The following is a 72,089-nucleotide window of genomic DNA, read 5'->3' as shown; positions in this document are numbered from 1 at the left end:
GTCTCGAACTTCTGGGCTCAAGTGATCCACCCGCCTTAGCCTCCCAAAGTGCTGGGATTACAGTTGTGAGCCACTTCTAACTATTGTAGGGCTGCAAGGCTCAACCCTCTACAGTTTTCTTTTTCTGTATTCATTTCTTTGGTGACCATCTCAAGGTAAACATATATAAAATTGAACTCTTCATCTAACCACTTCTACTACTAACTCTTCATTTTTCCGTCTTATTCATAAATGTCAAGTAGATTCTCCCAGTTGCCCTGTCTTAAATCTTAGAATTATCCTGAACTCTCTTTTTCATTGTTTTTACCTTTCATATATATCCAAAAGCTCATAAATTATCACCATGTCCGTCTCCTCAGCTACCACCTAGCCTGAGCCATCATTTCCTGCAAGGTTATTTCAACAGTTTCCTTACTGGTCTCCCTGCCTGCACCTGTGCCTATAATGGTTCGTTCTGCCCATAGAAGCCAACGTCAGTCCTTTCACAGTGTTAAGTCAGTCCATGTCCCTCCTCTGCTCTAAACTCAACAATGGCTCCCACCTTACTCCAAATAAAACCCCAAATCTCTCCCATAGCCTCGTTGTCCTCTACGATACTTCTCTAAATCCCTCTTTAATCGCTACCATTGGTAGGGAAATCTATCTCTCACTCTCCTCTCCTTAGTGCCCCTGGCCTCTTGGTTCTTTTTAGGGTATGCGAATTTCTGGAGATTCTTAATGTGTATTGTCTGAGTAGCACTGTAGCATGGTAGTTGAGAGTAAGAGGCTTTGAAGTAAGGGAGATTTGGTTCAAATCCTGGCTTCTTCACTTACTAGCTCCGCTTGTGCCCTTATTCCCATCTCCTTTTACCCACTTAAGAACATAGCTCCTGGTATCCCCACCTTTGTCTCACATCAGTAATTTCTTCCTCTCTACATGCTATAATATCTACTATTTTAAAAAATAAAGTCCTCCATTCACCTCACATCCTCCTCCAGCTTCTGTTCATTTCTCTTCTCCCTGTTACAGTAAAATTCCTTGAAAGAGCTGTCTATACTCATGGCTTCCAATTCTTCTGTTTCTCTCTTATATTATCTCCAATGAGGCTTCTGCTTGTATCACTCCACTAAAATAGCTCTTTCCGCAATAGTCGCAAATGAACCTCTGTGTTGTCAAATCAAATGGTCAATTTTTAGTCCTCTTGTGCTTACCATTTCAGCAGCATTCTAAAAAGTTCAAACCTCCCTCCTTGAAACACTTTACCCCATGGCTATTAGGATACCATTTTCTCACCAGGTACCTTACTGGCTGTCCATATTCTGTGTCCTTTGTTGATTTCTCCTCTCATTCCTGACCTGTAACCATTAGTGTGCCCCACAATTCAGATCTTGGTTTGTTTCTCTTCTTTATACAGTACTCTCCCCTTATCCATGGTTTCACTTTCCATGATTTCAGTCACTCACAGTTAACTGTAGTATGAAAGTATTAAATAGGAAACTCCAGAAATAATTTACAAATTTAAAATTAGTCTTCAAGTTTCATAGCCTAATGCTACATCATAATTCCTATGTCATTCACCTCATTACATCTCATCATGTAGGCATTTTATCATCTCACACCATCACAAGGAAAGTGAATACAGTACAAAAAAGTATTTTGAGAGAGAGATAGAGACCACATTCACATAACTTTTATTAGAGTATATTTTTTAATTGTTCCATTTTATTATTAGTTATTGTTCATCTCTTACTATGCCTAATTTATCAATTTAAATTTTAATTTATAAATTAAACTATTTTTCTTTTTTGCCACAAGAAGATTCAGAAGAGCTATAAATTTAACTTTATCATAGATGTGTAGAGGAAAAAACACAGTGTATATAGGGTTTCATACTATTTGAGGTTTCAGGCATCCACTGGGAGTCTTAGAACGTATCCTCCATGGATAAAGAGGTTCAGCTCTACTCTTTCCCTGGATGATCTCACCCAGTCTCATAGCTTTAACTACCATATGTACATTGAAGATTTCCAAATTTATATCTGCACTTCAGACTTCTCTCAACTCCAGATGAATCTATCCAACTGTCTACTGAACATTTCCTCTTGGAAATCTAATAGGCATCTTAAATGTAGCATGTTTGCCATAGTTTGAATATATGTGTCCCTCCAAAATTCGTACATTGAAACCTAATCACCAAGGTGATGGTATTAGGAGGTGGTGCTTCTGGAAGGTGATTAAGTCATGAGGGCTCCACTCTCATGAATGGAATTAGTGCCCTTATAGTAGAGGCTTCAGAGAGCTGCCTCCCCACTTTTCTGTGCCCTTGCATCTCTTCTGCCATGTGAGAACGCAACATTCATTGGAAGCAGAGACAGAGTCCTCACCAGACACCAACCCTTCCAATGCCTTTATCTTGAACTTCCCAAACTCTAGAACTGCAAGAAATAAATTTCAATTATTTATAAATTATCCAGTCTCAGGTATTTTGTTATAGCAGCACAAACAGACTTAGACAATGTTTAAAGAGAATCCATGATGGTCCTCTCTACAAACGTGATTCTCCTCCATATCTTGCCCATTTCTCTTGATGGCAGCTCTATCCTTTCAGCTGCTGAAACTAAAAACCTTGGAGTCATCCTTGACTCCTTTTTCTTTCACACTGCATACCCAAGGTATCTGCAAAACATGTTAGACTTTTCTTCAAAACACCATCAGTGCTGGGCACAGTTGCATGCACTTGTAGTCTCTACTACTCAGGAGGCTGAGGCAGGAGGATCGCCTGAGCCCAGGAGTTCAAGTCCAGCCTGGGCAACAAATGAGACACAGTATCTTAAAAAAAAAAAAAAAAATCAGAATCTGACCAGTTCTTCCCACCTCAGTTACCACCAACTTGATTCACGCCACTGTCCTCTCTCACCTGGATTACCCCAACAGCCTTCCAGCTGATCTCTTTGTTTCTGCTTCTACTCTCTTAAAGCCTATTCTTACTTAACATGGCAACTGGAGTGACCCATTTAAAATTTAAGTTAGATTACATCATTCCTCACTGAATATCTTCCAAGGCTCTCAATTCCACTCATAGCAAAAGCCAGCACCCAAATAATGACCTGCAAAGCCCTACCTGATTTAGCAGCCGCATTGTTCATACTGCTTTCCCAGTCTGCTCCAGTCACTCTGGTCTCCTTGCTGTTCCTTAAACATCCCACATGTTCCCACTTTGGAGCCATTGCACTGGCTTTTCCTCTGCCTGGAAAACTCTGCCCCTGGATATCCATATGAATTGCCCCTTGGCTTCCCGCTGGTCTCTGCCCAGATGCCCTCTCCTCAGAGAGTCCTTCTCTGATTATCCTTCTACATCCACACACCCCAACACTCCTTTCTCCCCTTACCCACTTTATTGTTTCCCTTGAAAAAAAATCACCATCTGCTATCTTATTATTTTATTTGATTAATTTCTGTCTCTTCCTCCTAGAATGTAAACTTCTAGCAAGACTTTGTTTTATTCACTGCTCTACTCACCAGCACTTATTTATTTATTTATTTTTAGTTTTAAGGAGCAGAGTTTAATAGGCAAGAAAGAAGGGAGGAGGACAGAATGAAGAAGCTCCCCTGTACAGAGACAGAGGCAGGGGGGCTCCAAGGCTGAAAGAGGGAATCTCACCTGCCACAGATACTAGCCAGGTATATATACGGAGGCTGGAGGAGGCAGTGTCTGATTTGCATAGGGCTCAGGGAATTGGTTTGACTAGGCATGTCATTCACGTAGCCTGCGGAAAAGGCTGGCCCTCCCACCTTAGCCTTTTAATATCCAAATGCAGGGCGCCATGATGTTCTACAGATGTAGAGATATGAAGGGGTGGCCAGGAACATGTGGGGCAGAGGTAAGAAGGCCACAGGAATCGCCATGTTGGGTGGACCCAGTTTCTAACGGCTGGCATTTGCATATTAAATGTTGCCAGCCTGGCTCTAAGAGCCAGGGCTTCACAAGAAACTTTTCCAGAGATGCTTTAAAAAATGAAAACTTCCCAAGGACCCCTTTTCCTCTCTATCTGCCTAAAATAATTTCCGAATAACTCCTACCACATTCCCCCCTGTGGAGATATCACACTAACTGCTCTTAGGGGGTTTTGGGCTATGACTCTTTCTGGCTACTTCCTGCTGAAAAGGGGTGTCAAATGGCGATCAGCAGCTAGCACTCCTCCTGGGGTAGATTTAAGGGGCCTCAGAAGAATGGCATGTCCATGGGTGGTTCAGTATGCAGCACCATTTGGAGTTTGATTACTTCTAGGCGAGAAGAAACAATTCGAGTTGTAGTATTGAGTATACAGGGTCCAAATTTTAATATAAGACATATAAGCAAGAGAGGGCTTAATAAAGGGGTTAACCAATTCCATAAAGAAGACTCTGTATTCATTAGCACTTAGAATAGTGCTTGGCACGTAATATTCAATTAATATTTGCTAAATTAATGAGTGAATGGATGAACAAATCTCTCTACAAAGACCCCTCCAAACAGGTAGTGTCTATAAAACAAGTCTTCTGTAATACTTAGGCAAAGTAGCTAAAAAGCCCAGCTCACCCCAAAACAAACAGATACACATCTCCGTGAAGAGATGTGTTAGAATAAATATTGACAATTCTGCATCTCTCTCTCTCTCTCTTTTTTTTAATGTCTGATCCTTATACCTGGAAGTCGGGATATAAATCTTTATTTTACAGGTAAGGAAAGTGATGAGGCACAGAGATTTTAAGAAACTTCCAAGGCCACCCTTCAACAAATATTTATTAAGCACTTATCATCTGCCATGAACAGTTCTGGGTACTGCAAATACAGCAGTGAACAAAATGCATGAATTGTCTGTCCTTCAGGGAACTTAAATTGCAATGGAGTAAATGATCTTATAAACAAGACATTTAAGTGTAGTTTCATTGACTTGGTAATGGATCAGCGGATAGCCCTAGAACAGATACCTTTTAAAGGCAGCTCCTGATCCAATAGGTCTGGGGTAGGGCCCAATTTTAAGCATTTCTAAAAAGCTCCCAGGCACTGCTGGTTCTGCTGGTCCAGGGACCACACTTTGGACAAGGTGCTGGTGCAAAATATACTATCAAGGAAATAGAAACATCTCCTTGGCACCAATCCTTTTATATAACACAGTCTAGACAGAAAGGTAAATTACAGCAAGTAAAGCAAATTTCAGGGGACCAAGACTTGGGATATCCTGACAGGTGTGTTAAACAAGGTGTTGGAAATTCTAGAAGCAGCTGGTGTTCAGAGGTTCAGCAGGGCAGGCAGGATTAGGGAAGTTAGCCACAAGGCTGCATGGCCACAGACACTGGAAAAAAATCTAATTTCTGGGGAGAGGTAGAAAAAGCACTAGAAAGAATAAGGGAGACTCTTAGTTATAGGAGACTATCAGGGCCCAAACAGATGCCCAGGAACAAAAGGCCAGAATCAGAACAGAGCTATAAGATGGGGGCTTGGATTCAGGATCAAGGTTGAAGTCATCACTATGGTGTCATAACAAAACTTTTCTTGAACCTGAGCATTGAACTGAAAGCCCTTATATTCTTCTTGCTGGAAGAGAGGATTGGCTCCAGAGATGGGGTAGAGCTCACTGCACCCATAGATTGGGATCAAGTGGCCCCAAGGGAGATCTATGAAGGGGATTTGATTCTACGAATAAAGGGGTTTTGGGGACAGGGGACCAAGCAGATTCCACACTGCTCCTATCAGGAGTTCTTGGAACTCACAAAGAGGCATAAAGTGTATTAGACTTTGTTTTGAATGGCACGGTCCAAAAAGGGGGAAATTTCATATTGATGACTGGCCAGAGATAATGGAAAAAAAAAATCCCACTGATTTCTCTTTTATCTGTCAGGCTGAAAAGCACTTGGATATGAAGAATATTAAACTAATATTGGGAAAGAAGAGATGGCAGAGAGATCTGTTGAGAGTAGACTGATGGAAGAGACTGACAAAAGAAGACAAAATGAATCTGCTATTTACAAACTACATCCCTAAGGAGATAAAGAGAAATGCTGGAGGAACCCAAGGAATCCAGAATCTAACACTGCAAATATCACGCCACTCTGCACATTAGTGTGCACCAAGTGAACTTTGCAAAGGAGGATGACTAAGCCCCAAGTTCCTGGAAACTCACTGAACAGACAGACCAAAAGAGCCTGACATCTTTCCTTCAAAACAAGCCAGAAAGGGAGTGTGGCCCTGCTGACTTGAAGCTGTACAATAGGAGCAATACTGATTAACAGCATGGCCTCTATAGCCAGAAAAACATGAGTCCAGTATCCAGTTCTGCCACTTAACTTCTCTGGGCCTCAGCTGTCTCACCTATAAATAGGGATAATAAAAAAATAACCTACATCACAAAGTGATAGTGAAAATTAAATTACTCAATGCACATAAAGAGCTTGGAACAGTGCTGGGCACTTTGTTAGTGTTTGATAGGTTTTAGTCATTACTGTTGTTGCTGTTGGTGCAGCAAGAATGAGCTGGAAGTGATGTGAGAGTCTAAACTCCTCATTTACAAGAAAACAGTATGAGATCCAGAGAGAAGTTGGGGATAGCTCCAGGTCACCAGCAAGCTCATAGCAGAGCTAACAACAGAAACCAGATTTCTTGAGCTCTATGCTCTTTCTACCATACAACATTAACTTTCAGAAGGGTGGCTTCCTAACTTCTTAGATCACAGGGGAGAAAAACAGTGATAAAAAGAAAATATCAAACACAGCCAGGGAACTATGATATGTTCTGTACAGAAAAACAAAAATAAGGATGACAACAGATTTTTCATGAGAAACGATGCAAATGAGAGGACAGTGAAGCAACATCTACAAAGTGTCAGGTTGGAATTGCATACCAAGTGAAAATATGTTTCCTTTTTTTTTTTTTCTTTTTTCTTTTTTTTTTGAGATGGAGTCTTGCTCTGTCGCCCAGGCTGGAGTGCAGTGGTGTGATCTCAGCTCACTGCAAGCTCCGCCTCCTGGGTTCACGCCAGTCTCCTGCCTCAGCCTCCTGAGTAGCTGGGACTACAGGCGCCCGCCACCTCTCCCTGCTAATTTTTTGTATTTTTAGTAGAGATGGGGTTTCACCGTGTTAGCCAGGATGGGCTGGATCTCCTGTCCTCATGATCCACCCGCCTCGGCCTCCTAAAGTGCTGGGATTACAGGCATGAGCCACCGCGCCCGGCCGAAAATATGTTTCAAAAATGAAAGCAGGGGATAGTGGCACTTCTGCTTTAGGGAAGATGGAGTTGATGCATTTTTCCCTGATCCTCCTGCCAAGTACAACTAAAAGCTCTGGACTTTATATACAAAAAAAAAAAAAAAAAAAAAAAAAATCTGAAAAGGTAGAGAGAAGATGGCAGACTGGCTAGGGACCTGGGGACCCAAGGAAACACAAAGTGGTGAGTTCCTTGGGTTTCCCTTTTGCTTCATATATCCTGGACTGGGAGTTGAAGAAGCCTGCAACCCAGAGATGCTTACAAGTTCAGAGAAAAATTCCTGCTCCCTCTAGGTAAGGGACCAGGAAATGGGCAGCCTAGCAAGACGGTAAACTTTTATGTAATAACCAGTCAACTCCAACCAAATGCCACTGAAAAAATATGATACCTTCCCCACCTATACCAGCAGAGACTGAAGTGGTAAGCCTAGACTTCCAGTTTCGTGGGGCTATAATGAGGTGTCCCAACCCCCTGCTGGAGAGGTGTCAGAGTAGCCACCTAGGACTTTCATTCCTGCTGGATTATAAGAATCCAACCCCCGATACACACACAGTGTCAGTGGGGACTATTTGGGGAGTCTGGGTTTCTACCCCACCCAGCAGTAAAATGTGCCTCTTTATCCTCTAGGGTAGTGTGAGAGGAAGCCTATTGGAAAGTTAGAATGACAATGAGTGGTAACAAGGTCACCTCCTCCTTGTGGTGTCAATGGAGGCCATGTGGACAGTATTAAAAAGGCACTCTTATGCCTCTCAGCCAGGGAAGCATCAATTGAGACCTATTAGGGAGCAGGAATTATCATTTCTACCCACCACTAATACGTAGCCCCCACTCTTGCTGTCAACAGAGGTTGAGCAGGGGACTTGGACTACTACCCCTACATGGCAGTAACATGGCAGAACACAACCCTTCATTTTCTGAAAAAAGCCAGCTAAAACAGAAGTTTAAAGATAGTCAGTCTCATAATATCTAAAGTATCCAAGTTTCCTTCAAAAATTGCTTACCATACCAAGAGTTAGGAATATCTCAAATTGAATGTAAAAAACAAAAACAAACCATCAATAGATGCCCACACCAATTTGACAGATGTGTCAGAATTATCTGACAAGGAGTTTGGAGCAGTAATCATAAAAATGCTTCAATAAGCAATTATGAACATGATTAAAACAAATGAAAAAATAGAAAGTTTCAGAAAAGAAATAGAAGATACAAAAAAGAACCAAATTGATATTTTAGAACTAAAAAATATAATAACGAAAATTAAGAAACCCTCAATGGATAAGTTCGACAACAGAATGGAGAGGACAGAGAAAGAATCTGCAAACTGGAAGCTAGAAAAATAGAAATTACCCAATTTGAACAACAGAAAGAAAATATACTGGAAAAAAATAAAGAGCCTCAGAGCACCTAATAACAGAGCTTCAAAACATATGAAGCAAAAACTATTCAAATTTCAAGGATAGTTAGGTTATTACACAATTTTAGTTGGATATTTCAATACCCACCCTTAATAATTCATAGAACAAGCAGACAGAACATCGGTAAGGACATAGTTGAATTCATCATCAATCAACTGAATCTAATTGACACTTACAACATGTTCCATCCCACAACAGCAGAATGCATATCCTTTTCAAGTACACATGGAATGTTTATCAAGATAGACCATATTCTGGGCCGTAAAATAAGTTTCAATCATTTAAAGAAATTTAAGTCATAGGAAATGTATTCTCTGACCACTGTGGAATTATATGAGACATCAATAAAAAAGAAATCTAGGAAAATTTCCACATATTTGAAAACTGAATAACACATTTTTTATATAACTAATCAGCCAAAGAAAAAAATCAAAGGGTAATTAGAAAATGTTCTGAGCAGAATAAAAATAAAAACACAATGTATCAAAATGTGCGGGATGTTGCCAAAGCAGTATCAAGGGAGAAATTTATAGTACTAAACATTTATACTAGAAAAGAAAAAAAAAGTATGAAATCAATGATATCAGCTTCCTCCTTAAGAAACTAGAAAAAGAGGCTGGGCACAGTGGCTCATACTTGTAATGCCAGCACCTTGGGAGGCAAAGGCAGGAGGATCATTTGCGTCCCAAAGTTCAAGACCAGCCTGGAAAACATAGCAAGACCTCATCTCTACAAAAAATTTAAAAAATCAGCCAGGCGTGTTGGCACACACGTGTAGTCCTAGCTATTCAGGAGGCTAAGGCAGGAGGATCACTTGAGCCCGAGAGTTTGAGGTTGCAGTGTGGCATGATTGTGCCACTGCACTCTAGACTAGGCAATAGACACCCTGCCCGCCCCCCCAACCTCCCACACACAGCCAAAACAAAACAAAAAACAAAAGAAATTAGAAAAATAAGAGAACATGAAATCTAAATGAAGCAGAAGAAATGAAATACTTAAGACTGAACCAGTAAAAAAAAATGAAGTAAAAAACAGAAAAGGAATGTAGAATATTAATGGAAACAAAAGCTGGGTTGGTGGGGGGGTGAGTGAGGGGATGGAGTCTCGCTCTGTGGTCCAGGCTGGAGTGCAGTGGCGTGATCTCGGATCAGTGCAATCTCTGCCTCCCAGGTCAAGTGATTCTCCTGCCTCAGCCTCCCGAGTAGCCAGGCCAGGCTAATTTTTTTTTGTATTTTTAGTAGAGACAGGGTTTTACTATATTGATCAGGCTGGTCTCGAACTCCTGGCCTCATGTGACCCTCCTGCACCTCCCAAAGTGCTGGGATTACAGGCGTGAGCCACCAAGCCCAGCCAAAAAGCTGGTATTTTCAGAGGATCAAAACAAAACCAAAACCAAAACAAGACAAAAAGATAAACAACTATTCAGACTGATCAGGGAAAAAAAGAAGAGGTGATATCTAGTACGGATATTAAAAAGATAATAAAGGAATATTATAAACAACTTATTCCTAAAAAGTCCACACCTGGCTGGGAGCTGCGGCTCATGCCTGTAATCCAGACACTTTTTTTTTTTTTTTTTTCTCAGACGGAGTCTCACTCTGTCAGCAGGCTAGAGTACAGTAACACAATCTCGGCTCACTGCAACCTCCGCCTCCTGGGTTCAAGCGATTCTCCTGCCTCAGCCTCCGAAGCAGCTGGGACTACAGGTGCATGTCACCATGCCCAGCTAATTTTTGTATTTTTAGTACACACGGGGTTTCACCATGTTGACCAGGATGGTCTCAATCTCTTGACCTCGTGATCTGCCCGCCTCGGCCTCCCAAAGTGCTGGGGTTGCATGCATGAGCCACCGTGCCCGGCCTATCCAGACAATTTTGGAAGCCAAGGCAGGAGGAACACTTGAGCCTAGAAGTTTGAGACCAGCCTGGGCAACATAGCAAGACCCCATCTCTACAAAAAAATTTTTTAAATTAGCCAGGTGCAGTGGCATGCACCTGTAGTCCCAGCTACTTGAAAGGCTGAGGCAGGAGGATCACTTGAGCCTGGGAGGTCAAGGCTGAAGTGAGCCATGATCGCACCACTGCACTCCAGCCTGGGTGACAGAGCAAGACACTGTTATAAATAAATAAATAAATAAATAAATAAATAAATAAATAAACATCTAGATTAAATGTACACGTTCCTTGAAAGACACAATCTATGAAAGCTCACTCAAGAAGTAGATAACCTTAATAACACTATATTTGTTATAGAAATTGAATTAATAGTTAAAACTCTTCTCCCACGGAAACTCTAGACCCAGATTTCCTTGCTTGTGAATTCTGCCAAATATTTAAGGAAGAAATATGAACAATGCTACCCAACTCTTCCAGAAAATTGAAGAGGAGGAAATCTTTCCAAGTTCATTCTAAGAGAAAAGCATTACCCTGATACCAAAACCAGACAAAGTTGGTATAAGCAAAGAAAACTACAGACCAGTATCCCTCATGAACTTAGATGCAAAGATTCTAAACAAAATTTTAGCAAATTAAATCCAATAATATGAAAAACAGGATAATGAATTATGACAAATTGGGGTTTGTATCAGTAATGTAAGATTGTTTAATATCTGAAAATCAATCAATGTAATTCACCATATTAACAAAGATGAAAAACTATATGATCATCTCAATAGATGCAGAAAAAAATCCAACATCCATTTCTGATAAACACTCAAAGCAAACTAGGGATCAAAGGAAACCTCAGTTTGATAAAGGGCACCTACGATAGTATCACTGTGAAATCTTTAACTGTTTATGTGAAAGATCGAATGCTTTCCCCACTAAGATAAGGAAAAAGACATAGATATCCACTTTTACTACTTCTATTCAATGTTATACTGAAAGTTCTAGCCAGAGCAGTTAGCCAACAAAAGAAATAAAAGGCATGCGTATTAGAAAGAGAAAAGTAAAACTGATTTTATTTACAGATGACATAAAAGTCTGTGTAGAAAATCTGACGGAATGTACAAAACAGCTACTAAACTAATAGGTGAGGTTAGCAAGGTTGAAAGACATAAGATCTATATAGAAAAAGCAATTTTATTTCTTATATAATGTATTAATTGTATAGTATATTTCTATTACACTAGCAATCAACAACCAGAAATCTACATTTAAAAATAGCATTTATAATAACATCAAAAATATGAAATACTTAGCAATAAATCTGACAAAAGATGTGTAAGCCCTATACACTGAAAACTACAAAGCATTAGGGAGAGGAATTAAGGAGATCTAAATAAATTGTAATTACATTTTGTTCATGGGTTGGAAGACTAAATATTGTTAAGAGGTCAACTGTGTTTCATTTTTTCAACATATTTACCATAATTTCAATAAAAATTTCAGAGGTCTTCCTTATGGCATTTGACAATATGACTCTAAAAATCACATAGAAATGCAAAGGACCTAGAATAGCCATAACAATTTTGAAAAGAACAAAAGTGAAAGACTAACACTGTGTGATTTTAAGGCTTTTTATAAAGCTGCAATAATTCAGACAGTGTGGTACTCGCATAAACATAGACAAATAAATCAATGGGACAGAATAGAGAGACCAGAGATAGACCTACACATATATGAACAACTGATTTTTTTAAGAGATGGGGTCTTGCTATGTTGCCCATTGCCCAGGCTGGTTTCAAACTCCTGGCCTCAGACAATCCTCCTGCCTCAGCTTCCTGAGTAGCTGGGATTACAGGTACACACCACTGCACCAAGATAGCAACAACTGATTTTTGACAAAGCTGCAAAAGCATTTCAGTGGAAAAAATGTAGTCTTTTCAACAAATGGTACTGAAAAAGTTAGATATCCAAACGCATAAAAATGAACTTTGATTCATATCCCACTGTGTATACAAAAATTAACTAAAAATGGATCATAGACCTAAATGTAAAAGAGAAAATCTAAAACTAAAAGTTCTAGAAGAAAACATAGGAGAAAATATTTGTGACTTTGGATTAGGGAATGGTTTCTTAGGTATGACATCAAGAAATGATTCATCAGAGAAAAAAATTGAAAAATTTGATTTCACCAAAATTAAAAACTTCTGCTCATCTAAAGATACTGTTAAAAGAATGAAAAAACAATTGACAGACTGGAAAAATATTTGCAAATAATATGTCTGATAAAGAATTTGTGTCTATAACATATAAAATCTCTCAAAATCCATGATAAGAACCTAACCCAATTTTTAAAGTGGGAATAAGATTTGAATAGACACATTACCAAAGATGATATACATCTGGCAAACAAGTGCATGAAAAGATGCTCACCATTATCAGTCATTAAGGGAATGCAAATTAAAATCACAATGAGAAACCACCCCTCACATATTAGAATGTCTAAAATTGAAAGACTGACCATGCCAAATGTTGGCGAGGATGTGAAGAAGACGGAAGATTTATACATTGCTGGTAAAAACGTAAAATGGAACCAATTCAGGAAAAAGTTTATCATTTTCTTAAAAATATAAATACATACCATATAATTCAGCTATTCTACTCTGAAGTATTTATCCACAAGAAAGGAAATGTACTTCCATACAAAGACATGTACACAAATGTTCACATGAGTTTGATTTGTAATACCTAAAAACTGGAAACAACATGTTATCAGTTAGCATTCAACTAAAGAAACAGAACCAGTAGGGCACATACAGTATATTAAGGGATTTATCATAGTAATCAACTTATGTGATTGTGGGGCTGGATAGGTAAGTCCCAAATCCACAGAGCAGGCCATTGAGAAGGGCAGGCTGAAACTCTGAGCAATAGCTGAAGTTGCAGTCCACAAGTGGAATTTCTTCTTCAGGGAAGCCTCAGTTTTGCTCTCAGGGCCTTTCGACTGACTGAATCAGGGCCACCCAGATGATCTAGGATAATCTCCTTTACCCAAGGTCCACTGATTGTGAATATTAATCACATTTACAAAATGCTTGTATCGCAACACCTAGATTCATGTTTAATCAAATAATTTGGGACTATAGCCTAGCCAAGTTTGACATCTAAAACGGACTGTCACACACCCAAATATCCATCAACAGGTGGATGAATAGACAAATTGTACTGTATCCATACAAAGAACTACAATTCATCAACAAAAGGGAATGAACTGTAGATAACAACAATGATGAATCTCAAAATAATTATGCTGAGTGAAATAACCCATACAAAGAGTACACACTGTATTATTCCCTTTACATAAAATGCCAGCAAGTGTAAATTAATCTATAGTTGCCTGAAGACAGGGACAGGATAGAAGGCAGGGTGGGGCAGAGGCAAGAGATTACCAAGAATCTTGAGGAAATTTTGGGGAGTGATTTGTATGCTCATCATTTTGATTATGTTGATGCTTTCACAGGTGTACTCACGTTAAAATGTATCAAACTTTATACTTGAAACATGTGAAATTGTGTCTATTATACTTCAATAAAGCTGTTAAAATTAAAACAAAAAGCTAATCAGGCACTTGCATAATTCATCTTGCAATGCAATTACATGGCATCATCTGCAATAATATGTCATCATCTGCAATTTGAAAAACACTGTGTGGAGCTTATAAGGAACATTGCTTTGTTTGTTGGTTTACTTGTTTGCCATCCACCACTCATCCTCTTCCTATTTGAAAGCGATCTCCTAAGATGTAAGATATTGGTGGGGCACAGCACCCGGCCTCAACTACAGGAGTTGTAGGATAAAGATCCTCATCCTCCCTCTTCCCCCACTCCTGAAACGATAAATCTGGAATGACTGCCAGAGAGACAGGGATGATTAGCATCTAGTCATTATACTTTGGGCAATGCTCATCTTCAGCTGTAGTATCCTGGCCAGATTGTTCCTGCTAGTAGAAGGCCGTGTGCTTCCTGGTGGCCCCTGAAATCTCTTTGGTTCATGTCATCTTCGAAGCCTGGCCCCCCAACTTCCCCTTGATTCTGGGAGCCATCCACCACCCCCAACATCCTTTAAACAAATTTGGTTTGTTTTGATTAGGTTAGCTATTATTAGTTTCTGCTGTTTATAATCAAGAACCTTGGGAATACAGAGAAGATACCATATGAGTGGGTGTCATGTAAAAGAAAATACAGAGAAGAAAGAAAGTTAATGAAGAGAAAATTCTGGAAAGCCCACCAAACCACAATCAAGCAGGAACCAAATATCTATTTTGTTTAATAATTTATAAAACCACTGACATGAAACCCTGGGGTCCTGTTACATAGGGCCAGGAGAAAAGAAAGTATGTTCAGCAAAATATAGAGCCTTCCAGTTCGCTCCACATGCACGAACTATGATCCTATTTTCAAAGGTTTTCCTTCCAGGACTGGGTTGTGTGAGTGAGCATTGAACTTTTTCCTTTCTCTTGTCAATAATGATGTTGGGCTTACAGAGAGTGAGAGTTGGCAGTGGCTCTTTGCCATAGATGGGTAGTGGGGGAAAAAAGCAGAGCAACCCTGGATTTGGATCTTCCCCAGTGTGACTCAGGGATTAGGCAACTCTCCATGTCCTAATCTTTACCTTTGGCTACAGGGCATGCTTCAGAATCCCATCCCAACAATGTGGCCTCTGGAAAATCTAAAGTAGTGCTTCCCTTTGCAGGGCATGATAGGCATAGCAAATGGAAATGCCGGTATAGCACACTGTGAGAAACAAATGAATAGGTTGCTTGCAGGCCGGGGGTTTTTCTGTAATCCTGGCACACTGGTTAGGAAGTTCTGAGCTAAAGCAATCAAGACCAAATTATCTGTCTGACCATTTCAACCCTCCGCAACCCATCCCAGCCTGCTCTTCTTCCATTATTGCCTTACATATGTCCACAGCTTCAGCCCCACCTGTCTCTTCCCCTCTAACAAAGTTTTATTCACTCTAGTCCACTGATTTCCAAATTGTAGTCCAAAAAAAGGCTCTGAGGTTTGGGGAAAGCAAGACTCAAGCCAGGAAAGTTTTTAAAGCACTGCTGTGGGCCACAATGATCACTTTCTCCCATGAGCTTGTTTTGTCATGGATCACATTCAGCCTTATGTTGAACATTTCACAGGTTATATCTTGCCTTGGCTTCCCAGTGAGATGAGATTTTAAGATTTTAGAAGGTACGGGGCCTAGCTCATTTCTAGTTCATTCCTAGATCATTTCCCAACACATAACAACCACCTGGTGAGTGCATGAATTAATGCATGAATGAAAACAGCTAACATTTGTTGATTACCATGTGCCGGGCACCATGGTAAGCAGTTTGCATGCATTATCTCATTTGGTCTTCACAACAAACCTATGAAGTGGGTTTTGTTAATATACTCGCTTCATAAATGAGGAAATTGGAGGTCAGAAGATGGAAGTGAGTTACCCAAGGTCCCTCAGCCAGTAAATGGCTGGCTGGCATTTAAACTATGATTAGTCTCAAAGTTAGCATGATTCAGAGAGAGGGAGAATGCTAAAGGTTTTTTAAAATTTAAATTATTTTGGGAAAATAATAGTTTTATATATTTATGGGGTACATGTGATTCTTAAGACTTATGTTTCTGAGATTATCAGATGGTTCTGATAGAGCCAACAGGTGAAGTATCAAAAGAGAAGGGAAAGCACAGTAAACTGAATTTTATTGAGCAAATAAATAAATGGAAACTATCATCAAATGAGGGTCACTGGCTGACTCTCCCCTGGCACCCTTACCTGTCCAAGTCCTGTCCTAGACACACAGCAAGTTTCTGCTCTCTATTAAGTGAAAGCAATAACCCACATTCATTCACAAAGCCCTAATTAAGCAGCTATTTGTAAAGGAGTTTTCCATAACTCCTAAACACTAAAAAATGTATGTGCCAACCCAGAAATTTATGTAGAAGCCAGCACAGTGCCTCGTACATACATAATAGACACTTATAAATAAAGTATCCATGTTATTGTTGGTATTAATAAAAAGAATATTCATTGAATGCCTACTATGTGCAATATTCTGAGTGTGTTCAAAGATTCTGACACATAATCATTCCTTGAATTGATGATTTTACTGCCTTTTAACAAATGAAGAAACTAAAACTCAGAGTGGTTAAAATTTGCTCAAAGTCACATTGATCTGATTCCCACATCCATGTTCTTTATAATACTCCATACTGATAAATAACATGCATGTTGATACAAATGGATGGACAATAAAGGAAAACAGCAATCAATTCTCACCAATATCCCAGAAATTATGCCTATAGTTTGAGTTCAGTAGAAAAATAAAATTCATTCAAATATATCGGTGACCCAATCCAGCCAATCCAGCCACTTAATCAGACCTCAGAGATGACAGCAGTTTTTTTTGAAGGAAAGATATTCTGCCCCTCCAGGAGCCAAAGTCCACTTGAGGCTGGCCCCTAGCCCATTCCATAGCAGGCCATGGGACTCTGTCCTAATCACTTCATCAAGAACCTCCTTACTTAGTTACAGCCAGTGAGGAACAAATCAGTGAACTAAGGGGTCTTTGAGGAGAAAGAGACAAACGGTAATTTGACTGCCCACCATATCTACTCTCACATTTTCCATTGTAATAGGAATTTTAGCTGCATAGGACAGCCCAGGTAAAGACTGCATTTTCCAACATCCCTTGCAGATAGGTGTGGCCATGTGGCTAGGTCCTGGCCAGTAGGACATAAGTAGAAGTGATACATGTAACCTCTAATCTGTGCCCTTAAAAGAAGCATGCCTCCTTCTGCCCAAGCTCCCCACTTCCACAGGTTGGAATGTTGACAAGATGGGGAGCAATGAGATAGAAGATGCCTGTGTTCTTAACATCTTCAAACCCTTATACCAGCCCTGAATCACCTATCTAATAAGATATTGTGAGATCCCTTATTAGAGCACTTGAACATATAACTAATAGGCAACTAGTGGGAAGGTTGGCTACCTTGGGTGTTTTCCTCTAAATGTTTAGAGACAGAAAGGTCTTTATCTGTTGTCCAGTTCTAGGTTCTCATTTCAGATGAGACCCAGAGAGGAAGAAAGGACTTGTCCAAGACTACACATTGAATTGGGGTTAAGAATTCCTACTCTGTTGCCATCCAGGGAGGATGTCCTCTTTATTTATGTACTTGGCATTATTAGAGACCAACAATACATGCCCTTCCTAAAAATATCAAAATATGTGTGTACAACATTGGAACCATCTGAACAGAAGGAGCAGGGACTGACAAACAAAGGATCCTCATAAGGGCAGCAGTTCTTGTCTTTTAGGATGTGACAGATTTACCTAGTCAAATTAAGGAAAATGCAGATGCCCTTGGTCCCACTGTCAGCAATTCTGTTCCAGTTTTAAAACAAATTTTCCAGGTGGTTCTGATAGATGTGTCCCAAAGACTATACTTTGAGAAACAGTGGCCTAGTATCCTAGGATGTATATATAAGACGTGGTGGAAGAATGTTAGATGATTTTAACAATCTAGCAGTTCTTGGCTAAACACTATGAGACTGATAAAATCCTGGTTCATCCCCTCCCTTGGAAATGGCAGTGGGTGATAGTGGTGCAGGGCCCCCAGCTGTAGACTGTCTTGATTCTATTAGACTATATATGTTTCAGAGATTTTTTGTTAAGTACAAATTTAATTTCCTTCAGCTGCTTTTACCTGCTATTTTCTGAAGGTTCTCTCTTCCTCTCCCCTCTCTCAGGAGACACAAGTGATTGCTGACCAGAAAAAGGGGAGGCTGTTTTTGCTATGGTTGATTAAACTGTTAAGTAAGGAGCACTTCACTTAACAATTGTCTTGTTCTCATCAAAATTAGAACTGTACAGTGGCTGATAATGGCATAAAGGATGCATCTCCTCTGACTGCTGCACACAGCCCTTGCAGTTCAAAATCCCAGGCTCCCTTGGTACCTATCTAGAACTCTTCAGCTAGGATATTTGCTCCTTTTGAGATCAGAAATAAGCATAACAAACAAACCATCATCCTGTTTGCACAATACCCCGTAAAACGATTAACCCGGTTAAAAAACAAAACAAAAAACTTCCCCTTTATTTGGCTAAGATACTGAAAACAAGGTTGAAGTTGCTGTAAAAGGATTTGGAAAGCTTCGAAATTGATGAGAGTTACTTTAACACCATTCTACCTTCCCTCCACAATGAATAAGAGGTGACAGTTTGAGACCAGCCTGGGCAACGAGACCCCATCACTACCAAAAAAAATATATATTGGCAGGGCATGGTAGTGCATGTCTGTAGTCCTACCTACCTACCTATGCAGGAGGCTGAGGCAGGAGGGTTGCTTGAGCCCAGGAGTGGTTACCGTGAGCTATGATCACACCAATGCACTCCAGCCTGGGCAGCAGCGCAATATTCTGTCTCTAAAATAAATAAATACATAAATAAATAAAATGTGACAGAGACAGAAAGCATCTCATGGAGGCTATAGCTGAAAAAGATAAATCTCTAATGTTGGGGAAGAGATTCTGGGGGTGAGGGGCTTTGAAACATCACTTATTTTTTCTGGAAGATTTTGGTTTGCTCTAGGAAGCTTTTTCTTTTCTTTTTCTTTTTTTTCTTTAGACAGAGTCTTGCTCTGTCACCCAGGCTGGAGTGCAGTGGCCCCATCTCAGCTCACTGCAACCTCCGCCTCCCTGGTTCAAGCAATTCTCTGTCTCAGCCTCCCGAGTAGCTGCGATTACAGGTGCCTGCCACCACACCCAGCTAATTTTTATATTTTTACTAGAGATGGGGTTTCGCCATCTTGGCCAGGCTGGTCTTGAACTCCTGACCTCGTGATCCACCCACCTTGGCCTTCCTAAGTGCTGGGATTACAGGCGTGAGCCACTGCGCCCGGCACTAGGAAGCTTTTTCTACATCATGAAATGGATCTACAGAATAAGAAATGGGCCCCACTGAGATTTACCAACTCAAGTCACCTTCTTTAGGAGTTTGGTCTTCAGTAGTAAGTCACTAGCTACACTTTTCCTTCTCCAACAAGCCCATTAAAGAAGCTGCACAGAGACACAAAAGTTTTGCTCTTCTCAGCATTTACATTAAATTAGATGCACAGGGAACCACTGGCCTTTCTTCATTCTGTATAAGGAAGTCAGGAGCTCAAAACAGTTTATGAAACAGTTTACCTGTTTAATTCTGATGTCTTATGAAAGTCTGCTATTCCATGTCCACTAAGATCTGGCATTTAGCACAGGCTACATTGCATTACCTTTCCAATGCATCCCCTATTTGCCCCAGATAGAGGTTACAGTATACTGCACAGAGCACTCCACATTTATTTCTTGATGATAATGACAGGCAGCAGAACACTGCCCTAGGAGCAAGGAGACCTGGGTTCCAGTTTCAGCTCTACTACCAACATGCTGTGTAACCTTGAGCAAATCACTTCCCTGATATAGAATCAATTTTCTCACCTGTAAAATGAGGAAGAAGATATCTAAGGGCTTCTCCAGCTCTGCCATTCTGGGAGTCTTAATATAAAGGCTTCGTTCAATGTAAATTAGCCCTATCACATCAGCAACCCCTAAGCCAGTGGTTCCTAAGTTTCAGTGGGCACCAGAATCAATTAGAGAAGTAACTCCCTATTTGGAAATGTATCCTATATCTGCAAAATGATGTGTATACAAGGTAATTCAGTATGTCAATTGATTGTATTAGTGGAATAGTGGAAACAACCCATGTGCCCATCAAAAAGTAACTGGTTAAATAAATTCTGGTACATCCATATAATGGAATGCTATACAGCTGTGAAAACTAGTAAGGAAGTTCTCTATGACAGATACAGAAAGATCTTTAAATTACATTATTTTTTAAAGGTGCAGAATAGTATGTAAAGTATGCTAATTCTTATGGGGAAGAAGTGATATATATTTATATAATCTATATACTATATATAGATTATAGACTATATATTATATTATACTAATTATATAGATCATATAGATTATATAATCTATACTCTATATTATGTATATAATATATTGTATATAATATAAAATATATTTTATAGATCATATGTGTTATATACTCTATATTATATATCAAAGTACTATATATAATCTTCATTTGCTTATATTTGATAAAGAAACTCTGAAAGGATTCGTAAGAAATAAATAACAGTTGTTACCTGGATTTTTATGCCAGGTGGGGGTAGGGTAAGGTGGGAACCAGGCAGCTGAGGACAGGAATAGGAGAGAGACTTCCATGCTATACATTTATATTTTTAAAGTTTTGTGCCATGTGAACGCATCATCTGTTCAAAAATTAAATTATAAAATAGAATAACAGAATCTACGTGGGAGCTAGTTAAAAATGCAGATGGCTGAGTTTAATGGGTCAGAACTCGGGAATCCAGAAGAATAATAGGTGAAATATACTTTGAGAAACACTGGCCTATACACTTTGCAAAACAGAAAGGATGGCAAAGATGCCTATAATTTAAGATAGGGCCTTCTCTTTAGCAATTGCTCTACCAAGTATCCCCATGTCACTGTAATTGTAAAGCTTCCAAATCCATACGTTACCTTTCTACCTTCCCACATCTCCCAGTGATGTGACCAAGCCTTCTTTGGGAAATCTTGACAGTTCTCGACTGTGGAAAACATGAAGTCTTGAGCACTTCTGTTTGTATGGTATATTAGGCTGTTGTCGCATTGCTATGAAGAAATATCTGAGACTGGCTAATTTATAATGAAAAAATGTTTCATTGGCTCATGGTTTTACAGGCTGTACAGGAAGAATGATGCTGGCATCTGCTCAGCTTCTGGGGAGGCCTCAGGAAACTTACAATCATTGTGGAGGGTGAAAGGGGAGCCGGCCATCACATGACTAGGGCAGGATGAAGAGGGAAAGAGCAAGGAGCGGGAGGAAGAGGGAAATAAGGGAGCAGTGCCACACACTTTTAAACAACCAGATATGGTGAGAACTCACTCACTATCATAAGAACAGCACCAAGGGATGGTGCTAAACCATTCATGAGAAACACCTCCATGATCCAATGCCTCTCACCAGGCCCCACCTCCAACACTGGGGATTACAATTTGACAAGAGATTTGGTGGGGACGCAGAGGCAAACCATATCTTATGGCTATGTAAGCAGCTTTTGTCTTTCACGGGATCAGGCTAGAAGGACCTGTTCATTTGGAGGAATAGAGATTGTTGGGAATGAGAAAAGACCCCCTCCAAAAGTTGAGATCAAAGAGTGGTTTCACTTGCCCTGAACTCCTGCTGCCAACTGGCCTGTGAAGTGGTAGCCTTTGCAGAGCCAACCTTTGGAACAGCAGCACTAGCACTGCCCCTGCCCCCTACTTGGGAGACCTGCTTGTGGATTTTGAGTCAGGATGTGGGCAATATGCAGGTTTTGTCTGAAACTGGCTTACACTTGTCCTTTGAGCCAATTGGATGTCCTTTGAAAATATTAGGCAATATACATTGCTTATGTGCACTAAGTACTTACCATGTTATCTTATTTTGTCAACCCAACAGGGTAAGTACTACACTGTTATTATCTCCCTTTTACAGATGTGGCAACCAAAGCATAAGTAGGGTGAGTGGCTAGCCACAGATCCCATAGTTAATAAGCAGGACTCCTTGGTGGCCCAGGATGGCAGTTGGAATTTAAATTCTGGCAGTCTGTTGCTAGGTCATCCCTACTCAAAGGCAAGGCCAAGTCACCCAATAAAAAGTTTCTGCAACTCTGTCCCAAGAGCTCAGGGAATCTCCATTGGCTCTACCTCTGACTCACTGTCCTGACTCCTCTTGCTCTCTTCTGCTGTGCCACGTTTTCTTACTAGCTTTGCAGAGCCCAGATTCTCTCCCTTTGGTGTGCCCATTGGAATTGACCCTTCAGTTGGATTGTCTATTGAATTTCATTAGCATCTTCTCCCCTGATCGCTGGCTGTCAGATCACCTTTGAGTTCAAGCTCTGGAGCACCACAGGCAGATCTAACCCCAAGCTCAACCCAGTTTCCTAGCCCAGGCCCCCAATATGGATGTAGTATCCAGGGATCCTACTTATCTTACCAAGAAGAGAATAGACTCTCTTGGTCTCTCTCAGACCTTTAGTTCTCAGCTATCTGATTCTGTTGACCCTTCACCCTCATGTACAAGGTCTCCCAAGCCTTACCAACAAGTGGACTGCTTCTAGCATACTACAAAGGAGCCAAGTTAGCAGCAAGGACTCATTATAGCTCAAGATGCTACTTTGGATGGCATTTGCTGATCCTCCTGATTGGCAGCTGGAATACAGCCCAGGCAGTGCAGGGACAGGAAGAAGAAGTGTCTAATAAAACAACTATAGTTATGGGCTTTTTATTTTTTTTGGAGGGGGATGAATTGGCACCAAACAGACACTATTCCAAGTGCCTTGTTCCACCGTGGGATGCATTGGAAGACAATTAGTTGTGGCAGGGGAGAAGTATAGTGTTTGGCCATGTAAGAGAGTAAAACAAACTTATCTAGCCTCAGAGTGAATTGAAAGCTTTAATGAGAGTGTTAACCAGTCACAGGTAGAGAGATAATAAAAACTTCAGCTCATTTTTGGAGAAAACTTCCTTGGTTCCATTAGCTATGGTGAGATCCTAATGATGCTTTGCTAATTTGTATTTGTTTTGGCATCTCCTTGGCATCAACTAAGTTGTAAAGGCTATGTGGAGTTAGGCCACTTTATCTCCTTTTGCTTCTTTGACCACATCCTTCCCCTTATGAAGCCACTCAGCAGTTCTTTCATTAGCACACCAAAAAACAAAAAACCAAACCAAACCGAAACAAAGCAAAACAAAAACTCAAACTAGGTCTGAGCCATAGTCCACTGATGCTGAATAGATAGCATGGGCTCTGGAGCCCAAATGCATGGGTTTTGAATCCCAGCTCAGTTACTTACAAACTGTGTGATCTTGGTGAGGATACTGAACCTCTGTTTCCCAGTTTCTTCCTCTCTAACATGGGAATAATAACACCACCTATCTTATTGAGTTGTTGAGTTGTTATGAGGAAAAAAAGAATTCATATTTGCAAGGCACTTGGAATAGTGTCTGACAATAGTAAGTGCTACGTAAATGTTTATTAAATAAATATATTCATTCATTAAACAAATCTGTATTGTATATCTATTAGCTAGCCAGGGGTTGGCAAACTTTTTCTGTAGAGGACTACATAGTAAATATGTTTTTAGGCCTTTTGGGCCATATGATCTCTCTTTCAACTACTCAATTCCACTACTGTAGTGAGAAAGCAGTCATAGACTACATGTAAATGAATTGGTGTGGCTGTATGCCAATACAAATTTATTACAAATATAAGTTAGGCTAGATTTGGCCCACAGGCCATAGGTTGATGACCCCTGTGCTAGGGAATGGGAATACAATAATATGCGAAACAGATCCACTAAAGTGTTCTGTCTAGTATGGGAGCTAGTAAACAAATAATTATATACCTTATTATTGTGAGAAGTATGAGGGCAGGGAGACGGGTGGGGAGATGTAACCTGCACTGGAGGATCAGCAAAAGCTCCTCTGAGAAAGTGGCTTCAAACCAAGATAAAAGATGAACATAAACAAGTGAATGGGCGCATGAGGAGGGGCATGTGTGAGGTACACGGCATTGACATCACCCTCAAAGAGCAAGGATGTCCCAAATATCCTAAATATCTCATTTTACCTTTCATTTAGTTTAGGGAAAAATCATTGAGATTTTTATCTAATCTGTCTTAGTCTTTCAGCTGCTATAACAAAATACCATAGACCGGGTAGCTTATAAACAACAGAAATTTCTCATAGTTCTGAGGGTTGGAAGTCCAAGAACAAGGCACTGGCCCATTTGGTGTCTGGTGAGGGCCCGCTTTCTGGTTCATTGACAGAAACTTTTCAATGGACCCTCATGTGGTAGAAGAGGCTAGCTAGTTCTCTGGGTCTCTCTGTCTCTCTCTGTCTCTCACTGTTTTTTTTTTTTTTTTTTTTTTTTTTTGAGACAGAGTCTGGCTCTGTGCCCAAGCTGGGGTATAGTGGCATCTTCTCAGCTCACTGCAACCTCTGCCTCCCGGGCTGAAGCCATCCATCCACCTCAGCCTCCTGAGTGGCTGGGACTACAGGTGCGTGCCACCACCCCAGCTAATTTTTGAATTTTGTAGAGACGGGGTTTTGTCATGTTGCCCAGGCTGGTCTTGGACTCCTAGGATCAACTGATCCACCTGCCTTGGCCTCCTAAAGTGCTGGGGTTACAGGTATGAGCCACTGCACCCAGTCTGGTGTCCCTTTTGTAAGGACACTGATCCCAATAACCTAATCACCCCAAAGGCCCCACCTCCAAGTACTATCACCTTGGAGGGTAGGATTTAAACATATGAATTTGGGATTGGAGGGACACAAACATTCAGCCCACAGCACAATCTCTTCCTGAAGCTATTTTTAATCTCAACCTGTAAAATTTCTTGTGAGAATAACAGAATTGTTAAGTGCATAGACCGTTGCCAGATTTCCTGGGTTTGACTCCCAGCTCCGCATACAAGTTGTGTAACCTTGGCCAAGTTACTTAACCTCTTTTGCCAAAGCCTTCTCTGTCTGTCAGGTGGGGATGACAGTATTGGTAGTACTCCCCTCAAAGGGTGGTTATGGAGACTAAATGAGCTATCACATGTAACCTATTTGGAATATTGTCTGCCTCACAGTATTTAACATGTGTTAGCCCTTGCTGTTATTGTGGTTTCTATGCCTGGTACTTTGTGTAGGGTACATTAAGTTTTCCTTTTATATCTGCTAGCATTGCCTCCTTCACATTCTGTTAAGGACTGAATCATCTCTTGCGCCTCCTCAAAATTCACAGGTCGAAATTCTACCCCACAACATGATGGTATTAAGAGACAGGGCCTTTGGGAGGTAATTAGGTCATGAGGGTGAAGTTTTCATGATGGAATTAGTGCCCTTATTAAAAAGACCCCAGAGGCTGGGTGCGGTGACTCACACCTATAATCCCCTCACTTTGGAAGGCTGAGGAGGGTGGATCATGAGATACAGAGTTCGAGACCAGCCTGAGCAATATGGTGAAACCCCGTCTCTGACAAAAAATACAAAAATTAGCCGGGCGTGGTCGCACACACCTGTAATCCCAGCTACTCAGGAGGCTGAGGCAGAATTGCTTGAACCCGGGAGGCAGAGGTTGCAATGAGCCAAGATTGCACCATTGCACTCCAGCCTGGGAGACAGAGCGAGACTCCGTCTCAAAACAAATAAACAAACAAACAAAATAAAACAAAATAAAAAAAATCAGAGAGCTCTGTCACCCTCTTTCCTCCATGTGAGGATGCAAGGAGTTAGAAGTCTGCAACCCAGAAGGGAGCTATCCCCAGAATCCAACCATGATGGCACCCTGATCTCAGGCTTCCAGCATCCAGAACTGTGGGAAATAAATTTTTTCTTGTTTATAAGCTACCCAGTCTAAAACACTTTGTTGTAATAGCCCAAACTGACTAAGACATGCTCTAAGAAGTACCATTTCTCTAGTTCTCTAATTTTAGGACTTAGTTTATAAGTCCTAAAGTTTATTGTACGCTTACGTTGCAGATTCTCGGCTAAACAATTTACTCTCAATTCCCACTTAATCCTCAGAATCAAAGTCTTTGTGTGCCCATTTAAGTTGAGAAAACTGAAGCTCAGAGCAGTAAAGTGACATTCCCAAAATCGAAAAGCTAGAAAGTAGAAGATCCAGGATTCAAACCCTGATTTATTGGACTAAAGAATCCCAAGCCCTTAGCCAATATGCTATACAGTCTCCCACACGTATTGAATCATACATTTGATGGTATCCTCTTCAACTTTTCCCACAGAAAAGAGGCAATCTGTTTAGGATTCCCTAATACAGCAGCCCTTGTCTCCAAGATAGCTCTGGGCCTTCTCTAGCTCATTGCAAAAGTGCAACCTACATACAGTGTTCTAGGACAGGCAGTACCTAGGGTAAGAATATGTGTTTTGTTAGGGCTGGCACTATGAGTAGGCAGTGTAATCATGATAACGATCTTAGTATTTATTGAGCTCTTCTTACTATGCCAAATAATTTACATACATTAATTATTTTATTTAATCTTCGTAACATTAGAAATATTAATAATTCTAGCATTTCCATGATCCAAGCCAGAAGCAGAGGGAGATCCAGCAATATTGGTGTAACTTCAAGGGATGGAAAAAACTTCTTTGCCCCCCAGAACACTTCTGAGTAGCTCTCCTTCTATATGAATACCCATTATTAAAGAAGCACTGGATTTATCAAAATGCAAATCTCCCTGAAAAGGTAATATATTCAGCCTTCCCAATCCTTTGTACTTCAGTTGGAACGAGCATACCTCAGTTCCATTTCTGAGAGCTAGTTTATTTATTTTTTATTTTTTTATCTTTTTTTCCTGCCTTTTTATTCTATTCAGAGAGAGCTAGTTTTGGTAGGGAGAAGTGTGGAGAGAGCAAGGACACAGTAAGGGAACAGAATTTGGGATAGCATTTACTGACTAACATAATGTGGGCAAGAGCCAGAGAGCTGGCCCTAGGTTCTGATTCATTTCCGGTATCCTTCCTGTCTGAGAACAGTGTCTGAGACCTTTTCTTTCCTATCTCCCAAGCTTGCCATTTTCTCTTCTTTTTTCTGCTTCATTAAAATCAAGTTATCAAACTTTTCACTTAAGGCTCCTCCCACTAACACTTCCTCCAATCAATCGTCTTTGATTAAGTTTAGATCTGTTTTCCTGAGTAACCAGAGCAAACCATTGCCGGAGCTTCTAGCTCAGCCTCATGACTGATCATTCAGTTCTTATCATCTGAGGGTCACAGCATGTTCCAATCTGGTATTAATGGGCCTTCACAAAGCCCACAAGCTGATTGGATAGAACTAGTTTTAACATAATCTGGTCATCTCAGGTAGTCAAAAGTAAACCACCATTTTATCTTCAGCCCTCAGTCCACTTTGTCTCCATTCTTCCTTTCAGGAAGTTTCCAAATTACACCCTCGAGGGATTCAGCTACCACCCACTTAAAGCAATTCAAAAGAAAGATAAAAACTAAGAAATCATACTCTATATTCACTATTGAATAAGCTTTTTATCAATGGTCCAGAAATCATCCCTGAAGTGGTATTTCAGTGATAATTGGCATCCCATGTTTCTGCCTAAACTAGCTGAGGGAAAGAGAAAGAGGAAAGGGAGAAGATGTCTAAAAAAATTCTCCCTACATGTCCCATCCTGTACCATACCTATCCCCACCCCCAACCCCAACTGAAAATAGAGCTAGAGCACTGAAAGCAGCTCTGGGTTGAAAGAGAGCAGGTGGCTCTTCCAAATCAGCCTGAGATTTAGTGACGCTCTTGTAGACCACACACCTGTTACATATGCATAAAAATACCATTTCAAACACATGTTTTCTCACATTGACTCTAACCGCAACCCCCACAAATGCACACCCTGAAGTACATAGCTCTCTGGCTCTGTGTTCCATAGAAAGGTGGCCAGGCCTATGAAGAGAATTTAAGTCTGCTTTCCCATGCTCTTCCTGTTCCTGTTTCCAGCCAGTACTGGTTTCCTTTCAGTAGTGTGTGTGTGTGTGTGTGTGTACGTGTGTGTGTGTATCTGTCTGTGGGTCTGTCTGTATGTGTCAGTGCAGGAAAGGGAAAGGAAGAGAAGAAGAGCAGGGAGGAGGAGGCATTAATCACTTGTTTGGGACCAGATCCCAAAGTGGTCTAAGCCAGGGATCTGCAAACTTTTTCTATAAATGGCCAGATAGTAAATATTTTAGGCTTTGTGAGCCATATGGTCGGTCTCTGTCACAACTATACCACTCTGCCATTGTAGCGTGAAAGCAGTCATAGACAATATCTGAATGAATGAACAAGGATGTATTCCAACAAAACTTTATTTATAAAGACAGCTGGTGAGCTGCATTTGGCCCGCAGGCTGTAGATTGCTGACTTCTGGTCTAAATTAGTGGAGAGTCTGGAGATCATGAAGGTGTGACAATTGCTTGAATTTCTGTTAAGGGTCTTGCAGGTTCAGAGGTCATAACTGTGAACACCACTGGTTACTACTTAGACACAGAGTGGAATACACACTAGAGAAGGATGTAGTGGATTAGGCCTAGTTTGACCTGGTCTCAGGACATGCTCTGATAGTAATGTTTTAAAACAGAAATCCTGATAGGAGTTTTCTTCCTTATCTTTTTTTCTTCTACTTCCTAAAAGTATAATGTTTATTTTGTTTGGGAGGAGAGTAGGAGAAAGAAGGATGACAGGAAGGTTTCCAGTGACTTAAGGTTTTTGATGAATTGGATTCCAGCTACCTGAGGTCTTTCTACCTCTGTGTTTGCAGTAGAGTAAGCTTGATCACTAATACCAGTCAAGGCTTGGCAGTGCCAGGACCAACGGACTTGCCCACCAGTGTGCAAACTTTCCAAAGTGGCTTGATCACAGTGCTTGCAGGCCTATTATACGCCTGGGTCTGGATGCTCCTGGGAGGGCTTCTATAATATGATGGAGGGTGCTCTGCCCCAAGGCATGTGAATCCACTCTAGCTTGGTATAGCAAATAAGTTTTATTTTCTGTGCCAACTCCAGATGATTGTTAGGTAGCTGTTGTCTTCTGAGAGGGATCTGAGGCCACATCTGGGTCGAATGGGAAAATGAGTCTGGTTGATAAATGAGACCTGCTTTGGGCAGGAGAGGAAGGAGGGGAAACATAAGGGCACCAGTCCTGCTCCAGGCCTGGAAAAGATATCCAAGAAATGCAGACTATTTGCTGAGTCCTAGCTGCTAGTGCCTGGCAGGCTGGTAAGAGACACTCCTTCAAACATCTGAGTGAATCAAGTGACTCACTGGGAAGGTAGCCCAGTTACGACCTATTTTTTGTGGTTATTGTCACCCACAGGGTCGATGTCACCTGTAATACAATCTAGGACACATTCCTGCCCAGGGCATCCTGTGAAGGGCTGTGTTGCCTTTATTAAGGATCTCCTATATTCATTGGCCACCTCCTACCTGCCAGGTATTTTGCTGGCACTGAGGTGGCCAGACAGAGATGGGTAAGAAAGGGTTCTAGCTATGGGTTTGTTGTTTTTTTTTTTCAATCTAGTGGGAGAGAATGATAAGCACATTAATATCTAAACCATAAAGCAAACTGAAGTAAATCCTATAAAAACAGATTAAGGGAAATGCTCTGGGAGAAAAGAGGAAAGAAATGAGCCTTAACCCATGGGAGATGAGGTTGGGGGCCTCAGAGAGGAAAATCAAGAAGGTCTCTATGGAGGAGATAGCCCATGAACCACGCCCTGAAGGATGAAGTAGATTTTAAGGTAGAGAGGACATTAAGGAATCACTTCCTTAAAGGCCTCCCTTCCTGTGGTCCAGGAGTTCTCAATCTTTTTACACCCCAACCTGCCTAAGGAATATGATGTCAATTTTTTTGACATAAAAAATCCATCCATTCATCTGTCAAGTTTTTTTTGTTGTTTTTTGTTTGTTTGTTTGTTTGTTTTAGCACATACATTGCTGGTTGCGTGCCAGAAGCTCTACTCAGTGGCAGTGACATGGCCTAGCCTCTCTCCTAGGAGACTATGCTTCTCAGATGAGAATCTCCACTCCAGTCTCACAGTGAACCAACTCACCCTTCACATTGCAAGCAGAGCCTACTTTCTTGCTTTAGTTTCAATTTTTAAACACCTTATTTATTATTTCTAATTTTTAATTTTTGTGGGTACATATTAGGTATATATATTTATGTAGTACATGAGGTATTTTGATACAGATATGCAATGCATAATAATCACATCAAAGTAAATGAGATATCCATCCCCTCAAGCACTTATCCTTCGTGTTACAAACAATCCGATTATACTCTTTTAGTTCTTTTAAAATGTACAGTAAATTATTGTTGACCATAGTCACCCTGTTGTACTATCAAATGCTAGATCTTATTCATTCTATCTAACCATATTTTTGTAACCATTAACCATCACACTCCCACTTGCCCCCACTCCCTCTTCCCTTCTCAACCTCTGGTAACCATTATTCTACTCTCTATCTCCATGAGTTCAATTGTTTTAATTTTCAGCTCTCACAAATAATTGAGAATATGCAAAGTTTCTCTTTCTGTGCCTGGCTTACTTCGCTTACCATACCATAATATCCTCCAGTTCCACTCATGTTATTACAAATGACAGAATCTCATTCTTCTTTATGGCTGAATAATACTCCATTGTTTATATGTATCCCATTTCCTTTAACCATTCATCTGTTGATAGACAATTAGGTTGCTTCCAAATCTTGGCTATCGTGAATAGTACTACAATAAACATGGAAGTGGAGGTATCTCTTTGCCATACCGATTTTCTTTCTTTTGGGTATATACCTAACACTGGGATTGCTGAATCATGTGGTAGTTCAATTTTTAGTTTTTTGAGGAACCTTCAAACTGTTTTCCTCAGTGGTTGTACTAATTTGCATTCCCACCAACAGTTTAAAAAGGCTCTATTTTCTCCATATCCTCATCAGAATTTGCTATTGGCTTTAGATATAAGCCATTTTAACTGGAGTGAGATGATATCTCATTGTAGTTTTGACTTGCATTTCTCTGATGATCAATGATGTTTAGCACATTTTCATATGTCTGTTTGCCACGTGTATGTTTTCTTTTGGGATAGGTCTATTCAGATCCTTTGTCTTTTTTTTTTTTTTTTTTTTTGAGACGGAGTCTTGCTCTGTCATCCAGGCTGGAGTGCATCGGCGTGATCTCAGCTCACTGCAACCTCTGCCTCCCGGGTTCAAGCCATTCTCCTGCCTCAGCCTCCCAAGTAGTTGGGATTACAGGTGTCCACCACCACGCCAGACTAATTTTTGTATTTTTAGTACGGATGGGGTTTCACCATGTTGACCAGTCTCAAACTCCTGACTTCAGGTGATCCGCCCATCTCGGCCTCCCAAAGTGCTAGGATTACAGGCATGAGCCACTGTGCCCAGCCGTTTTGCCCAATTTTGACTAGATTATTTGATTTTTTACTATTAAGTTGATTGAGCTCCTTTATTCTGGTTATTAATTATTTGTCAGATGGATAGTGTGCAAACACTTTCTCTCATTCTGTGGGTTGTCTCTTCACTTTGTTGATTGTTTCCTTTGCTGTGCAGAAGCTTTTTAGCTTGATGTGATCCCATTTGTCCATTTTTGCTCTGGTTGCCTGTGCTTGTGAGGTATTACTCAATAAATCTTTGTCCAGATCAATGTCTTGGAGAATTTCTTCAATGTTTTCTTTTAGTAGTTTTATAATTTGAAATCTTAAGTTTAAGTCATTAATCCATTTTGATTTGAGTTTTGTACAGGGCAAGAGATGAGGGCCCAGTTTCACTCTTCTGCATATGGATATCCAGTTTTCCCAGCACCATTTATTGAAAAGACTATCCTTTCCCCATTGTATGTTCTTGGCAACTTTGTGAAAAATAAGTTCACTATAGATGTATGGATTTATTTCTGGGTTCTCTATTCTGTTCCATTGGTCTGTGTCTGTTTTTATGCTAGTACCATAGTGTTTCGGTCACTATAGCTGTGTAGTATAATTTGAAGTCAGGTAATGTCATTTCTCCAGTTTTGTTCTTTTTGCTCAGGATGGCTTTTGCTGTTGTGGATCTTTTGTGGTTCCATAGAAATTTTAGGATTTTTTTTTTCCGTTCTGTGAAGGATGTCATTGATATTTTGATAGGGATTGCATTGAATCTGTAGATTGTTTTGGTAGTACGAACATTTTAACAATATTGATTCTTCCTTTTTTTATTCTTTTGAGACAATGTCTCGCTCTGTCACCCAGGTTGAAGTGCAGTGGCGAGATCTCAGCTCACTGCAACCTCCACCTCCCGGGTTCAAGCAATTCTCCTGCCTCAGCTTCCTGAGTAGCTGGGATTGCAGGCATGCACTGGCTAATTTTTGTGTTTTTAGTAGAGATGGGGTTTCCCCATGTTGGCCAGGTGGGTCTTGAACTCCTGGCCTCAAGTGATCCATCAAACTTGGCCTCCCAAAGTGCTGGGATTGCAAGCATGAGCCACCGTGCCTGGCCAGATTCTGACTTTTTTCTCTGTGATATCTTGAATTTTGTCGAGCTTCCTCAAGACAGCTACTTTGACTTCTCTGTCTGAAAGGTCATATATCTCTATTTCTCCAGGATTAATCCTGATACTTCATTTAGTTTGTTTCATAAGGTCATGATTTCTTGGATGATCTTGATAATTGTGGATGTTTGTCGGTGTCTGGCATTGAAGAGTTGGCATTTATTGTAGTCTTCACAGTCTGGGCTTGTACCTGTCTTTCTTGGAAAGCCTTTCCAGGTATTCAAAGGAACTCAGGTGTTGTGATCTAAGTCTGTTCACTGCAGTTGTATCTGCATTAGGGGGAACCCCAAGTCCAGTGACACTGTGGCTCTTGCAGAGTCATAGATTCACTGCCTTGTTGATCTTGAGTAAGACTGGAGAGAATTCCGTGGATTACTAAGTAGAGACTCTTATTCTCTTTCCTTACTTTCCCCCAAACAAATAGAGCCTGTCTTTCTATGCTGAGCTGCCTAGAACTGGGGGAGGGGTGACACAAGCACCCCTGTGGTCACCACTACTGGGACTACCCTGGGACAGACCTGAAGCCAGCACAGCACTGGGTCTTGCACAAAGCCAACTGTTACCACTGCCTGACTGCCTCCTATGTTCACTCAAGGACCAAGGACTCTACAATCAGCAAGTGACAAATCCAGCCAGGCTTGTGTCTTTCCCTTCAAGGTGGTGAGTTCTTCCTGGCCCTCTGCAGGTCCAGAGATGTTGTCCAGGAGCCATGGCAGTTGAAACTTTAGGAATCTACCCGATGCTATAGTCTACTGAGGCTGAGCTGGCATCCAAGCCACAAGACAAAGTCCTTCCCACTCTTCCCTCCCCTTTCCACAAGCAGAGGAGTCTCTCCTTGTGGCTACCACCACACTGGGCCCACAGCAAGTACTGCCTGGCTACTGTGGATGCTTATTCAAGGCCCAAGGGCATTTCTGTTGGCTTGTGGTGAATGCTGCCAGTCCTGAGTCTCTCCTTCCAGGGCAGTAGGCTCTAGTCTGGCCCAGGGCATGACCAGAAATGTTGTCCAGGAGCCACACCCTGGAATTTGGGACCCCAGGAGCCCACTTGGTACTCTAACCCAGTGTAGCCAAGCTGGTACCCAAGCTGGAAGACAAAGTCCCCTTTATTCTACACTCTCCTTTCCTCAAGCAGAAGGAGTCTTTCACTGTAGTCACCACAGCTTGGAATGTACTGGGTAACTCTGGAAGACAGCTCGGCTCTTAGTCTCACCCAAAGCTTGTGATGACTACTGCTTGGCTACCACTGCTAATTATTCTGGGCCCATGGGCTCTTTAGTCAGTGAGTGATGAATCCTATCAGGACTGGATTCTCCTTTTCAAGGCAGTGGGCTCCCTACTGGCTCATGGTGTGTCAACAAATATTGTCCAGGAGCTAGGGCCTGAAATGAGGGCCTCAGGACTCTGCCTGGTGCCCTATTCTACTGTGGCTGAGCTGGTATCCAAGTTGCAGGGCAAAGTCCTCTTTACTCTCCTCAAGCAGAAGGAAGGGGTCTCTCCTGGAACTGTGAACTGCACTGCCTGGGATTGGTGGAGGGGTGGCACAAGCACTCCCTTAGCTGCCCCAGCAGTGTCTCACTAGGTGATGTGAACTCCAAGTCCACTGGTTCCAAGCCCAGCAGAGCACCAGAGCTTGTTCAGGAATTCAGTCCTTGTGGCCTAGAATGTTCAAATTTGTTTAGGACCCCAGAGCCCTTTAGCCCGTGGTGGCAGGGCTTGCCAGAACTCAGATTCCAACTGCTAGGATGGAAAATTCACCTCTGGCTAGGGCTGGTCTAAATAGTCCCTCTGTGGGTGCTAGCTGAGTTCTGCCCTGTGTTACTTTATTCTGTGACAGACAGCATGAGTTACAATGTGAAGTCCCGCAATCAGTGTTCTTTCTTTCTCCCAAGCACACAGATTTTCTGAGCCACACGGCTACTACCAGAGGATAGGGGAGGGGTGGCATTAGCAATTCAATACTGCATTTCCTACCCTCTTCCGTGCCTCTTTCCCTAATATGATATTAAAATCAGGTATGTGATTGCTCACCCCATTTTTGATTCTTATGATGGTGCTTTTTTCTGTGGATAAGTGTTCAATTTGGTATTCCTGCTGGGGGATGATTACCGGAAACTTCTATTCAGCCATCTTGCTTTGCCGTATTTTTAATAGGAAATACATGTAAATGATCTGAAAAATGCAAAGGGGTATAACTAAAAAGTAACTTTTCTTCCCAAATTTTGTCTGGCCTAACCACTGTTAACAGTTCCTTATGTATTCTTTAGGAAAGAGTCAATACAAGCATAAGCAAATATACACATATTATTATCACAGATGGTATCACACCACACACATTGTTTAGCACCTGCCTTTTCTGCATAACCATACATCTTAGAGTTTCTTTCCATAAGTACATAAAGAGACTAGCAGGAAGGAGCCAAGATGGCCGAATAGGAACAGCTCCGGTCTACAGCTCCCAGCGCGAGCGACGCAGAAGACGGGTGATTTCTGCATTTCCATCTGAGGTACCGTGTTCATCTCACTAGGGAGTGCCAGACAGTGGGCGCAGGTCAGTGGGTGAGCGCACCGTGCGCCAGCCGAAGCAGGGGTGAGGCATTGCCTCACTCGGGAAGCGCAAGGGGTCAGGGAGTTCCCCTTCCAGAGGTGACAGACGGCACCTGGAAAATCGGGCCACTCCCACCCGAATACTGTGCTTTTCCGACGGGCTTAGGAAACGGTGCCCCAGGAGAGTATAGCCCGCACCTGGCTCAGAGGGTCCTACGCCCACGGAGTCTCGCTGATTGCTAGCACAGCAGTCTGAGATCAAGCAGCAAGTCGGCAGCGAGGCTGGGGGAGGGGCGCCCGCCATTGCCCAGGCTCGCTTAGGTAAACAAAGCAGCCTGGAAGCTTGAACTGGGTGGAGCCCACCACAGCTCAAGGAGGCCTGCCTGCCTCTGTAGGCTCCACCTCTGGGGGCAGGGCACAGACAAACAAAAAGACAGCAGTAACCTCTGCAGACTTAAATGTCCCTGTCTGACAGCTGTGAGGAGAGCAGTGGTTCTCCCAGCACACAGCTGGAGATCTGAGAACGGGCTGACTGCCTCCTCAAGTGGGTCCCTGACCCCTGACCCCCGAGCAGCCTAACTGGGAGGCACCCCCCAGCAGGGGCAGACTGACACCTCACACGGCCCGCCAGGTACTCCAACAGACCTGCAGCTGAGGGTTCTGTCTGTTAGAAGGAAAACTAACAGAAAGGACATCCACACCAAAAACCCATCTGTACATCACCATCATCAAAGACCAAAAGTAGATAAAACCACAAAGATGGGGAAAAAACAGAGCAGAAAAACTGGAAACTCTAAAAACCAGAGTACCTCTCCTCCTCCAAAGGAACGCAGTTCCTCACCAGCAACGGAACAAAGCTGGACGGAGAATGACTTTGACGAGCTGAGAGAAGAAGGCTTCAGACGATCAAATTACTCCGAGCTACGGGAGGATATTCAATCCAAAGGCAAAGAAGTTGAAAACTTTGAAAAAAATTTAGAAGAATGTATAACTAGAATAACCAATACAGAGAAGTGCTTAAAGGAGCTGATGGAGCTGAAAACCAAGGCTCGAGAACTACGTGAAGAATGCAGAAGCCTCAGGAGCCGATGCGATCAAATGGAAGAAAGGGTATCAGCCCTGGAAGATGAAATGAATGAAATGAAGCGAGAAGGGAAGTTTAGAGAAAAAAGAATAAAAAGAAACGAGCAAAGCCTCCAAGAAATGTGGGACTATGTGAAAAGACCAAATCTACGTCTGATTGGTGTACCTGAAAGTGATGGGGAGAATGGAAACAAGTTGGAAAACACTCTGCAGGATATTATCCAGGAGAACTTCCCCAATCTAGCAAGGCAGGCCAACATTCAGATTCAGGAAATACAGAGAACGCCACAAAGATACTCTTCGAGAAGAGCAACTCCAAGACACATAATTGTCAGATTCACCAAAGTTGAAATGAAGGAAAAAATGTTAAGGGCAGCCAGAGAGAAAGGTCGGGTTACCATCAAAGGGAAGCCCATCAGACTAACAGTGGATCTCTCGGCAGAAACCCTACAAGCCAGAAGAGAGTGGGGGCCAATATTCAACATTCTTAAAGAAAAGAATTTTCAACCCAGAATTTCATAACCTGCCAAACTAAGCTTCATAAGTGAAGGAGAAATAAAATACTTTACAGACAAGCAAATGCTGAGAGATTTTGTCACCACCAGGCCTGCCCTAAAAGAGCTCTTGAAGGAAGCGCTAAACATGGAAAGGCACAACCGGTACCAGCCACTGCAAAATCATACCGAAATGTAAAGACCATTGAGACTAGGAAGAGACTGCATCAACTAACGAGCAAAACATCGAGCTAACATCATAATGACAGGATCAAATTCACACATAACAATATTAACTTTAAATGTAAATGGACTAAATGGTCCAATTAAAAGACACAGACTGGCAAATTGGATAAAGAGTCAAGACCCATCAGTGTGCTGTATTCAGGAAACCCATCTCACGTGCAGAGACACACATAGGCTCAAAATAAAAGGATGGCGGAAGATCTACCAAGCAAATGGAAAACAAAAAAAGGCAGGGGTTGCAATCCTAGTCTCTGATAAAACAGACTTTAAACCAACAAAGATCAAAAGAGACAAAGAAGGCCATTACATAATGGTAAAGGGATTAATTCAACAAGAAGAGCTAACTATCCTAAATATATATGCACCCAATACAGGAGCATCCAGATTCATAAAGCAAGTCCTGAGTGACCTACAAAGAGACTTAGACTCCCACACATTAATAATGGGAGATTTTAACACCCCACTGTCAACATTAGACAGATCAACGAGACAGAAAGTCAACAAGGATACCCAGGAATTGAACTCAGCTCTGCACCAAGCGGACCTAATAGACATCTACAGAACTCTCCACCCCAAATCAACAGAATATACATTTTTTTCAGCACCACACCACACCTATTCCAAAATTGACCATATCCTTGGAAGTAAAGCTCTCCTCAATAAATGTAAAAGAACAGAAATTGTAACAAACTGTCTCTCAGATCACAGTGCAATCAAGCTAGAACTCAGGATTAAGAATCTCACTCAAAACCGCTCAACTACATGGAAACTGAACAACCTGCTCCTGAATGACTACTGGGTACATAACGAAATGAAGGCAGAAATAAAGATGTTCTTTGAAACCAACGAGAACCAAGACACAACATACCAGAATCTCTGGGATGCATTCAAAGCAGTGTGTAGAGGGAAATTTATAGCACTAAATGCCCACAAGAGAAAGCAGGAAAGATCCAAAATTGACACCCTAACATCACAATTAAAAGAACTAGAAAAGCAACAGCAAACACATTCAAAAGCTAGCAGAAGGCAAGAAATAACTAAAATCAGAGCAGAACTGAAGGAAATAGAGACACAAAAAACCCTTCAAAAAATAAATGAATCCAGGAGCTGGTTTTTTGAAAGGATCAACAAAATTGATAGACCGCTAGCAAGATTAATAAAGAAAAAAAGAGAGAAGAATCAAATAGATGCAATAAAAAATGATAAAGGGGATATCACCACTGATCCCACAGAAATACAAACTACCATCAGAGAATATTACAAACACCTCTATGCAAATAAACTAGAAAATCTAGAAGAAATGGATAAATTCCTCAACACATACACCCTCCCAAGACTAAACCAAGAAGAAGTTCAATCTCTGAATAGACCAATAACAGGAGCTGAAATTATGGCAATAATCAATAGCTTACCAACCAAAAAAAGTCCAGGACCAGATGGGTTCACAGCCGAATTCTACCAGAGGTACAAGAAGGAGCTGGTACCATTCCTTCTGAAACTATTCCAATCAATAGAAAAAGAGGGAATCCTCCCTAACTCATTTTATGAGGCCAGCATCATCCTGATACCAAAGCCTGGCAGAGACACAACAAAAAAAGAGAATTTTAGACCAATATCCTTGATGAACATTGATGCAAAAATCCTCAATAAAATACTGGCAAACAGAATCCAGCAGCACATCAAAAAGCTTATCCACCATGATCAAGTGGGCTTCATCCCTGGGATGCAAGGCTGGTTCAATATACGCAAATCAATAAATGTAATCCAGCATATAAACAGAACCAAAGACAAAAACCACATGATTATCTCAATAGATGCAGAAAAGGCCTTTGACAAAATTCAACAACCCTTCATGCTAAAAACTCTCAATAAATTAGGAATTGATGGGACGTATCTCAAAATAATAAGAGCTATTTATGACAAACCCACAGCCAATATCATACTGAATGGGCAAAAACTGAAAGCATTCCCTTTGAAAACTGGCACAAGACAGGGATGCCCTCTCTCGCCACTTCTATTCAACATAGTGTTGGAAGTTCTGGCCAGGGCAATTAGGCAGGAGAAGGAAATCAAGGGTATTCAATTAGGAAAAGAGGAAGTCAAATTGTCCCTGTTTGCAGATGACATGATAGTATATCTAGAAAACCCCATTGTCTCAGCCCAAAATCTCCTTAAGCTGATAAGCAACTTCAGCAAAGTCTCAGGATACAAAATCAATGTGCAAAAATCACAAGCATTCTTATACATCAATAACAGACAAACAGAGAGCCAAATCATGAGTGAACTCCCATTCACAATTGCTTCAAAGAGAATAAAATACCTAGGAATCCAACTTACAAGGGATGTGAAAGACCTCTTCAAGGAGAACTACAAACCACTGCTCAAGGAAATAAAAGAGGATACAAACAAATGGAAGAACATTCCATGCTCATGGGTAGGAAGAATCAATATCATGAAAATGGCCATCCTTCCCAAGGTAATTTACAGATTCAATGCCATCCCCATCAAGCTACCAATGACTTTCTTCACAGAATTGGAAAAAACTACTTTAAAGTTCATATGGAACCAAAAAAGAGCCCGCATCGCCAAGTCAATCCTAAGCCAAAAGAACAAAGCTGGAGGCATCACGCTACCTGACTTCAAACTATACTACAAGGCTACAGTAACCAAAACAGCATGGTACTGGTACCAAAACAGAGATATAGATCAATGGAACAGAACAGAGCCGTCAGAAATAATGCCACATATCTACAACCATCTGATCTTTGACAAACCTGAGAAAAACAAGAAATGGGGAAAGGATTCCCTATTTAATAAATGGTGCTGGGAAAACTGGCTAGCCATATGTAGAAAGCTGAAACTGGATCCCTTCCTTACACCTTATACAAAAATCAATTCAAGATGGATTAAAGACTTAAATGTTAGACCTAAAACCATAAAAACCCTAGAAGAAAACCTAGGCAATACCATTCAGGACATAGGCATGGGCAAGGACTTCATGTCTAAAACACCAAAAGCAATGGCAACAAAAGCCAAAATTGACAAATGGAATCTAATTAAACTAAAGAGCTTCTGCACAGCAAAGGAAACTACCATCAGAGTGAACAGGCAACCTACAAAATGGGAGAAAATTTTCGCAACCTACTCATCTGACAAAGGGCTAATATCCAGAATCTACAATGAACTCCAACAAATTTACAAGAAAAAAACAAACAACCCCATCAAAAAGTGGGCGAAGGACATGAACAGACACTTCTCAAAAGAAGACATTTATGCAGCCAAAAGACACATGAAAAAATGCTCACCATCACTGGCCATCAGAGAAATGCAAATCAAAACCACAATGAGATACCATCTCACACCAGTTAGAATGGCGATCATTAAAAAGTCAGGAAACAACAGGTGCTGGAGAGGATGTGGAGAAATAGGAACACTTTTACACTGTTGGTGGGACTGTAAACTAGTTCAACCCTTGTGGAAGTCAGTGTGGCGATTCCTCAGGGATCTAGAACTAGAAATTCCATTCGACCCAGCCATCCCATTACTGGGTATATACCCAAAGGACTATAAATCATGCTGCTATAAAGACACATGCACACGTATGTTTATTGCCGCATTATTCACAATAGCAAAGACTTGGAACCAACCCAAATGTCCAACAATGATAGACTGGATTAAGAAAATGTGGCACATCTACACCATGGAATACTATGCAGCCATAAGAAATGATGAGTTCATGTCCTTTGTAGGGACATGGATGAAATTGGAAATCATCATTCTCAGTAAACTATCGCAAGAACAAAAAACCAAACACCGCATATTCCCACTCATAGGTGGGAATTGAACAATGAGAACACATGGACACAGGAAGGGGAACATCACACTTCAGGGACTGTTGTGGGTTGGGGGGAGGGGGGAGGGATAACATTGGGAGATATACCTAATGCTAGATGACGAGTTGGTGGGTGCAGTGCACCAGCATGGCACATGTATACATATGTAACTTACTGCACATTGGGCACATGTACCATAAAACCTAAAGTATAATAATAATAATAATAATAATAATTACAATAAAAGAAAAAAATCAAAAAAAAAAAAAAAAAGAGACTAGCCATTTTATAGCTATATCCTCTTCCTTTGTAAGGTCTGCCATAAACTATTTACACAATCTCTTATTGACCGACATTTAGGTCTCCCACAATCTTTTGCTAATGAATAATCTTTACACGTGTGGGGGTATATTTATATGACAAATTCCTAAAAGTGGAATGGCTGCATCAAATGGTGTGGGCATGTGTAACTTTTATACATATTGCCAAACTGCCCTCCATAGATATGTTCCAATCTACATACAGCCAGCACCATGTGTTCTCAAACCTTTTCATATTTCTCAATCTGATAGATGAAAAGTGAGATATCATTGCAATGCTGGATTGTATTTCTCTCATTATAAGTGACACTGAGCATCTTTTCATGTTTAAGAGCCATTTCTTTTTCTGAGAACTGTTTGTTCACAAGAATTGCCCATTTTTCTACTGGCTTAGTTATCTCTATTAATTTGTAGCAGCTCTTTATGTGGTGAAAAGTTAGCTCTTTGTGATGCAAGTTGTAATTTTTTTCCTAGAATAAAGGTTCTTTACTTATTCCTGATGCCTCTTATAACTTCTCCCACTTCTCAGTCAGAAAAAGTAGAAAAGTGACTTTATGGGGGATCATTTCCTGCTTCTCTATACTAGGGAAATTTCTTCCTTTTTGCCACATCCCTTATATTCTGGACTCTATTTTTGCTATTTCTTACTCAAATATTACCTGGTAATTGATTATCTGCCTTTTTCAGGTCAAGGAATCCTTCAGAACCTAATTAAACCTGTGAACCTAATGCCCAGAAATATACACACATACAACACACCTTCAATATTGCATTTACTTTTAGGGAATTTACAACCCTACTGAAGAATAGTATTTCTTGAAGTGTGGCCTAAGAACAACATCTATCAGATTCTCTTGGGAACCTTGCTTAAAATAAAGACTCCCAAGCCCCTCTCTAGAGTGAAGGAACCAGACTCTGCAAGTAGGTGGGGCCACGGAATACATATTTAAACACATTCAGGTAATTCTGATACATACTAAAGCATCCCACAATCTAGGGAAATTCATGAATGCAGGTTAATAATCTCTGGTTTAAGTCTTAACCTCCAACTAGAGTATTTGAATTCTGGTAGGGAAAGTTGAAAGAGGAAAAACTTCAGGGCTCAAGAGGCAGATAAAGGTATAAAGATAGAGTGACTGATGGGGAAATGACACTTGTGCACAGGTCTCACAAATTATATATGGTCAGCCAATTTTAACACCATCCACTATTTGTGTGTGTGTATGTGTGTGTGTGTGTGTGTTTAGAGGGAGAATCACATGTGTAGTTATCTTTATCTTTTTTGATATGTAGATCAAAAATGATATTTTCAATATCTCCCTTTCTCTCTCCTTTCATTAAAGTACAAGCAAAACACATCCTCACTTGAGGGGGAAAATGCTGTTGAAGGGTAAGCTGGTTCATGTACAAAGAAGACTTTAGTAGTGTCCCGAGTTCCACTGGAATAGGCAGTTGATAAGGGTGATTTGATTAGAGTTTGATTTTTTTCACAGAAGAGTATACTAAGGGAAAACATTTACTTGGTTGTTAATACTTCAGATCTTGCCCTCTAGGGGCCAGAGGGACATTCTTTTGTATTGGTGACATTTTACCCTCTTATAGGCAGTCTGTCTCAGAGGACCCACTGGCCTCCTTTGTTGACCAAAGTCTGCTAGCTTTCTTCCCATGAAATACAGAGTATGGTCTGGCTACTCTCTTACAGCAGTGTCTCCTAATTGCATGGACCCTTACCTAGACAAAAGCATCAAATACACAGTTTGCAGACAGTATTAGTCCATAAAGTTCCTGAAGCCCATTCATGAGCCTCCTAGGGCACTGCTTACCAACTATAGTCATGGACTGCTGAACATCTGAGTCACTCAGGGAGCTTGTTAGAAATATTACTGCCTACGCTTCATCTCTTTTAATTATTTATTTTTGAGACAGGGTCTCACTCTGTTGCCCAGGCTGAAGTGCAGTGGTGTGATCTTGCCTCACTGCAGCCTTAACCTCCCAGATTCAAGCTGTCCTCTCACTTTAGCCTCCCAAGTAGCTGGGATTACAGGCATGCACCACCATATCCGTCTCATTAAAAAAAATATTTGTAGAGATGGGGATTTCACCATATTTCCCAGGCTGGTCTTGAACTCCTGGGCTCAAGCAATCCACCCTCCTTGACCTCCCAAAGTGCTAGGATTACAGCTGTGAGCCACAGTGCCTGGCCTAAGCTTCATTTCAGACTTACTGAACCAGAATCTCTGGGGCCTCTGCCTGGACAAGCTTCCCTGGTGATTCTGATACACACTAAAGTTTGGGACTCGCTTGGTCTAAGTTAAGAACAGGCTAGAGGGTTCCTTTCTGTGTTAACTCATGGGATTCTGTAGTTCCCATGAGAGTCCTTTCCAAGGGAAATCACTGAGCTCAGGGGAGTGCAACATACTGAGGTCCATCATGTGGGCCTAACGTGTGAGAAATGAATCTAATTCATCAATTTTGCTTTATCTGAGATCAGATTGTGTCCGGGAGCATGTTCAGAGGTTGGGTAGACGTGGGAGATGAGAACATAGGACAGTACAGCCTGAGAGTTATTCAGTAGATTGTCTTTATAGATACAGTCTATCTGAAACACCTAAACTGTAAACATAGGCTTGAACATTCATTGTGGGCAGCCTGCTGCTGCTCAGCAGGGAGAGGAAGCTGAGGTGAACCAAAGTTTGGTTAATAAAAGAGCATGTGGCCATGGCAGCCTGCCTAGGTTCTGGGAGCCTGAAAGTGAGTGGAAGAAAGGCAGCTTCTCCCCACCTTCATTTTCCAGGTAGGACTCTCCAGCTCCTTCAATGCAGCTCATACAGAGTGCCCTCTGGGCAGCTGTCTGACTCTCCAGTGCAGGCCCCTCTCTGTCTTGCTACCTTTCAGCTGATAAATGCTCTTTGAAGAACTGGAAAGAAAAGCCCTCCTGGAGTGCTGCACGTTCTCCCCACTGTCGAATGGCTATAGGAGCCACGGCTGGGGGACGGAGGCAGAGATGAGCAGGCTGCTTAGTGTGACACAGAAAATGGAAGATTCTACCCAACAGCCACTGCCAAGTCTTTGTGACAAGAGAGGTATGCCATGGATTGTTTCAAGGAACAACAGTGTTCTTCACACTGGTCACCTTTGGTGCAGGGTCTACTCTGCTGCCCTGGAACTCAACTCAGCTATCAGTCCCAAAAAGAACTATCAGGTCTCAGTGGAATCAACCAAGGATAAATAAACAAGTGCAGAAGACTGATATCCAAATGAGACCACCAATGTATCATTAATGACAGTTCTATTTATCTATCTGCAGCAGCAATATGTTCCCTACTTGATGTGGTTTGGGTGAGTGGCTAACTCACCCCAGTTCCCAGCTTCAAAACCGTCTCACAACAGGCTCTGCCCTGTACCTAAACTCCTTACCACTGGCAGTGCTTCCCTGCATTGGGGCATGCATTCTCAATGGGAGTGATCTCGCTTCCAAGAGGGTGAAAATTGGATCTTGGGCAGGGAATTCTTCTTAGACATTATAATAGTGTGTGGCCCTCCAAAGGGCAACTATATAGAACTAGATGTATACTACACCTGTGGTATGAAGATTTCATGAGGATGGGGGGATTAATGGAAAGATGTCTAAAAATGCTCCTAAGTGGAGCAGTAATGAAAAAAGCTTGAGACACACTGGGCTAGGGTAACGGTAACCAACCTCAAGGGCCATATCCAGTCCTTGGACTGCTTATTTCCAGCTCAGCCTTCTATTTCTCTAGTCATTACTGTAGTAGGCCAGAAAATAATGTTTTGCTAAGCAGGCTGCCCTAGCTTAGACATTTAAAGGGAAGCCGTAGGTTGAAGGATGAAGGGCAGTTGAAGTTTTGTGAAGAATGGCCGGCTAATAACCCAATTAGAATTTCAAAGGCTGAAGCCTAAAGCCTAAATTAATTTAGAAAAGCAGCTTATCTTGCTAACACTCACTCCAGACTCTCAGAATTTATAGTGTCTCTTTCTTTCTGCATCAAATTATATGAGGGTACTCTAAATCAGAGAAGGACTCTGATGATCTTTACTATGGATCGGTGATGTCAGATAACAAGGGGGCTCCCCAGTCTGATGTGGAGAGATCAGGCATTGATTTCTCCAAATGTTCTTTACTTCTGATGCTTTAACTGAAATCTGGCTTCCCGAGAAGGCCTTTCTAATGGAGGCAGCTCATTCCCTCACTATTTACCAATTTCTAAGTGAAGAAGTAAAGCAGATGTCCTCTTTGCTCCCTGGTGCTGCTTCCAGATCACTATTTGTCCACATTCACATTAAAATCTCTACTCCAGCCAGATGCAGTGGCTCTCACCTATAAACCCAGGACTTTGGAAGGCTGAGGCAGGCAAATCACTTGAGGCCAGGAGTTAGAGACCAGCCTGGTCAACATGGCAAAACCTCATCTCAACAAAAAAAAATTAGCCAGGCGTGGTGGCACATACCTGTAATCCCAGCTGCTCGGGAGGCTGAGGCATGAGAATCACTTGAACCTGGGAGGCAGAGGATGCAGTGAGCCAAGATTGCACCACTGCACTTCAGCCTGATGAGACTTTGACTCAAAAATAAACAAATAAACAAATAAATAAATAAATAAATAAATCCATCCTCTACTCCTTTGAAGCTCCTTCCAGCCAACAAAATCATTATTTTCCCTGTGTGTTGTGGTCATCTGCTGAAATCTCCATCATTCAATGAATACATAGGCACATGCCTGTCTGCCTTCTGCTCTATCCCAAGTCCTGCCATCTTTCTAGATTTCTACTCAACACTTTGAAAACTCAGTCTACATTTTCCCTTCAACAGGCAAAGTAATATTTTAAAAACATAAATTAGATTATGTCACTCATCTCCTTAAAACCCTCCAATGACTTTCCCATTGCTCTTGGGATAAAGTACATATTCCTTATCATGTGTAGATTACAAGGCCCTATGTGATCTGGCTCTCACTTACCTCTGGTCTCTCTTCTAGGGTTCTTGGGTTCTCTCACTCTGCTCTAGCCACATTGGACAACCTGAGAGTCCCTGAACTTACCAAGCTTATTCCCACCACCTGGAAAATTTTTCTTCCAAATTTTTGCTTGGATAACTGCCTTCTCATCCTTCCAGTTCACAGCTGAAGTGCCATTTCAGAGGCATTCCTTGGCCACACCATATAAAAATAACTCCCGGCAGGGCACAGTGGCTCACGCCTGTAATCCCAGCACTTTGGGAGGCCGAGGCAGGCGGATCACCTGAGGTCCGGAGTTTGAGACCAGCCTGACCAACATGGAGAAACCCCACCTCCACTAAAAATACAAAATTAGCCGGGCATGGTGGTGCATGCCTGTAATCCCAGCTACTCCGGAGGCTGAGGCAGGAGAATGGCTTGAACCTGGGAGGTGGAGGTTGCTGTGAGCCGAGATCGCGCCATTGCACTCTAGCCTGGGCAACAAAAGCGAAACTCCGTCTCCAAAAAATTAATTTATTTATTTATTAATTAATTAAAAAAAAAAACTCCCTACCTGCATCCCAACTAGCCACTTTCTTTCACATTATCCTATTTTATTATTTTCATGGCACATATAATATTAAATGATCCTGCCTGTTTACTTGTTTATCATCTATCTCCCCCAACTTTAATGTACTAAGAAAAAAGGCTTTTGTCTGTCTTGCTCCCTGCTATCTCCCTAGCACTTAGAATAGCGCCCTGCACAGAGTAGGTGTGTCAGGCAGCCTCTATGATGGCTCCTAATTATCCCTGCCTCCTGTTATTTATGTCCTTGTATAATCCCCTCTCCATGAGTGTGTGCTGGACTCTGACTCGCTTCCAACAAATAGAATTAGGAGAGGTGATGGACGTCACTTCAGAAATTGTTGGAAAGACTGTGGTTTCCTTCCTGAATGTCTTCTCTAACTCTTTTGTTGACTCACTCTGAAGGAAGCTAACTGCCATGTTGTGAGCTGTTCCATGGAAAGGCCCGCACAGCAAGGAACTGATGTCTCTGGTCAACAGCCAGAGAGACACTGAGGCCTGCCAGCAACCATGTGAGTGAGCTTGGAAGTAGATTAGAAGTGCATCCTTCCTCAGTCAAGCTTTGAGATATAGCCCTGGTCAAAAACTTGATTGCAGAGTTGCTGAGACACAGATAATCACCTAAGAAGCCACATACAGATTCCTGACCCACAGACACTGAGAGATAGTCAATGTTTCTTGTTTTATGCCTCTAGATTTTGAGGTAATTTGTTGCACAGAAATAGCTAATACAGTTAACCCTCAATAAATACTTGCTGAATGAGGGAGTTATTGATGACCCCAACGTCCATGTGACCTTGCCTTTGTCTCATCCAGAATTGCGTCAGCTCTAAAATTGTAAATTAAGACATTTCACGTTGTGATCACACCCTTCTATTTTTCCAGCTCACTCAGTTACTCCCAATATCCAAGTCCTTCAACCTTACTAGGACTCCCAGTCCATATATACCCTGTCACAGGCTGATTTTCCCAGGAAGCAAACTCTCAGAGGGAGTTTAGTATGCAGGATATTTATGAACTAAACATCCTGTGTGCACCTGGTATTAATATCTGTGAAAAGGAGGAGAAGAAAGCAGAATTGGGAAGAAGTTGGGAGGCAATGCAGGCCTAGTGACAGCTTTGGCCAACCTCACAGGGAAGTGCTAAAGCTACAATAGCCCTTAAGTGTTGTTCTGAGTTGGGTCAAGATGGCCAAGCCTTCATACCTCTATATCAGTCACTGGTTGTGGGTCATTGGGTAAGAGGTGTGACTTTGAGTGAGGCAGCTCTGCAGCTATGAAGCAATCAATCCCTGAAGGGCCCAGCAGCGCACCTGAAGGCAACCTGTGACAGTATATTCAGCAACTGGAAAAATAAGTCCTCCCCTGAAAGGCGATCTGGGTAACACACCACAGTGTCCACCACATCTCAATCTATAAGCTTCTTTTCTGTCATTTCCTTCCCTACTCAGCATATATACTATTGTTCCTCACTTCAACCATACTCAAGTACCCTCAAATACTTGCTCCACTGTTTTCTGCATTACCTGCCCAGCAAAACTACCAACCTTAAGTGAATTTAAGTAAACTTCTTCCTTGTTCTTGCATCTCGGCTGTCAAATATAGACAGAGAAAATAAAATATCTGTGCACATTGGTGTTTCAATAAATTTGTAGTCTCCAAACTGAACTGGGTCCTCAGTGCTGTCTAACAATCCTAATATGTTAGGATTGTCAGCATTCTCTCACTCACAACTCCAGCTATTGCAAACCTTCTCCATATTCTTCAAAATACTCAACTCCCTACCTCTCCCATCCCTATCTGAACCTCCACTTCAAGGAGAAAATCATTATCAGAAGAGAGTTCCTATAATTTATTGCCAACAAATCTCCTGGTAGGCAAGCTTTATTGATTCTACTTCCCAAATAACTTTCAAATCCATTCACTTCTTACCACTCCTCTATTTCAAGTCACTACCTTCTTACATTTGAATGACTGTAGCTGTCCTCTAACTGATCTTCTTGATTCTAGATTTTTCTTCACTCCCATTAGAGTGAAACAACATGCTTACTTTCTCCTCTCTGCCTTCACACATAAGTTTCTCTGTGCCCAGGATACTTTTCCTTTTCTATCAAGCCCTATATCCTGGCTAATTCCCCCTTTCTGTTTAGGTCTCAGTTTAACTGGCTCCTCAGTAAGAACAGATCTTATTCTCTAAACTAAATTAAGATCCTGTGCTATATATATATATGTTTTCAGGGCACTCTGTATTTCCTTTTACATAGCACTTGTGTACCTTGTATTAGCTATCAATTGATGTGTAACAAATTATCCCAAAACTTAGTGGCTTGAAGCAACATTTATTATTTTAGTTTCTGTGGGTGAGAAATGGCTTAGCTGGGTAATTTTGACTTTAGGATCTTACATGAGGTTGTAGGCAAGCTGTTGACTGAGACTGTAGTCATTTGAAAGCTTGATTGGGGCTTGAGGATCTGCTTAGAAGTTGGCTCATTCACACGGCTTTAGGTATGCTATTTTGGGCTACAACCTGGACAAATAAATAATCAGGTATAAGGTTTTATTATTCCTTTACCTGTTGTATAGCACAGCTTAATATATTCCCGGTTTATTTTCTGACTTCTCACTTTTAAAAAAAATCTTGATGTGTTCAGTTTCTCCTAAAGTTGTCCTGGGCACTGAGGATCCAAGGAAGACCAATTATAAAGCCTCTAGTTCCTCATGTTCCTCATGGATGTCTCTCATGGAGCCTCAACTGGTTTATTCAATTGGTTTCAATTTATAGAGTTATTTGGGGTTTTAGTTTTTACTTTCCAGCCTCCAGAAAAGAGGATTCCACTCTGGTTGTCTTAGACTATCCATATCTTCATTCTTTCTCTAGGCTAAGTTTTCCCAATCTGAAGCTATTCCTAAAACCTCTATTCTTGGTTTCAATCTGGCTTCTATTTCTGATCAATGATTTATTTTCATACACTGGCCTCCTTTAGTATAGTTGCCTATACCGTAACTTTGTTAACCAGTCACCCTCAATTGAAGGCACATGTACTTTTCCATAGAAAATAATGTTTAAATATTTAACATTGCTTATAAGAGTCTCTACTTTGGAAATAGTTATTTTTGATATGTTAACATTTTTCTATCTCTTCCTAATAGCTATGTTATTTTTCTTAATATATCTTCACAGTGCAAAAAATACTCATTATTTGTGATATAAGCCATTTGCTTTTCATGTCTAGGTGACACCAAATATTTTACTATTCATCATCATTCAGTATTTTTAATCCATGTTCATCACCTCCATGAAACCCTTATGAAAACAACTTTGTCAGAAATGTTTTTTGGTCTAACTTCAATTAATTCAACAACAAACATCCATACAGCAAGCATTGGTGATGCATTTACTGTGAGTTAAGAGCTGGAGATTAAAAAATGACTAAGACATGAAGTTTGCCCTCAAGGAGCTGACAGTCAAGTGCAGGAGACAGATAAGTAAACCAATATTTGTAATACCATGTGATAAGTAATGTAATACATATATATACAAAGGGTTATGGGAGCACACTGTTGGAAGTGAATACACTTCCTGAATGGGAGAAATTTTATTGATGAGGCAACTTTTGAGATAAACCTTGAAGCCTGAGTAGGATTTTTGCAGGTAGAGAATAGCAGAAGAGCATTCTAGGCAGAAAGAACATAATATTATGCATGTCCAAGAAGATATCTATTGAAAACCACTTTTAAATAGATCTTTAAAATGTTTTAGAATTTATTTCAAGTGGTCTTATTACGCCTTCTCCTAATATTTCAGAGCTACTTCAAACGATTTTTAAAAATTAGGATTTGAAGTAGATAATGAGCATGTTTTTCAACTCCCAGACTAGAACGCGTGATCTGAAAAGTGCAGCTGTAATTTGGGGACTAACAGAATGAAGTGTTTGAATTTGTATCTGTCTAAGAACATTAGGTAAGAACACATGTTCTCTTAGATATTTGTATATATAAACTCCATATATAGAAATTGTATTATTATAATCCTCGATGATTAGAGAAGTAAAACAGCATTTCTGAAGGATGCTTCATGGAATTTACTGGCTCTTTTGAGCCAGTCACACTGAGAGCTAATGTGGAGGATCTACCATGGGAGTCCAGTCATTCCATATCCTTTATATCTTTTGGCTGTGAGTCATGAAAACTGTAGACATTTTAGGTAGCTGAGAGAAGTAAAAAGTGTTGAGGGGATTGCTTTGCAGGATCCTGGGTTATCTCCTAGAACCAAAGGAAGAGTGAAACAATCAAGGCCAGGGAATAGCAGAAACCAGCACAGCCTTGGGAGCAGGGATCCTAAACTCTGGGGATCAAGCAGGGGTGAAGCAGACTATGCTGAGCCTACTTTCCTCTAGCCAATTGTTGCCATACAGGAATTTGGTCCAGTGTTAACAGATCCAGTAAGGCCAGAATTGTAGATTATTATATGACATTCCCTGAGGTTTTAAATATTGACTATGAATTCAAATTTTTAAAAACCAAAAAACAAAACACGGAAAAGACCAAACAAAACATGTCTGCAGTTTCTGTTCCAGAGTGTTGCCATGAAAATGACTCAACTCTAACAGCTTGTTCTCTCTGCCTTGATTCATCCAAAGTTCATGTTTCCTGAAGAGAAAATTCAATTGCCCAATCTGAGCCAAGGAGCTACCCCAGACTTATTCAGCTATGATTGGAGAGCAGGGTCACTTAGTGTAGGCAAGGCTACTGAGGATGTCCACTTTTATACATAAAAGTGGTTATTTTCAGAGAATAACCATCATGGCTAGTACAAATTGATAGCTTACCAGATGCCACGAACTGAACTGAACATTTAAGCTACATTATTTCATTTAAGTTGCACGACAACCTAATGAGGAGATACTCCCATCCCTGTATTACAGATGAGGAAACTGAGACTCAGAAAGGTTAAGGAATTTGCCTGAAGTTCTACAGATAGGGGTGGGAAAGCCAGGCAGCTTGCTACCTGATCCTGTGCTCTTCATCACTTAATCCTGACCTTCCTAAGGAAAAGAAGGGTTATGAACAAGGCCCCACTTGCTTGATTGAGTGAGAAGACTCAGGAAGCATATGCATGGCATAGGTATCGGGATCCATCGGTCTTCTAGATTCTGACATTGAGGAAAATGAGTCTCAGGCTGGGAAAGAAGCTGAGAGGCTTTCCCAAGGTCACAGAACTAATAGTGGGCTGGGAGCCTTCCAAATCCCCTGCCCTTTCCACCACAGCCTCCTATTTTCAGCCAATTGGTCTCAATATTCATGCTCCCCAATACCTCATTTGTATTTGTGGAGGCCCATAAAAGAACTCCTCCATTTTCTTCATTCAGCACAGCCTCTTGGCTGCAATTCTGTATATCCACCCTTTTATCCCGGATCTGCCTGTTTATTTCTGAAAATCAAGGGAAGTCCTAGGATGCCTTCTGGAGCAGGAAACATACCACATCCCATCTGCATTACATTTTTTCCTTTTGTCAGAGATCACCAGTCATGGAGAAAAATCAGCAGCTTCCAACGCTGGCCAGGATGGGTCCGACATTAAGTGTTATTAACTACTCAGAGGTTAAACTTGAGAGGACAGTGTCTAATGTCATCCTTGTCACACCTTAAGGCTATGTTTGTGTTGAAAGCACATGCAGAAATTATAAGAAGGGACGCAGGGAAAATGCTGGTGCTCGGACGAGCCTTGACAACTGGCCTGGAGCTTCAAAACATGCAGATAAAGCTCAGGCCTGGTGTTTCATCTTGTGTACTTTGGAAAGATGCCCTTGCACATCAGATCCATTGAGAGAAAGCCATAGTGAAGAAACAGCCTGAGCACAGATTGGACTGTAGAAGGCAAAGTGGGGCAAAGGCAGAATTGGAGTTAGGCAACCGTTTTAAGTCACCCAAGTTTGCTTGCATCCTCATATTACCCTCTTTGTTAAAACCTGTAAAATGAATCTATTATACTCATATCCACTGATGGATACTGACCCTTTCCCAGGAGGCTGGTGTTCTCATCAGCTAACCTCAACTGGGATGCCTGTATCCCTAGAGAGGTGGTGCAGGAATGGACTTTAGGAACTCCAAGAATCCTCTGATAATAAACACAAAATGTTGTGAGTATATGGGAGAGTGGTCACAGATCTGATAAGATAGTTAATGAGTCCACAGTATTAAAAAAAAGAAAAGTACAAACCACTGGCCTAAAAGCCTTAAGGTGAAGGAATGCACTTATTTTGTGTCATTTCAGGAGCAATGTGCTAAGGTGGATGGCTTGGATTTTCCCAGAGTCCATAAAAACCATGTGGAATGCATGAATGGAGTCATAGAGGGTTGGCCTGGGAAAGGTAAGCTGTCTTGAGATGGACAGAAGGAAACAAGGGAGGAAGGCAGCAGCAGAAGCAGCAGAGATGTTGAGAGTTTGAAAGGGATTGGAATCAAATCAAAGCCAGACATTTTTAAATAACTCAAGCAGAGGAGCCAATCTGAAACTGTTCAGTGGAGCTCAGCTGAGTGAGAGAAATGGAATCTGAATGGCTAAGAGCAGAAGCTGTCTTGATCTTTAAGAAGATTTGTATTTAACTGTGATATTTAATATTCTTTTCCAAGGCAAAACAGTGGCAATAAATGTGAAAGTAAGGGAGCAGCTGCTGCTTCCCAAATACTGTCAACAAGACAGAAAATGTGCGAGGTGTTGTGAATAATGGCTGTAATTAAAACAGTGCAGCAATTCTGGTAGGATAAGCAGGGCTCCCAGGGTTGTGGTTATCAAGTTCAGTCATAGAAGCACTGCCTCCGTGTGTGTGTGTGTACATGTGTGCAAGTGCATGTCAATGTACACATATGTGCACATTTACATATATACACAAATGCAGAGAGCTGGAAGAAAAGAAAGCTAGAATCTGGAGAAGGAATAATGGAGAGGAAGGGAAAGGAAATGGTGAGATAGAGAGACTTGATGGCAGGAGATGATAAGAAAAGAGGAAAAGGGAAAAAATGGAGAAGAGAAGAGAGTGGAAGTGTTAGCTTTTTGTTCTATGGGTCAAGGGTCTGCAGCCTACCTTACCTGACCACCTATATAAAGTAGGTAACACACATACATAAAAACAGAGTTAATCACATTCACTACATACTATTTCCTGCAATAATTTCCTCTTTCTCTCATTTTTCATACTTACCTACTGCTTCCTCCATTGAATTGCAAGTTCCATGAAAGCAATGACCACATCTATCTCATATACAACTTGGAGCAGTCAGTTTAGGCTAAGTTATACAGCAGTAACAAATGATCCCCAAAACAAAGATGTATTTCTTGCTCATATTACATGGTGGCTGTGGGTTGGTTATGGCTCTGTTCTGTGTCTTCACTCTGGGACCTGGGTTCACAGAATAGTGTCTGGGATATTAGTGTTCTCATGGCAGAGAGAAGACAGACCATAGTGTTATTACTCTATGGCTCTGAAAGCGTCTGCTTGGAAGTGACATAGTCACTTCCACTTACATGCTCACATTTCATAGGCCAAAGTATGTCATGTGGCAATTCTAGAGTTTAATGGAGTGAGGATATATAATGCACCCTCAGGGATGAGTGATGAAAAATTTAAACAGTAATACAATCTGCTACACCTTTGCATTTTCAGCACCTCGCACAGTTCCTGGAACAAAATAGATCCTCCTATTAATGGTGCCCTGTGGCCCTTGGCTATTGGGAAGCTTTGTTCTAATGTATGCTGTGAGATTGGCCATAAGATCTTTTTTCTGGCTTGTATAATGTGATATAGAAAATTGATATTTTGTCAATCTTATGTAGTGTGTAAATAAAAGCATTTTTTACAAAATTACTCTTTTTATTGTTTTGTAGCACACAATCCAAGTGAAAACTATGTGCTTTTTATGCAAAGGCAGCAAGAAGAGTTGCCTGGCCTCCTTCCAGATTCCTTTCTTTAAGCTTCTTCAACATAGAGTTTTCAAAGCCACCATTAGGTGAGGAAACGGAGGGCTGGGTCAACCTGGGGTAGGGGCTTTGGAGCTTTTACAAACAAATCAGGCAAGCGGAGCTATCAAAGTCTATAAGCCAGGACAGTCTGGGAGAAACACTGAACTATGAGGCATCTAAGAGGCATGCCCAAGCTGAATTTTTATATTTCTCCTCCCCCTAAACTCCCCCATCTTCAGCCTTTTCCATTTCATTGCATGGCAATTCCTTCCAGTTGCTCAACCCAAAAACGATTGAATTGTCCTTGAAAGTTCCCACCTTCAACTGTAAACTAGTTCAACCATTGTGGAAGACTGTGTGGTGATTCCTCAAGTACCTAGAACTAGAAATACCATTTGACCCAGCCATCCTATTACTGGGTATATACCCAAAGGATTATAAATCATGCTGCTATAAAGATACATGCACATGTATGTTTACTGCGGCACTATTCACAATAGCAAAGACTTGGAACCAACCCAAATGTCCATCAGTGATAGACTGGATTAAGAAAATGTGGCACATATAAACCATGGAATACTATGCAGCCATAAAAAAGGATGAGTTCATGTCCTTTGTAGGGACATGGATGAAGCTGGAAACCATCATTCTCAGCAAACTATCGCAAGGACAAAAAACCAAACACTGCATGTTTTCACTCATAGATGGGAATAGAACAATGAGAACACATGGACACAGGAAGGGGAACATCACACTCTGGGGACTGTTGTGGGGTGGGGGGAGGGGGGAGGGATAGCATTGGGAGATATACATATGTAACTTACCTGCACATTGCGCACATGTACCATAAAACCTAAAGTATAATAATAATAATAATAATAATAATAATAATAAAAGAAAAAAAAAAGAAAAAAAAAAGAAATAAATAAGCTTAATTTAAAAAAAAATAAAAATAAAAATAAAAAAAATAAAAATAAAAATAAAAAATAAAAAATAAAAAAAAAAAAAAAAAAAAAAAGAAAATGTGGCACATATAAACCATGGAATACTATGCAGCCATAAAAAAGGATGAGTTCATGTCCTTTGTAGGGACATGGATGAAGCTGGAAACCATCATTCTCAGCAAACTATCGCAAGGACAAAAAACCAAACACTGCATGTTTTCACTCATAGATGGGAATAGAACAATGAGAACACTTGAACACAGGAAGGGGAACATCACACACCGGGGCCTGTTGTGGGATGGGGGGAGGGGGGAGGGATAGCATTAGGAGATATACCTAATATAAATGACAAGTTAATGGATGCAGCACACCAACATGGCACATGTATACATATGTAACAAACCTGCACATTGTGCACATGTACCCTAGAACTTAAAGTATAATAAAAAAAAGAAAGTTCCCACCCTCCCTCCATATTCCACATTCAATCCATCAGCAAATCCCATTAGTTCTGCCTTTAGCATATACCCAGGGTCTGATCATTTTGTAATCATCTCCACTGCTATCATCTTGGTCTAAAACATTATCTCTTGGCATGATTATTGCATGACCTCCTCTATCTGTCAGCTATTGCTATGATGACATTGCCAAACAACCTGAAATGTCAATTGCTTGCAACAAACATTCATTTTGCTTGCTCAATGGTCTGGGGTCAGCTGGGATGGTTTGGCTTCAGGGTGAGTGTTGGGTTTGTGTCCTTTCTATGTATCTCTTCATTCTGGAATAGCAGCCAACTGGGTCACGTTCTTCTCACAGAAGATGGCAGGTGCACAAAAGGCCAAGTAAATAATACAAATACATTTACAATCTCTGCTAGTGCCATATCCACTGACATTCCACTGGACATAGCAAGTTACATGGTAATGTTCAGCATCAATGTGGTGGCAAAATATACTCCGCTTGCTCTTGCAGGAAGTACTGCAAAGTTGCATGACAAGGGTATGCATATAAAATTCTATAACACGAAGGGAGTGAAAACTTGAGAACAATAATCCAATCTCCTATATCCCCTAACTGTTCTCCTTGCTTCTGTCCTTTTCCTCCTAGAGTCTATTCTCACCATAATTCCCTCCCTCACCTCTTTCAGGTCTTTGCTTAGGTGTCACTTTCTCAGAGAGGACTTCCCTGTCCATGCTAGTTAAAATTGTAATCCCCTAACCACCCCAGTTCCTCTACCCCTCTTACTGTTTTATTTTTCTCCATAGCATTTACCACCTAATGTACTGTGTATTTTGCAGATTTCGTTTATTGTCTATTTCCTTCTTATAGAATGTAAGCTCCCTAAGGGCAGCTATTTTGGTCCAATTTGTTCACTGTTGTATCCCAATTGCCTAGAACAGTGCCTTGCACATAGTAGCCCTTAATAAACACTGAAAAAAATGAGTGAGTGAATGACCTATCAGTAGCTATAACAGGGAACTGACTTCGCTTAAGTGAGAAGAGGCGGGGCATGGCAGTGGAGTATGGCCATTATGCCAAGGGCCCTGCCATTTATGAGGAGGGGTAAAGAGGAGATAATGAAAGCATCTCTGGGGGAGGGGAAATAACCAAACACTCCTTTTTCATGCCCATTTGAGGTCTACAGGCAGTAAGGTGACGTGATAACTCAGGACCAAATGTCTGTTGTGCCTCCTTCTCATCTCCTCCCATTCACATGCAGAGAAGCTGAACCAAGACTACCATTCAGGTTTCCTCAGGTCCTTCGGTCCACTCTTCTCCCTTGCCACCACAGAGCTGCAGTCTTCAATGGCTGAAGGCAATGGGGCCTGCCAAGCTGTCTGGTGTTCCCTGGGTGAGCCCCAGTGGGATACTGCTTTGGGATAGAATTTTGTTTTTGAGGACCCCCTGGTTACAGTCTCAGAAGAAAGAAGCAATTCCATGCATGTAGGGCCCAGCCAGTGTCAACCCTAGAATCATAGTCTTCTAAGTTATTGGGGTCTAGGAGACCTGGCTGAGATACTGGAGGGGGCATTGAAACACTTAGCAGGATCCAGACCTGGGAATGGATTTTAAAACTCACTGAGTATCTTTAAGTGGGGTCAGTGGTTGCAGAGTGTTGGTCAATGTAGTTGCAATTTTCAACATTAAAAAAAATCAACTTGTGTGTATCTATATATACACACACACATACATATGAACTAATATATTAACTTATAATATAATATAAATGGTATGTATGTTCTATATATAAATAGTGTGGTAGTCCCCAAAGATGGCCACCGTTAATAACTTGTTTCAGTATATATGTGTGCATGTCACTCCATTCATCAAGGAGTGAAATCTATTTTTCTCCTCTGGCATTTGATCTGGTCTCATGTCTTACTGTGTCGAGTGGAATATGGCTGAAGTAATGCTGTGCCAATTCCAGGTCCAGATTTTACAAGGCCTGGAGGCTTCTTCTTTCTCTCAGAGATAGCCAGCTACCAGAGAAGAAGTCTGACTACTCTGAGGCCACCATGATGTGAGGAAGCCCAAACCAGCCATTACAAAAAGGCCATGTGGAAGACAATCTAGGAACTCAGTAGACAGTGAGAACTGAGGTTTCAGACAGAGACCCCCAGTCAAACCATCTTGATCATGCCCCAACTGTCTGAGCCATCCCAGCTGAGGCTCCGGACGTCACAGACAAACCATTCATACTGTGTTGAGATTCCTGACTCACAGAATCATGAACAAATAAAATGGTTGTGGCTTTATGTTATTAAGTTTGGGGGTAGTTCTGTAACAATGGAAAAATGAAACAACAGAATGTGTGTAGCGAGAAATAGTTCAGAATAGTATCAAGGCTGTGAACCCTGGATGAATGTTACCTGGTACCAGTTAAATGATCTTAGGCAAGTCACTAGATCTCTCTGTATTTCATTTTCATTGCCTTTAAAACAGGGTTAATAATATCTCGAATCAGAGTGGTGACGATTAAGCAAGTTCATGCATATAAAGCCCTGTGAACTCTGCCTGGTACATAATAAGTGCTATGTGAGTGTTAGGTATCATTGTGGTGATGATGATGATGATGTATAATTTGCATTTTGGGTCAATCACATTTTCATTTCATTCACATTTACTCTCTTCTATCCCTGGGACTCCCAAGGAACAAAAGGAAACCAAGTAGAAAAAATAAAATTATTGCCTCCCCAGATACCAACCCTAGCACCTTTGTGCATACTATGCACTCAAAAGTTTCAGATTTAATTAAACGCCCCAAATCACTTCTGGCTGACATAGGAAAGAACTAGAGGATTGCCCCACCTCCACCCAATTTTCCTCTGTATTTCCATTTTGCGTAGGCAAATGTTCAAGTGTGCATTCTTCAAGCACATATCCACAGGGTGTGGTGGGAGCAGGGAAAAAAGACAGCTCAGAAACTCACTGGAAGGCAGGGGAGGCCAGCTTAGAGAAAAGCATTACCCACAGATAATCCGCAAAGTGGATAAGTCACGGGAGGAATCAAGGGCTGACTTTAGTAAATTATTACCTTCCAAATACTCCTAGTGGCCTGAAAAGTTCATGCAGTCTCTCCAAGTTCCCACCTCTGCTGGAGAGGAATAGTGTAGGCCCTGGGAGGACTGGCTTCAATATAAAATAAAGTAGATAATAAGTATTTCCACCCTTCTTGTCACTCTCATGGCAACGCAAGCTGCCAAGGCTGAGGGGTGGTGGGTGTTGAGTCTTCATCTGACTAATCTGTAAATCAGCATGATGCAGCCTGTGTCTATGTAGTAGGAGGCAACTTGGAGGAAAGAACTAGGCCCCTGAACAATGGTGTGCAAATGGAGGTTGGGAAGCTCTTGGAGAGGCACAGGGGACACAGCCTGTGCTGGAAATCAGCAAGAGGGGGAAGAGTCAGAGTAAAGTATGAAGGTAGACAAAGTCCTTCCCCTGCCTTTCGTGATCCCTCCTACCACCTGCCTCTACTTCCCTCATTTTCTTTTATTTTTATTTCTATTTTATTTTTGAGACAGGGTCTCACTGTGTCGCCCAGATAGAGTGCAGTGGTGTGATTACGGCTCACTGTAGCCTCAACCTCCCCCGGCTCAGGTGATCCTTTAACCTCAGCCTTCTAAGTAGCTAGGACTAAAGGTGTGTGCCACCATGCCCAGCTAATTTTTTTGTATTTTTTGTAGAGATGGGGGTTTCACCATATTGCCCAGGCTGGCCTTGAACTCCTGAGCTCAAGCAATCCTCCCATCTTGGCCTCCCAGAGTGCTAGGATTACAGAAAAGTGAGCTACCGTGCCCGGTAAACTTCCCTCATTTTCTCCTCTGCCTCCCCTCTTGCCATGTGGGATGTCCTGTGAGCAGTGGAAGCAAAGGAACCAGGAGAGTCCTGGAATCCATTTGGTGTCTGGAGAAGCAGGGCTGGGAACAGTGGATAAGCTAGTTTTGGCGGCTCCCTGGTGTTGGGAGAGTCTTGCCTGCCTGAGGTTTACATGGAACACTTAGGGCCCCAGGCTGCTGGGGAGGGGCTGTAGCTAATAAATGCTAGGTTTCTGGGGTGGGAATGGTGAAGCACCAGTGTAGAGTGTGCTGGAAATGGAAAAAAATAAAATAAAAAAGGCCTCTCCCTAGGGAGCTACCAATTGCAGTGTTGCTTTGCTCTCTGTGCATTCCAACAGGGCCAGTGTCTGCCCGGCACATGATGTTGCGAGGAGCAAAAATAGCCTCTGGTAACTGCAGGAGGATCTGTTTATAGAGTTCCGGCCTTCACACCACCTGTGAGTTATACCCAACCAAGCAATCCTTTCTAAAGAACAAATTCATTCTTTCTCTGAAGGGCCCACTGGCCACAAAAGGCTGATGCTCTTTTGTACTTCTCTCTCCTTTGGAGCAATGCCTACTATCCCTCACCTATCCACAGGACCCTGGTGCTGGCCACCAGGCCTTGCCCTTCCTGGGTGTGCCGTCAGGCTCTGAGCCCTTCTCTGTGGCCTCCCCTCAGCAAAGCTTACTTGTCCTGTGTCCTTACTTGTTCTCTGTCTCTCTCTTTTGCTGGAGACTACAGAAGTAACCTGACCCAGTGTCAGCAGTCCCAATGCTTTTTGAGATGCTGCTAAAGTAGACCATTTCCCCTCATGTTCCCAGGAACTAGCATCACAGGATAATGGTTTGCCTCTCCAAAGTAATATGTTTTCACTTTGAGAAGCAGAAGACTAAGCTCTTTAACCCAAGAAGTGACTGATAGTGTGAATTTCAGGCAGGCAGGTTACCAGGCCAGGGAGCTATTTTTGAGGCATGCGGGCTTTCTGTTGGCAACTTTTCCTACCGATCTGTGCTGGCAGCTACGAGCTCTGCCTATGTCTAAGACCAGCTTTGTCCCCTTAGAGTAGGGATCAGAGGCTCAAACACAGACATAGTGATTACAGGAGCCAGGTAGGCAACTGAAATCAATCTAGTGGGTGTGGTGGGCTTCTCTCTGTGGCAAACTACAGAGCATATGCCCATCCAAATTATGAAATAGCCGCACAAAGGGAGATAACAAACTGCAACTGACAGCTTGCCTTACTGCTGGGCAGATAAGAGTAGATGGTGGGGCAGAGGTGAATCGGGGAGTGAATGCACATTCTGTTTGAACAGGACAGCCACTACTCAGCTCCAGCCCAATGTTGCTGTGTGTCAGTCTGCATGCCTAGAGCCTCCAAGTTTTCAAGAGAAATCAAAAGAACTGATGCAGAATCTCCTTTGCTTTTTTATGCTGTCAATTAACTGAAAAATAATGTCCAAATATTAAGCATTCCAAGCAAAACACATCTTCGAAATGCATTCAGCAGGCCACCTCTGTTGAAGGCATCAGAACATACATCCCCAGGCATTGAATCAGCCCAGAATATTTAAGCTTGGGCAACCTTTGGCCTGGCACTGGTTATGTTTATGAGCAGAAAAGAGAGAGAGGAGGGAAATTTCCAACCAGAGACCATGTCTGTATCTGTTTTTGAAAATCTCACGAAATATATCTGGGTAAGGGTACTGAGTGGAAGAGCCCTGAGATTTAGCTAGTAACTAAATCTAGTCACTGTTCAATTATCTGCGGAAGGATTGCCTACTTTACAGATTAGCCATGGAGATTTTGAAGCCTGAGCCCTTTTCTTCTGACACTCGAGTTATCCCTGAATGCTGCCAGTCATTTACGCACACTGGAATGGGCACAGAGAGTACCGACTGATGGGACTTACAGCCAAAGCACACAACAGTTAGGAAAGCAAATCTGCAGTGAAGATAATTCCAGAATCTATCCCAGATTCCATGCTTTCATGATCTCTGGCATAACAAATAAAAAGGAATCCACTGCTGGCAATTAATTAATGGAAGTTGGAAATAATTTGTTTAGGAGTATCTATGCAAATTTTGTGTCTAAAGTCTTCTTGAGTGATCCATAAACACAAACGATATCCATGGGACAAAAATTCTTTCCTTTTGCCAATTTACTTCATTTCTTTTTTTATTCCTTTCATCTTCAGACAACTATTTATTGAATGCCTTCTGTCCACAGGCACCATGCTGGTCACTGAGCATAGAAAAGTGAATAAGACAGCCATCTCCCCTGTCTTCCAGGACAAGTGCAGGTTTGGCCAGATGCAGAGAAGGGAATTCATGAAATACAGCCTGTGACACATGTCTGGGCCTACAGAATTTCTCAATCCATACCTGTGGAGATGTCACCATATTCATGCCATAGCACAGTATGATGCCATGTAAGAAAAAGTACGTGGGCCTTGGAATCAAATATGCTTCCACTTGAATCCTGGTTTGCTATTGCTGCATGTGTGATCTTGGGCAAATTATTTATTGTATTTATGCTTCAGTTTCCTCATCTGTTTAAAATGGGGATTATAGAAGTACCTACTTTATATGTGCTTGGCAGAGGGATTGGCACATAGTCCTTGGAAAACAGAAGGTTCCTTTCTGTTATCCCTCATAACCTGAAAGGGACACTACTCACCCTCCATTCAGCATATGTGCTTCTGGGATATATTTTAGTGGTGAAAATGGGTGATGCTAATCCCCTCATTGTTCTTAATTCCTCTTTGCAGTTTTTGCTTTTTATGCTGGCCCTGGTTGCATTTAGTAAACGTTCAAGACTGCCCAAGAGTTCAGATGAAATTGGTAATCCAGACTCCTAAGCGGCCCACCACCTGCTGCAGTGGCACATGCTCATGCCTAATGCCCAATTCTCCCATGTCAAGATGTACAGTAAGCCGTCACTAACAGCCTCGATAGGTTCTTGGAAACTTTATGTGAAACAATGTATAATGAAACCAACTTAAGTTTCTATAGCATATTTGTGGTCACAAAACATTGCCAAACTTCTAAATAAAGACCAAAACTCTTCTAATGGTAAACCCTGAAATAAATGTGAGCTATAGACACATTTAAGAAAGATTAATAAAAACAAGGTAATTATTTAAAAAAAAAAAAAGAATCCTGTTCAGTGGTGCACTAGAGCCAACTTGTACCAGCTCACGAGAGCCCACTGGGCACATCTCTTCCCAACTCTGTTCATAAACATTCTGTTGATAGCTTGAAATTGGCCATGATGGGAATATTGGCAAACATTACAAATCAAGGCTTCCCCCACCTTACCAACCTAAAAGAACTGGTTGATAAGCATCTACCAGCATGCCACTGCCTGGGAGTAGACAGATCTCACTAGGTGATCTGGTCTATCCCCTGCTTCAGGGCTGGGACTGGGGTGAACAAGGAGGTGCTTTGGCTGCAAATTTTAAGGAGGCATTTACTCTGAGATCATGCAAATGTAGGCTCAGCACGCTATCCTGAGAGCTCGCCCTATCCTAGTCCCTGCACTGCCCTGCCCTGTTTCCATATGATTGTGCATTCAATTCCATCAATTTTATTGATCATCTACTATTTACCAGGTCTTTCTCCAGAAACAAACAAAATCCCTGGCTTTTGGAAGCTTACATTTTAATTGGAAAGGCAGGAATAAACATGATAAATAATTAAACTTGTAGTATCTTAGATAGTGTCAAGGGCCAAGGCAAAATATAAAGCAGGGAAGGAGATATAGGAAATGTTTTGAGGTACTGGGGTTGGAGAAAGCCTCACCGAAAAGTTACCTTTGAGTAAAGGCTTAAGGGGGATAAACAAATTAAAGCTAATGGGAGCCAGGCATGGTGGCTTATGCCTGTAATCCCAGCATTTGGGAGGCCGAAGGGGACGGATCACTTGAGGTCAGGAGTTTGAGACCAGCCTGGTCAACGTGGCGAAACCCAATCTCTACTAAAAATACAAAAATTAGCTGGGCGTGGTGGCACATACCTGTAATCCCAGCTACTTGGGAGGCTGAGGCAGGAGAATCTCTTGAACCCGGGAGGCAGAGGTCACAGGGAGCCGAGATCACATCACTGCACTCCAGTCTGGGTGACAGAGTGAGACATTCTATCTCAAAAAAAAAAAAAAAAAAAGCAAAAGACAAAAAACAAATTAACAGTAATGGTCACTAATGGTTTTCTTCCATAGTTTAAGTGCTCTCTAGGAAAAGAGAATTCACCAGCTTCCATCATAGGCTTATGCATTGATCTATGTATGCATTCATCCAGTACCTATTGATTGAATGCCTGATGCCAGACATTGTATTTGCTGAAGATAAAATAATTCTAATACTTACTGTGTCCTCACCATGCACTAGGTACTGTCCCAAGCATTTTTCCTGCATTAACTCATTTATTCATCTTAACAACCCAAGGCAGTAAGTGCCATTATTGTCTCCATTTTATAGATGAGGGAATTGAGGCATGAGGGATATCAGGGATAGTCAAGGTATGCTACCTGTCCTCAAAAAGCTCTCAGTCTGACAGAGTACAGATATATAAGAATTACAATGCAGAGCCTGATAGAAGGAAGGATAAGGCATTATGGGAACACAGAAGGGCCCTATTGAGGGCCTTTGTTTTTTTTTGTTTTTGTTTTTGTTTTTGTTTTTGAGATGGGATCTCACTCCCATTGCCCAGGATGGAGTGCGGTGGCATGATCACAGCTCACTCTAGCCTGCAATGAAAGATATTTTAAAAAGCAATTTGCTGTCAAATTCATTGTAAGACTGTTGTAAAGATTGCCATCTACTACATCTTATGGTACCCTCTTTTCTGGGAATCGTCTGAAGATATTTCTCTCAAATCTCAGGAAAAAAAAAACCCTGAGCTCTTAAAGTGGGGAGGGTATTTTTTAAACTTATGGATGCTGTGAATCCTGTAACTAATCAGATTTCTATCTTTGCATTGGCTGCCGGAAAGCTTAGAAATATATTTGTGGTCTACATCTCTAGCATTGGAAGAATCTTTTGGCAGGCATTTTTCTAGGTGAATCTTGTCCTTCCCCTGGATTTTTGTTCCTTTTCCTTACCCTGAGTATGTTTTGCCATGATTTTGTATTTTTCTTCCCATTTTATGCATTTTGAAAGCCACCATAAATATTTTTAAGAATAAGATATAATACAAAAAGTAGAGTAGTCTTGAAGGATGAATTTATCAGATGGACACAGAGAAAAGGACATTCCAGGCAACATGTGCAGAGGACTGAAGGCATAAGAAGTAATGGTATGTATTAGGGAAAGTAAGGTGGACAAGGGAAGGGCTCCAAGCAGAGCCTACAGTGTCAGACATGCTGGTGTCTGAGGCTCAAACTTACAAATTTTATGACTTAATGTATCTGAGCCTTGGTTTCTTTTCTGTAAAATGGAAACAATAGTTACACCTATCTCATAGAATTGTAGTGAGGATTAGATTCATTCACACATTAAAAAATATGTATTCAGGACCCGCCATGTGCCAAGCACTGTGCTAGACACTGGGAGGAGAGCAGTAAATAGATAAGAATGATGGTCTTGCTCCCCATGGAGCCTGTAGACTGGTGTAGATAACACATGTAAGGTGCTTAGCACATGGCAAGTGCTCAATAAATAGGATAAATAATACTATAAATGGTAATATAATAAGAATAGTATAAATATTGTTGCATGTTCAGGCATGAGAACTCAAAGGACTTCCTGTCTAAGCAGTAGCACTGGGGAAAGGGACAGCAGGAGATGATGCTGGCAAAATGTGAAGAGGACAGATAGCCTACACGACTAAGGAGTGTGGAGTCATAGATTTTGAGAGAGAGAGAGAGAGAGAGAGAGAGATTGGTGGAGGGTGGGGGAGATGGTTTTTTTTTTTTTTTTTTCAGAAAAAAAACCCTTTATTTTGAAAAAAAAAATTCAGCCAAGCATGGTGGCTTGTACCTGTAGTCCTAGCCACTTGAGAGGCTGAGATGGGAGGATCATTTGAGATCAGGAGTTTGAGACCAGCTTGGGCAACATAGCAAGATCCTGTCTTGGGTGAGGTGGCTCAGGACATTAATTCCAGCACTTTGGGAGACTGAGGTGGAAGGATCACTTGAGGCCAGGAGTTCAAGACCAGTCTGGGCAACATAGTGAGAACTCATCTCCACAAAAATAAAAAAAAAATTAGCCGGGTGTGGTGGTGCATGCCTGTAGTCACAGCTGCTTGGGAGACTGAGGTGGGAGGATTTCTTGAGGCAAGGAGTGTGAGGCTGCAGTGAGCTATGATTGCACCACTGTACTCCAGCCTGGGTGACAGAGACCCTGTCTCTATAAAACAAACAAACAAAAATTGAGTCCCTAAATTCTTATGTCTAAACTTATGTCCCTAAATTCTTATGTCTAAATCTTTCTTCCTGCAGATTTTATGTACATTTCTATCTTCCTTCTTTTTCTCCTCTTCCTCCTCCTCTTCTGCTTGTTACTACTCCTACTACTGCTCCTAGTTGCTCTCATTTCTTGAATGATTACAATGCTGGGTACCGTGTCTTTTTTTTTTTTTTTTTTTTTTTGAGACAGAGTCTCACTCTGTTGCCCAGGCTGGAGCACAGTGGTGTGATCACTGCTCATTGCAGCGTCAACCTCCTGGGCTTAAGCAATCCTCCTACCTCAGCCTCCTGAGTAGCTGGGACTACAGGTGCATGCCACCACACCCAGCTAATTTTTGTATTTTTTGTAGAGATGAGGTTTTGCCATGTGGCCCAAGCTGTGTGCTAAGTAATTAACTTGTGATTAATGGTACCTACCTCATAGAGTTATGAAGATTTTCGTCTTCATTTTACAGATGTGGAAACTGACATTTAGAGAAATTAGGTAACTTACCCAAGGTAGTATGGTTAGTAAGTGGTGAAGTTAATTTCTGAACCATGGTATCTAGAATAATGATGGCTATTTAATGAGTGCTGGGCATTCTTCATGCATAACTTCATCTCATTTTATCCTCACAACGGTCTTCTTAAATAAATATTATTATCCCCATTTTATAGATAATTTGAGCCTCAGAGAGGTTAAGTAACTTTTCCAGAGTCACACAGCTTATATGTGGTGTAACTCTACATTGAAATTTTGGATAGTATTGCTATTTAAATAGGAAGATGTATAAAGGTTGTACTTAAATTCTGGGTGCTAGAGTGGAAATGCTTTGGGTCAATAGATAGGTCAATAGAACAGTAGTCCTTGTCTTAAATGTGCCACCCTTTCCTAATGTGCCTTATGAAAGAACTAGAAACAACTATCTGAAGCTGGCTTCCCATTTTAGTAGCTTTACAGCAGTTCCTGAAGCACCAGCCTTTTAACAGAAGGTTAGAAGCTAAAGCTCACACTCGAAGTGGTTTCTCCCTTTTCAACCAACCCTGCCCCTTATGTACATACACCACCCACCCCAGATACTCTGATGCCACAAAATAAACTGGAGAAGGGGGGTTGTGCACAGGGAGATTTGGCCTGACTGTCTACTGAAGAAAACAGTGTTGGTGGAAACTAATGAATCTGGGCTTGACAGCGTTCTTTCCATAAAAAAATCATTATAAAATGCTGCTGTCTCCTGAAGCTTCTCAGCCCGGCTCCTGATTCATGGGCGATAAGCTCAGAGTTGCAGGCCTGCCGCCTTATTGCCATACGAAACATTAATCTTCTGGGTTTTTCCACCCCCCTGACAGCACAGGGTAATCAGGCAGAATTACAGCTCTGAAATGTTTGTGATTATGGGATTTGCAGCAAATAAATTGCTCAGGCTTTGGTGTCAATGGCTATAGCTTTTTTCTTTTCCTATCTTTTTTTTTTTTTTTTTTTTTCTGTTTCTGGAAGGCAGAGCGCACTTTCTACATTTCAATTCCACATATGTTTCTTCAAAAGGCCTTGATTCTCCATTTATAAAAGAAATTTATTTGACCACCTACATTTAGCATTTGTGAATACTGGGACAACTGGGGGCCTGGTGTTAGCTCTGGGTTAGAGGAACCTAGCTTCTCAGTTCTGTTTGCTGAATGTACGGACAGGGTGGCAAATGGGATCAGAGCAGAGGCCACGCTCAGGAAATGGAAGGCCTGAGTCAAGTTACAATGGGAATAAAGTTTCAGAAGTACTGAGGAGGCTCCCTTCCCTCTCCCTCACTGGAATACTTACTGCTGCTACTTGAAATTTCATTTGGCTGGGCACGGTGGCTCACGCCTGTAATCCCAGCACTTTGGGAGGCCGAGACAGGTGGATCATCTGAGGTCAGGAGTTCGAGACCAGCCTGGCCAACATGGTGAAACCCTGTCTCTACTAAAAATACAGAAAGTAGCCAGGCATGGTGGCGCATGCCTGTAACCCCAGCTACTCGGGAAGCTGAGGCAGGAGAATCACTGGAACTTGAGAGGCAGAGGTTGCAGTGAGCCAAGCTCATGCCACTGCACTCCAGCCTGGGCAACAGAGCAAGACTCTGTCTCAAAAAAAAAAAAAATTCATCATTCATGTTTGATTTCTTTGGCTTTCATTTCAATTCTCTGTTTGGATGCAAGTGTCCCTGGAGAAGCACATTACTTTGTTTCAGGGAATAAGTTTGTCTCTTCAAATGTATAAAAAGAAGGGATGTTTGTCTCACAATGTAATGTTTTCAAATAAGCAGTACATTTAAGTGATTCAAAATTCAAAACTATGTAAAAGGAATACATTAAGAAGTCTTTCTCCTCCCCTGTCTTAATTTACCTGTTGTTTTTGTTCAATCCCCTTGCCTCTAGTAGGTAACCACTTTCATTAACTTCTTGTATAACTTTTTATTATTTGTACAGATATGTACGCGAGTCTTCCATATTTTCCTCCTTCAATGTAGTATATATCATGGAGATATTTCAATATCAGTACAGACACAGTTTCCTCAATCATTTTTTTAAACAACTGCGTAACATTACATTGCACGAATGTACCATTGTTTATTTATTCAGTTCCCTATAGATGGACACTTGGGTTGTTTCCAACCTTTCACTATTATAAACAATACTGCAAGGAATAATCCTGCACATGAGTTGCTTCCTGAAGTGTGAAAGTCAGCCTGTAAGATAAATAACCAGAAAGGTAAATACTTTTAGAAATATTAACAAATATTGACAAATTGCCCTCTGTGGTGGTTGTATTATACAATTTTGCATTCCCAACAGCAATGTATGAGAGTGCTCATTTCCCCCACTACTTTACAACTGAGTGTTGCCAAACTTTCGGATTTTGGCAAACCTAACAGGAGGGAAATGCTGTGTATGTTTGGTTTTAGTTTATACTTGTGAGTGTGGTTGAGCGCCTTTTCAAGATGTTCAAGGGCTGTTTTAATTTCATTTTCTATGGACACTTTGTTCATATCCTTTGCTCATTTTTCCATTGTATCGTCAATCTTTTCCTACTTAGTTTCCAGGAGCTCTTTATATATTTTTTAACCCTTTAAATTTTTATTTTTTTTAATTTTTAAATTTAATTTCTTTAGATATGTAGGTGTGTATATTTATGGGGTACATGAAATGTTTTGGTACGGACATGAGATGCTTAATAATTACAAATTAAGAATATTAGTCTTTTCTTATGTTAAGTGAAATAAGCCAAGCATGGAAGGCCAAATACTTCCATGAGCTCACTCATATATGGAATATTAAAAAGTTTATCTCACAGAAGTAGTGAGAAAAATTGTGAGTAATGAGATTGGGGAGAGGAGGATGGGGAGAGGTTGGTCAGTGGGTACAAAGTTACAGTTAGATAGGAGGAATAAGTTCTGGTGTTCTACAGCACAGTGGGGTGACTACAGTTAACAATAATATATTGTATATTTCAAAATAGCTAGAAGAGAAAATTTTGAATGTTCTTACTACAAAGAAATGACAAGTGTTTGAAATGAGAAATATGCTAACTACCCTGATTTGATCATTATGTAATGTATACACAATGTATTGAAACCCCACACTGTACCCCATAAATATGTACAATTAAGATATCGATTAAAAACAAAATAAAATGTAAATAAATAAATAGAAATAGAACAAAAGAAGATTAGTCCTTTGTAAAGAACGCATTTTTAAAAGAGAGGAAGGTTGAGATGAATACTACTAGAACACTGGGCATTGCCTAAAGAAAGATAGGCTTGGGTGAGATAGTGGGAAGACAACATGAGGTGACTTGCTTTGTACCCATTTATTTGTTTCTTCATTAAATCTTCAAAAACATGCAAAAGATACTTACTGAGCACTGACTATGTACCAGACACTGTGTTAGGCATTTGGGATACATCACTGAACAAGAAGACAAAGATCACTGCCATCCCAAGAGCTTACATTCTCTCATCCATTGGTTCATTCATTCCACATACCCTGAAGCACACACTGGGAACACATAGATCAGTAAGACATAGTTCCCCCTCCAAGGTTCAGTTTGGTTGGACAAGGAAAGAGTCTATTATGCTCTGGTGAGGTAAATGATATGAGAGGTATATACAGAATGCTAATAGAGTAGAAGGTGGTGGCATGTAACAGAGACTGGTGGTGATACAGGAACCCAACTTTAGGAAAGAGTGGGAGGTAGCCAAGCTGAGAAAGAGGCAAAGGAGAACTCTGGCGGCACAGAAGCACAGAAACATGTCACCTTTTGGGATTGGGAGATAGTTCCTTTTCACTGTTATGTGGAGAGACAAAGGTAAGAGAGAGTGGACAGAGAAATAGTTTTCAATATGTAACATGGTGCCTGGCACCTATTTGGTACTCGTTAAATAGTTTTTGGTTGGTTGAATGAATAAATAAATGAAGTTAGAGGTAATATACTACAGTGCTATGTTATCTATTGCTGTGTAACAATTTTCCCCAAAACTTGGTGGCTTAAAATAACAAATATTTATTATCTGTTTCTAAGGATCAGGAATCTGGGAGTGCTTTATTTGGATAGTTCTTGCTCAAGGTGCAATCATCCTGTTGACCGGCGCATTAATCTCAAGGTTTGACTGGGGCTCGATGATCCGGTTCCAAGCTCCTACACATAGCTGTTCCAGTCTTCAGTTCTTCGTTGGTTGTTGGATATATATATATATATATATATATATATATTCCAGAGGAATGCCTGATACATATTAAGTACTATATAATATAAATATAAGCTATAATTATTATTACCTAAAGACTGTGAGGAGTTGTCAAAAGGTTTTAAGCATAGGAAGTGACTTGATTGTCTTTACTATTTCAGAAAACTCCTTCTAGCTTTAGTGTGAGACGTAGACTGGAGGGGGAAAAAGCAAGAAGGAATGTGACGCATTAGAAAGCTGTTGTAGGCGAGAGATGGTGGTGGCCTGGATTAGGGTAGTGATAGTGGAAACAAATAAGTGTATGCATACAGGATATAATCTTGGAGTAGAACTACGTACACATCAATCAGAAGTAGGTGAAGTGGGAGACAAGGGTAGGGAACACAGAAGGAGGAGCAAGATCTTTTGTCTGTGGAGGTGAGCTGGGATGGTAAGTTGAATTAGGACCATGTAGAGTTTGGGGTGCTTATAAGACATCTATGTGAAAATGTCTGGTTGACAGCCAGATCTATGGGTATGGAGTTCAGAAGAGAGATCTGGGCTAGATTTAGAAGTCATCAGCATATGGGTCAATGGAGTCATGGGTGTGGGTAAGATTGCCCAGGGGAGAATATGGCTAGTGAGAAGAGAAGGCTTCCTAGGAAAGACTCTTGAGGGTCACCAGCAGAATTGAGAGATGGATGGAGGAAGAAGTGTGTGCAAATAAGTGTCAGGACTGGCCAGAGGGGAAGGAAAACCTGGAGAGTGTGGTATCTTGTAAGCCAAGAGAGTATCTCATGAAGGAGAGAAGGAAGGCTCAACAGTGCCAATGCCACCTGCTAAAAGAAAAAGGTCAGAGAAGATAAAGGCTGAAAGTCATCCACTGAATTTACCAATAAGAAGGTTATTGGTTTATTGGTGATCTTAGTGAGAGTAATTCACTGGAATGGGTGGGGGCATCCCTGTCCCAGCCTCCTTTTCT

Source organism: Pongo pygmaeus, chromosome X (assembly GCF_028885625.2).
Source record: "Pongo pygmaeus isolate AG05252 chromosome X, NHGRI_mPonPyg2-v2.0_pri, whole genome shotgun sequence".
NCBI lineage: Eukaryota > Metazoa > Chordata > Mammalia > Primates > Hominidae > Pongo > Pongo pygmaeus.
The sequence above is the reverse complement of the archived record's forward strand: the minus strand, read 5'-3'. Positions refer to the sequence as shown.